This window comes from Neoarius graeffei, chromosome 20 (genome assembly GCF_027579695.1).
Source record: "Neoarius graeffei isolate fNeoGra1 chromosome 20, fNeoGra1.pri, whole genome shotgun sequence".
Lineage (NCBI taxonomy): Eukaryota > Metazoa > Chordata > Actinopteri > Siluriformes > Ariidae > Neoarius > Neoarius graeffei.
The window spans coordinates 51,248,376-51,320,464 of record NC_083588.1 but is presented as its reverse complement, the minus strand read 5'-3'; the positions used below and the strand labels follow the sequence as shown (position 1 = coordinate 51,320,464).

The window sequence follows — 72,089 nt, the reverse complement described above, 5'->3', positions numbered from 1 at the left end:
TTTGAACAAATGGTTTATTGGGGTCAGGCAGTCCCAGAGTGGGTGTGGTCTGCAGAGCGCTCTTTAGGGACGTCAGGCGTGTGCGGGACAGCCGCAGCATTGACTGCTTGCAGATCTTGGACAAACCTCCACTCATCAGGCTGGGACGGTTTTCTTCCTTCTTAACTGGAAAAATAGGAGTGCGCACTGGAGAGTCCTGGCAAGGGACAATTACATCTGCCTTCAGCAACGAATCAAAGACCGGTTTTATACCTGCAATTGCTTCTGGTTTGAGTGGGTACTGGGTCTGTTTAGGACTGAAATCTGATTTGGGGGTGATCACCACTGGTTCAGCATTCTTTATTAGGCCCACATCACGTTTACCCTTTGCCCAAACGGAATTTGGAACTCCCACCAATTTGGGGTGCACCTCTGCTGGAGTTATGCCTGTGGAAACAGAGACAAACAGGCCACTATGGCTGGGGTCCCCAGGACCCTGGTCATCAGTGGCTAGTATTACGCTGCGCTTAACATGCACACACATAGCATGACTTTGTTTGTAGACCCCAAGCCTTTGACAAAACAACACACTAGGGTCCTCTGTTTGGGACCATTCATTGCCATCGACTGCGCACTTCTTGACCCATTTCCCCACGTCTTTCCAATAGGTGGCTCGTGGCCTTGCTAATGAGACATGGGGAATAGAATTAATGATGTCTAAGAAATCATGTTGGCAGCAGTCAACCTCAAAGTCCTCTGTTCTGAGGCTGCTTATAACATGTTTGAGAACACTGCGATGAGCATTGATGCAGCTGTTTGGACAATGAGTAAAATGGACCTGCACAGCGCAATAATGTTTAGACCAATACATAGTTTGAGGGTCAATCTTTCACGTGCATGGGGGTCTGCAAACCAAGTCTTTTCAAACTCTACATCTTGACCTTGGTGAACATGTGCTGTACAATGCAAATCTTCCTCTTTCATATAATCTGTGTCAACTGATGAGGTGTTCAAGTGTGCGAGCTGTACAAGGTGTTTTGGAGTTTGTGTGAACTGATCTGAGCAGAGCTGCCAGACATACACATACAGGGGGCTTCCAAATCCATACTGCACACCGCACATTTCACTTACTTCAATAGTTAGTCCATCTGGAGTGGATGTGAGATTTACTTCTAATTTGCACATTAAATCACGTGCTAACAAATTTACTGGACATGTATGTGAGATGAGGAATGAGTGGGACGTAACTATTCCTCCCTCGCTTTTACACGGGAGGTTGACTGAGAAAGTTTCGGTTACAGGTCGTCCTGAGATGCCCATCGTCTGAATAGAATTTGAGCTGAGCGGTGGGTCTACTGGAAGTACCCCATGTTGTATCACTGAGTGTCCTGCTCCAGAATCTACTAGAAAGGCTAACACATGCCCACACACAGTGAGGGGCATACAAGGGAGTTTAGAAAAGGGAGTAGTTGTGTATTTTAACAAACTTAATGCAACTTCAGGTGCATCTATCTGGACTGGTGTATCGGGCATTTCTGTGTAGTCTTGCTGTTGCATGCAGGTGCTGCTACTAATGTGTTTAACGTTATGTGAATGCTCCTGTCTATGTGTATGTGTATCATCAGGTGTGTGTGTGTGTTACCTCCCCTGTTCTCTGTGTGGGGCCCGTTCCCGGAGGCCGCCCATCAGTCTGCTTTGCTGTACTCCTCACAGGGCTTCTGCCTGTTACTGTGGAGACAATTTCGAGCAATGTGTCCCTTTTGATTGCAGTTGTAGCAGGTTGCACCTTTTATCCAGGACGAGTCACTCCAGGTTGTCCTGTCTTGGCCCTTACTTCGACCTCTTCCTCCTCTTGTTCCTTTTTCTCCAGGCTGAACAGTCTGGAAAGAGTGAGAGTGGCGGCGTGTAGATCTTGGTCTCTTTGTGTCGACTTTGTCTTCTTCTCTTTCAGCAGCTTTTCTGCATGCACAGCATACTGCTCGATCTTGGTGAGGCTCAGGAGTGCCCTCCACTGCAGCCAGGTTCACGGGTCTGGTCAGGCCACTGTTTTCTCGTGCGTGGCGGTGAGACGGGTGAGAAATGCTGACACCACTTCTCCATCTTCTTGCTTACACATACTGATCTTAGTCATGTCTGTGTTCAAAGGAAAAGCACTATCCAGACGAGCACAGAGAGCAGTGATGGTATCTCTATACTCACTATTGCCAGCCGCGCTCCAGTCTGGTGTAGTCATTCGCTGGTCAGCTTCCGGCCACTCTTTGGAAACTTTGTTCCAATCTACACCCATCTTGGTCATGATTAGGCAGCGAAGTTCATGGGTGGTCGGTCGGAATTTTCTGCAAAATATCAACAGTTCGTTACCAAATCTCTTTCCTCCTACCTCTCTCACATTGGGAAGAGAAGCCATGCTTTCCTTGATATCAGCTGTCATCCAGGGTCTGTGGACTAAAAGCACGCTGTCAGCTCCAGCCACTTCCACCATTGGAAGATGAAGAACTTCAGACTTTAGGTTACAGCCTTGTGGACCCACTGGTGAGCACGTGGTCAGGTCCAGGAGAGTGTCTTTTCCATCGCCATATGTAAGACCGGATCTCATGTGTGATGGAGAAGCGAGGGGAGGTGCTGATGCTGGAGGCAGCTGGTAGGCTGGGGGAGATTCCAGAGGCTCAGTTTTTTCCTTCGTCTCAACTTCTCCCCTTCTCTGTGGGTGAGGCGCTTGTGGGAATGATGCTCTGCCTTGCTGAGGAGGCAGTGTGTGTCGGGGTGGTGGGGCAGACTCCAGGTCAGGGTCCATCTGAAATTTCAAACCCTGAGAAGAGGGTGAGAGCCCTGCCTGTTGTCTCTCTCTTTTGTACTCTCTCTTAAGTGTTTCTTCTTTCCATGCAGAAAACGCCCTCCAGTCCCCTAAGAACTTAACATTATCTGCAGACTCTTCTTTTTCCTTCTGTTTCAACTTTCTTCTAACTGTCCTATCTGCCTGGGACTAAAACTGCCCTTCTCAGGGAATCCTAAGTCCTTTACCCATATATCAAACTGTGCCAAATAATCCTCGCCATACGAGGTTTTCATAAACTGGATGTTTGGGCTGTCATAGGAACATCCAATTCTTATTATAGCACATGTAGCTTCACACTTACTTGCTTTTTCTTTTCTTTCCCTAACTTACTGTTTCTGTTCCTCATTGTACACTGTTATATCAATAAGTTATGACAACAATGGCTGAGTTTTTTTGTTTTTTTTTTTCAGAATCACAAGAAGAGCAAGTTGGACTATGTCCAAAAATGCAACACAATAATCTTTTAGGTGTGTTCTTATTAGTAAACAATTTATCTGACATTTGCCTTAAACCAAAGTAGGTATCATTTAACACAACCTCAAAGACAACTCGCGCATGTGTACACAATCTGTTTCTCTGTTTCAGAATTTGGAGGAGGACAGTACTCTGTTGATTCATCAATATTTTGCGTGCACACCGGTGTGTCTTTGCGTTTTCGCGATCGAACCTCTCTATCCCGTTCCCCAGACGGGCCAGTTGCTCACACAGAACAAAGGGAGCAAGATTCAATTCCCACGAATCGCTGAACGTGAATCCGTCGAAACACGCACCCGTACTTCCCCTCCTCAAGTAGGCGAGCGATTACCCAGTCGTCACTTAGGCGGATAATTCTCTAACACAACCCAATAAACTACTCGCGGTTTATTGTCTCAAAATTGTGTTTTATCCGTTGTCTGCAAACATATTGATGGTACCACAGTTTAGCAGTCCTCCTGGGCTCGGACAAACTTCTGTCCGTCTCTTATATCAGTCTTCCTTGACTGGGACAATCTCTGTCCATCTCTTATATCATTCTTTAAATACTAGGACAAATCTCTGTCCATTTCTTGTATCATTCTTTAAATACTGTTTCCACTAATTTCTTTACACAAGAATGCAAAGTTATCACTTACTGGTTCGGTGCAGGGGCGTCACTAGACCCAAGACCATACTGGGGCACAGGAAATGTATGCGAGCGCGCGAAGCGCGCGAGCTAAAAATTTTGCACTATATTTATATTTATATTTATATTTTTTATATAATATATATTACATTTTATGTAATATATATTATATTTTATGTAATATATATTTATATATTGATATTTATATTTAGAAACGGCCTGCTTAAAACTAGTCACTAGAGCTGTAAAACTCAAAATGATTACGAGGACACTGAATCCAGGTCAATCATTTAATAATAACAGTATGAATATTTGCAACATTTGTGATAATAGCAATGTAATACTTATACTGTTGGTAATATTGTAAAAGAACATATTAACATACAATACAACACCGCCGAGTTTTTAAACTCAACCAAGAGTACTTAATGGCCAACAGTATTCACACTTGATACCTTTTAAATCACCAAACATATCTTTGTAAGCACACGCATTTTCAGCATTGAACATCTCTAAACACAATCCAAAAGCCTCTAAAAGCACCACTGTGTGTGTGTGTGTGTGTGTGTGTGTGTGTGTGTGTGTGTGTGTGTTACAAAAATGACAGTGGAATTACTGTCTACTAACCTGTAAACAGCTGAAAAACACGGAGAGATGGTTTCCCCTGCTCTGAATTTCATTGCATCTGAGGGCTGCTGGAGTCTGCGGTCCCCATAGCAACCAAGATGTTACTCATGTCACGCGCACACTTTTTTCACATTGCTTAGTGTGCGCGAGGCCAGCCAAAACTACCAATGTAAAAGCATTGTAGATGGTCTTCTTCGCGCATCGGTTAGCCTACCCCACGTTATGAATTAATTAAATTGCAGCTATTCCCAAGTTTAAAATTCAGAGCGTTTCGTCACTGGATTTTTTTTACTGGGGCACTACAGATCTATACTGGGGCACGTGCCCCAGTAAAATACCCCTGGCGACGCCGATGGTTCGGTGAGCCCTGACGGTCTGGTCTCTCGTCCGAGTTCTCAGCTCCGCACCGTAGCCTTGAGAGTGTTCCGTCGTCCGAGGATCAGACGCATAGGGCCCACCCAGAGGACGCCAAATTGTAATGGAAATTTCTAATAAACACTTCAGAACGCTTAACAGTTGTCTTTTCAGTCATTTATTATAGTAGATCATATAAAGATATAAAATAGGAAAGGAAAGAGAAGAATAGAAGAAGACATCACTTCTGATGATGCCGAGAGTACGCGCACTCTGAGTTGTATTTTAGGAATGTTATCTATTATACTCTGAAAGCATTCGCTCACTGCTTGTGTCTTCACGTGATTGGCTCAAGATTTTCTATGAAGCTTTGTTAGAGCGTGCACCTGGCGTGCGGGTGGATGCGTAGTTATGAGAACTCAGGCACCCTGCTTATCACCACCAAGGTCAGGAAAGGTGGTTACATCATGAAAAGATGCAAGCTAGGATGAACTCAAGCACCCTGCTCATTACCACCAAGGCCACAGAAAAGCGATTACAACATAGGAAAAACCATCTTTCTCAGTATAGGCCACTTGAGCTCAACACACAGAAACACAGAGAATAATAATGTTCATCCATTAAAAATTCCCTCACAAGCTCAACGGTCATATGACCACACACCTTCAGAGAAGTAAGTACTGGAATACTTATATATTACACACACACGTGTTGTGTGCCTACTTAGGATTTGCGCATTCTTAAGAATTGTCATTGGGAATGCCACGCTAGCACTAGGATTTCAAATTGATTAGCCACATTACAGTAAATCAAAAGAAGAAATATATTTTTGGCGAATTTGTATTATATTTTTCAAGATTTTCTTTAAGTGGCTGATGGCTAGCGATAGCCTCATGAGCATATGTATGGTACTTGTACAGGTATAAGTTGATGGTGTTACACCTGCTGGCTCAAACAAGTGCAACATAAAGGGAGACCACACGTAGTAATGTAATTTAATATAGAAATTTATTCAAGTAAAAATCAATAGTATGAAAAATAAAAATATAATGTACGAAGGACTATGTCCAAACGACAAACCAAAACCCCAAAAATGCCTGGAAGGAGGAAGCCTCTCTCCTCCTGGCCAACTGATCTCCTTAAAAGGCCAGGCCCCTTGTTAAACCGACTCTCCACGCCTGCACCCCAATCACCTGCTGATTAAACACATAACAAGGAGACAGGGAACAGGGCGGAGCTAAGGGCTCCTAACTAATGCCGCTTTTCCACTACAAACGCGGCTGAGCCGTGCCGTGCCGAGTCGAGCTGAGCGGGGCTGTTGAAGTTGCATTTCGACTACAACCGCGCTGAACCGTGCTGGCTGGAAGTGGGTGGACACATTGGGTGGAGTTAGCGAAAGTGGGTGGACGTCACGTGATGTCGTTAAGCAGCGCAAACAGTGACATCAGTGACAGTGGCGGAACAAGTCAGAGCCGGGCCGGGGGCGGGGCAAATGACCGGGCCCTTTATTAAAGCTTATCATAACATCATTTTAGGTTACAAAATGTCCGCAACTGCGGTGTTTACCAATTTCAACACTACCGGGTGCAACTATGTTATTTAGTACATCAAGTCCTTCAAACGAACATGTAACTCAGAAACAAAAAACATTAGGATACTGTACATGGCTCATAATAAAACATCAATAGTCTATACTGCGCACATTATCTGAAGGGCATACGAATGAGCGCTCAGAGGTTGCAGCGCTGACAGGAAGAGTCAGAAATAAAAGGAGGGCGGTGCAAACCTCACTGAATGCACTGTGTTTACCAATTTCAACACTACGGGGTGCAACTATGTTATTTTGTACATTAAGTCCTTCAAACGAACATGTAACTCAAACAAAAAAAACATTAGGCGACATACTGTACATGGCTCATAATAAAACATCAATAGTCTACTGCGCGCATTATTTGAAGGGCATACGGCGAGCCTTGCGCTCCGCGAACTCGTCCACGATGCTCTGTATGTCACTGATTCAGTGAGCTTTTAAGTGGTAGTCTCACGACCCGAATAGTAAACAATAAACATGGAGGACATGGAGTCGTTAGTGTTGCTGGTCTTGGTGCTGTGGCTTGTTGTCACCTACAACGCGGACAGATACTGGCAAGAGCGTATAGATGAGGCGAGGCGCATAAGGCTTCAGAAATTCTCGTAATTCGTAATTATTCTTCTTCCGGGTTTGCGGTGTTTACAGATCCCAGCGTGCTCGCGGGGCGTGTGTGGGCATGTGAGGACACTCCTCCTCACCAATCAGTGCACAGGGGAGTGTCTGCTCATGCCCCCAACCTCAGTCGGCTCGCTTTGGCTCGCTTCAGCCCCACTCCAAAACGGTGCGAGTTTTAGGGGCTAAGCAGGGCTGAAACGAGCTGAGTCGTGCTGGTTTTTGGTAGTCGAAACGCGAGCCGTGTCGGGCTGAAGTGAGCTGAAGCGAGCTGAAGTGAGCTGAAAAAGGGTAGTGGAAAAGGGCCATAAGACAGGGTCGTGACAATGGTGTATAGAAAAATAGCTCTGATATATGTGGATCAATGTTTTTGAGATCAGACAAGTACATGTATCTGTGGTACAAAATATCTCTTGCTGTACGGTTAAGAAATGTTGAAACTGATTTTTTTGAAGGTGTTCGTTTAAAAAATATATAAATATACTATTCATGATAAATATTGATACCGGTATGTAGGAAAACAGAAATTGGACAATATGGTCAGGTAGGTTTATTTTTTCTTGTATTGGTGATGGTAGCATTTCTATTTTGTGCTGGTAGCATGCAAGCTTGCCTGCAGATAGAATGAACTGATGATTTAGATTTTTTTTATGTCTATATAGAATGATGTGAACACGTATTTTATTCAAACAAATACATCTGATATAATGATAGGGCCATTGAGATTTTGCCATGCAAAAAAAAAGAAAAAATAGACAAGGACACTTTTTTTTTTTTTTTTATTTCGACCGACATTATCAGAAATATGTTGAAAAAAATCCGTGAACCTAAAAATAGAAAATGGGTGGCGTAAAGGACCTCGGTATCAAGTCGCTGCCAAATGAATCCTGTATTGTTTTTGCCCGTGTAAGTCTGTTTTTTCGTTCGCGTCTTTACAACGAAGCGCTGCGAGTTGAAGTGTAAACAAACAACAGTTCACTTAATTCTCACTTGTGTTGGCTCTTACCTCTCGGGTAAATCATTCACAAAGATCATCAGAAACCCCTTTAAAGACCTGGATCTTAGTTAAACAAGACGGAGAAGTTATCACGGAGCATTGTAACTGTATGGCTGGGTAAGAATTTTGTCGTGACCGTCATGCATATGGACTTTGTGAGGAGTAAACAAAGAAACAGCTGAGGACTTTAGAGCTTCGTGACTAAAAAAAAAGGACCGTAAAATAACGACACGTAGCAAGAAAAGTACTTGGAAAACACTAAGGACCACGGGCGCAGATAGAGGGGGGGATTCGTCCCACCCAGATTTAAATTCACCTCGTTCGGTCCCCCCCACTTATAGGGAGGAAAAAATGTCTATGCTGTCTTTCTTTGCATAAGGCAAACCTCACGGAAAAATCAAAAGACAAATTACCATTCGGTTTATTGAGGTGCACGGCAGTGTATACATAGTTGCAAGTGCGCAGACTGCACGGGTTGCGAGCTCGAGCTTGGTTGCTATGGTTACCCACAACAAGTTTGACAGGCATATCGGGGATAGCGCCTCCTAGTTCACGACCCCAACACGGCATGATGAAGGGTGCCAAAAGGCAGAAAATGATTGCATCATTTTTTCAAAAAAAAAGACTGTAAGTAAACTGTGCCTTACTTTATCATATCACCTTGCAATTTTTTGATAGTCTGTTCAAAGTAATGTCGTAGTGAAAGTAAAATCGTACGGAGTAGAGATGCCTTTCTGGTAGCCTCCTTCTTTCGGTGGTAGCCTGTAGATACAGTGCTCAGAAGGCAGTTTTAATGTTTAATCTGGCGTTCCCTGCCATAATTTCAGCGAGCATATTGTTTCATAAGGAAACTTTGCGAAGAGTTGTTGACTGACTGCCGCTCACGCAACACACAGGCATAGTTAGAAAGTCAGGATGCGCTGGTTTACACTTTACACACACACACGTAGCCCAGCCTCTCGCTATGTTTAACAGTTGGAACTTAGCGGTTTTAAAACTAGTTTTGCAATTTCTCTGCGTGATGATAATGTGTAAACTTTGGATTTCCATAGGCTATGTTAAAATGTTATCATTGTCCTGGCCTGCAGGTAGTTCCTGGTGATGGCAGTGAGGGAGGTGAAATAACATGTATACACACTACCGTTCAAAAGTTTGGGGTCACCCAGACAATTTTGTGTTTTCCATGAAAAGTCACACTTTTATTTCCCACCATAAGTTGTAAAATGAATAGAAAATATAGTCAAGACATTTTTCTGGCCATTTTGAGCATTTAATCGACCCCACAAATGTGATGCTCCAGAAACTCAATCTGCTCAAAGGAAGGTCAGTTTTATAGCTTCTCTAAAGAGCTAAACTGTTTTCAGCTGTGCTAACATGATTGTACAAGGGTTTTCTAATCATCCATTAGCCTTCTGAGGCAATGAGCAAACACATTGTACCATTAGAACACTGGAGTGATAGTTGCTGGAAATGGGCCTCTATACACCTATGGAGATATTGCACCAAAAACCAGACATTTGCAGCTAGAATAGTCATTTACCACATTAGCAATGTATAGAGTGGATTTCTGATTAGTTTAAAGTGATCTTCATTGAAAAGAACAGTGCTTTTCTTTCAAAAATAAGGACATTTCAAAGTGACCCCAAACTTTTGAACGGTAGTACACACACACACACACACACATATATATATATATATATATATATATATATATATATATATATATATATACATATATATATATATATATATATATATATATATATATATATATATATATACACAAAATGGAATCATTTGCTGACAGCTCAGTCCCCCCCAGTTCAAAAATCCTATCTGCGCCCCTGCTAAGGACAGAGCTGAGAGGGAGAAGTGATGACTGCAAACTCGAGCATGCTTCGACTCAACTCCCTTCGATTTCACTGAGAGGTTCAAAAGCCACCTTTTTCGATGTCTTTTTGTGAAATCCTGTGTTCATTCACCCTTTTTTATTCGTTCACAGGGAACCCTGAAGAAACTTTTATCAGTTTCACGGTTTGATCGATTCGAACAACCTAAGGCATTTTTCATGACAGCAATGCACCTTCTCCGTACAAACGCTTTGTCAACTGAGTTTTGGTAGACCACCAGCTAAAGCTTTGAATAACTAATGAGGCGGACGTGACGTCACGTGAAACCCAAGAATACAGACGAGACCGTCTTAAAATTGCAACAGCAACCATAATATGTTTACATTGTCAATAAAATTCCTAATAATCCACTGGAATGCACTTGTGTGTGTTTTTCTGAACTATAAGGCCAATTGCATCTAAGGTAGTTAAATATATCTGCATCTGACCCACATGGTCACCTGGTGATCTGCTTTCGCTTCCCAACAGTACAGGTGCTATAAAATGTCACCTGTACTTGCAGTTAATGACCACTAGATGGAGCACTGTGCTCTGAAGTTACGTAGCACGAAAGGCTACAACAAATGACAAAATCTGACGTGTATTTAATATGGAATTTTATTTATATTTTATGTCAAATACTGTCTACACCTTCCCATTTTGTTTTGGATCATCAATATGGAGGTACCACACTTACCGGCCACTTTATTCGGAACACCTGTACACTCTGCACGCTCAGATTCCACATCTATCAACCAAGAACAAGAATCTGACGCTATCATGAGCACAGAGTCACTTTGCTTTAATAGGAATGACTAAAGAACCTAACCTTTACCTCAGTAACAAAAAGGAAACATTTAGGCTGTTTTGGTTGGTTGGTTGGTTGGTTGGTTGTCTGTCTGTCTGTTTGTTTATTCAATTTTTGTTAAAAAAACACAACAGGAATTTCCTTGTGGGGACCATGCAAATGTCCCCACAAGGTCAAAATTGTCAGATTTTACTGTCCTTGTGGGGACATTTGGTCCTCGGTAGTATATAAAAACATGCGCGTGCTCACACACACACACACACACACACACACACACACACACACACACACAGTCACTTTGTATGAATTCATGCTCAGTATAATTGTGTCTGCACAATAAGAAGTTGTCCATAAACATAAAGAGGGGCAACCTTTCTGTTTGTCGTGTGTGTGTGTGTGTGTGTGTGAGAGAGACACAGACTGAGTTCTGATGCAGCTGGAACCATGGAGTAACATTTTGAGGAACCTTTATTGATTTTTGTTCAGGAAGAGATTTATTTTCCTTGTTTGTATTGAGGCAGTTCCTTTTCTCACACACTCAGGATGAAACAGTGATGTGAACCAAACACCCGAGGCCTCGTCTGTCGTCAGTCACTTGGTTTTCTGCTAAGCAATACACGCTTCGAAGTGGGGCTTCATCTGACACGCCCCCTTTTACTCGATACGCACTTCAGACCCTCGGCTTCAGAGAGACCATCACTACCTCCCATTCGAGAGTGTCTTCCATGAGCTAATTCAGATACAGTGGTGCTTGAAAGTTTGTGAACCCTTTAGAATTTTCTATATTTCTGCATAAATATGACCTAAAACATCATGAGATTTTCACACAAGTCCTAAAAGTAGATCAAGAGAACCCAGTTAAACAAATGAGACATAAATATTATACTCTGTCCTTTATTTATTGAGGAAAATGATCCAATATTACATATCTGTGAGTGGCAAAAGTATGTGAACCTCTAGGATTAGCAGTTAATTTGAAGGTGAAATTAGAGTCAGGTGTTTTCAATCAATGGGATGACAATCAGGTGTGAGTGGGCACCCTGTTTTATTTAAAGAACAGGGATCTATCTAAGTCTGATCTTCACAACACATGTTTGTGGAAGTGTATCATGGCACGAACAAAGGACATTTCCAAGGACCTCATAAAAAGCATTGTTGATGCTTATCAGGCTGGAAAAGGTTACAAAACCATCTCTAAAGAGTTTGGACTCCACCAATCCACACTCAGACAGATTGTGTACAAATGGAGGAAATTCAAGCCCATTGTTACCCTCCCCAGGAGTGGTTGACCAACAAAGATCACTCAAAGAGCAAGGCGTGTAATAGTCAGTGAGGTCTCAAAAGACCCCAGGATAACTTCTAAGCAACTGAAGGCCTCGCTCACATTGGATAATGTTAATGTTCATGAGTCCACCATCAGTAGAACACTGAACAACAATGGTGTGCATGGCAGGGTTGCAAGGAGAAAGCCACTGCTCTCCAAAAAGAACATTGCTGCTTATCCGCAGTTTGCTAAAAATCATGTGGACAAGCCAGAAGGCTACTGGAAAAATGTTTTGTGGACAGATGAGACCAAAATAGAACTTTTTGGTTTAAATGAGAAGCGTTATGTTTGGAGAAAGGAAAACACTGCATTCCAGCATAAGAACCTTATCCCATCTGTGAAACATGTTGGTGGTAGTGTCATGGTTTGGGCCTGTTTTGCTGCATCTGGGCCAGGATGGTTTGCCGTCATTGATGGAACAATGATTTCTGAATTATACCAGCGAATTCTAAAGGAAAATGTCAGGACATCTGTCCATGAACTGAATCTCAAGAGAAGGTGGGTCATGCAGCAAGACAACGACCCTAAGCACACAAGTCGTTCTACCAAAGAATGGTTAAAGAAGAATAAAGTTCATGTTTTGGAATGGCCAAGTCAAAGTCCTGACCTTAATCCAATCGAAATGTTGTGGAAGGACCTGAAGCGAGCAGTTTATGTGAGGAAACCCACCAACATCCCAGAGTTGAAGCTGTTCTGTACGGAGGAATGGGCTAAAATTCCTCCAAGCCGGTGTGCAGGACTGATCAATGGTTACCGGAAACGTTTCGTTGCAGTTATTGCTGCACAAGGGGGTCACACCAGATACTGAAAGCAAAGGTTCACATACTGTACTTTTGCCACTCACAGATATGTAATATTGGATCATTTTCCTCAATAAATAAATGACCAAGTATAATGTTTTTGTCTCATTTGTTTAACTGGGTTCTCTTTATCTACTTTTAGGACTTGTGTGAAAATCTGATGATGTTTTAGGTCATATTTATGCAGAAATATAGAAAATTCTAAAGGGTTCACAAACTTTCAAGCACCACTGTAATTGACGACGGACAACACATGGTGGCATAAGCGCATCACCTGTTGGCTGGATAAGCTAAAAATAATGCAATGTGGCAGAACACTGACATGATGTAGAAATTAAAACATGCTGTACATTTCTCTTAGCAGTAGGTGTTGCTAGTGAACTGTGTTGAGTGTGACTCTGACCCTCAAGCCTGAAAGACCGTAAGATTAGATTAGATTAGATTAGATTAGATTAGATTAGATTAGATTAGATTAGATTAGATTAGATTAGATCGAACTTTATTGATCCCTTTGGCAGGTTCCCTCAGGGAAATTAAAATTCCAGTAGCATCATTATAGGATAAACAGAGAATAGAAATAGAGAAAAACTTCTAGATAAATTAAATTAAATTAGGCATTTGCATATACAAATATAAAAAAGAATAAGATATGGGGAAGAGGAAGGAGGGAAAAAAGGCCAACAGAAGAAGTATTGCATATTATATTGCATATTGTCCAGTATTGCTTTTTGTCGGGCTAGGCTACTGCTCCTTCCTATCTTCTGTCCTCCTGTTACCCCTCCTCCCCCCCAGAGAGGAGTTGTACAGTCTGATGGCGTGAGGGTCAAAGGAGTTTTTGAGTCTGTTCATCCTGCACTTGGGAAGGAGCATTCTGTCACTGAACAGGCTCCTCTGGTTGCTGATGACGGTGTGCAGAGGGTGACTGGCATCTTCCATGATGTTCAGTAGTTTGTCCATAGTCTTCTCTGCCACCGTCACCAGAGAGTCCAGCTTCACGCCGACCACAGAGCCAGCCCGCCTGATCAGTTTGACCTTATTTATCTCTTAAAGAGATAAATAAGGAACAGTTCTGGTATGAAAAAGCTGGATATGTTGTGTACTATCCCATTTCCTGGTTGTCAAACTGTATTGACACTAAGAACATGCTAAGTGGCAGTCTTATGCAATTCTGACAAGCCTTCATAACTGGTTTTTAAACATTGCTATTATTTCACACTTCTGACATCTTGATACCATCTTCTACATGCATGAATAGCAAGAACGCACATCTCAGCTCATTTCATCTCATTATCTCTAGCCACTTTATCCTGTTCTACATGGTCACAGGTAAGCTGGAGCCTATCCCAGCTGACTACGGGCGAACGGCGGGGTACACCCTGGACAAGTCGCCAGGTCATCACAGGGCTGACACAAAGACACAGACAACCATTCACACTCACATTCACACCTACGGTCAATTTAGAGTCACCAGTTAACCTAACCTGCATGTCTTTGGACTGTGGGGGAAACCGGAGCCCCCGGAGGAAACCCACGTGGACACGGGGAGAACATGCAAATTCCACACAGAAAGGCCCTCGCCAGCCATGGGGCTCAAACCCAGACCTTCTTGCTGTGAGGCGACAGCACTAACCACTGCACCACCGTGCCGCCCGAACGCACAACAAAGTCACAAAAACAGTTCTCATGTAGTACTTGCAATAAATACCATCATGATTTCCCTTATGGTCAGCACGGTGGTGTAGTGGTTCACGCTATCACCTTACAGCAAGAAGGTCTGGGTTCGAGCCCCGTGGCCGGTGAGGGCCTTTCTGTGTGGAGTTTGAATGTGTACCCTGCCTTTCGCCCATAGTCAGCTGGGAGAGGCTCCTGCGACCCTATAGAACAGGATAAAGCAGCTAGAGATGATGAGATGAGAATTTCCCTTACTTCTTAAATTTGCATTTAGAAGATGCCCTTATGCAGAGCAATTTTTACCTCCGCCAGATTTGTTGGAGGAGGTTATGTTTTCACCTCTGTTTGTTTGTTTGTTTGTTTGTTCATCTGTTCCCAATGTAACTCAAAAAGTAGTCAACGGATTTTGATGGAATTTTGAATAAAAGTGGGTAATGGGCCAAGGAACAAATGTTTAGATTTTGATGCAAATCTGAATATGTGGCTTGGTGGAGGTATGCACTCTACCGAGTGTCTCATCTCATTATCTCAAGCCGCTTTATCCTTCTACAGGGTCGCAGGCAAGCTGGAGCCTATCCCAGCTGACTACGGGCGAAAGGCGGGGTACACCCTGGACAAGTCGCCAGATCATCACAGGGCTGACACATAGACACAGACAACCATTCACACTCACATTCACACCTATGGTCAATTTAGAGTCACCAGTTAACCTAACCTGCATGTCTTTGGACTGTGGGGGAAACCGGAGCACCCGAAGGAAACCCACGCGGGGAGAACATGCAAACTCCACACAGAAAGGCCCTCGCCGGCCCCGGGGCTCGAACCCAGGACCTTCTTCCTGTGAGGCGACAGCGCTAACCACTACACCACCGTGCCGCCCCTACCGAGTGTCCTTCTAGTTATTTATGTTAACGCTGGAGACACTTACGTAATTTGCTTTAATAGGAATGACTGAAGAACCTAACCCTAACCTTTACATCAGTAACAAAAAGGAAACATTTAGGCTCTTTTGTTTGTTTGTTTAGTTGGTTGTCTGTCTGTTTGTTCAATTTTTGTTAAAAAAAACACAACAGCAATTTCCTTGTGGGGACCATGCGAGTGTCAAAATTGTCAGATTTTACTGTCCTTGTGGGGACATTTTGTCCTAGGTAGTATATAAAATCATGCGCGCGCACACACGCACAGTCACTTTGTATGAATTCATGCTCAGTATAATTGTGTCTGCACAACAAAAAGGTGTCTATAAACATAAAGGGGGCAACCTTTCTGTTTGTCTTCAGTGTGTGTGTGTCATATTGTGAGTTCTGCTGCAGCCGGAACCACGGAGTAACATTTTGAGGAACCTTTATTGATTTTTGTTCAGGAAGAGATTTATTTTCCTTGTTTTTGTATTGAGGCAGTTCCTTTTCTCACACACTCAGGACGAAACAATGATGTGAACCAAACGCCCGAGGCCTCGTCTGTCGTCAGTCACTTGGTTTTCTGCTAAACGATACATGCTTCGAAATGGGGCTTCATCTGACACACCCCCTTTTACTCGATATGTGCTTCAGAGCCTTGGCTTCAGAGAGACCATCACTACCTCCCAGTCGAGAGTGTCTTCCATGAGCTAATTCAGTCCCAAGCACTCATGTTACTGAAGTGAGAGATGGAGCAGTGGGCTAAAATGGGGTCAGGGGGTGCAACAGCTTGCTATTTCAACAGGAATAGACCAACACAGTACGGCAGGCCAAGCCATAAAAGAGGAAGAATAGAGACACTGTCAGAGAATAAAGGAAGAATGAGAGAGAGAAAGAGAGAGAGAGAGAGAGAGACAGAGAGAGAGAAACAGAGAATAGATTAGGCTGGCAAGCTGAAAAGGAGTTTGCCTGAACATGAGGGTACACAGTGGACAGATGGACAGAACTGTACAAAGAAGTAAACAGAGAGAAAGAGAGAGAGAGAGCGCTTCAGATATGAAAGACAGGTTGAAACTAATGAAAGCGAGAAAAGGGGGTGGTGTTAAAGAAAGAATAAATGGAATGAGGAAAAGCAAGACTGTCAATATAAGGGTGTGCAATTATATGCTGAGAACAAGTGATTTCAAGACCGTGCCGGCACAGATATGAATTTGCTTTTCATCAGGCTCGTATACCTGCTATCTATCATCTTATTCGTGTCCTTCAGCAGTGTGCTGCTTTGGGACAACTTTTCCAAGAGGTGAGTGTCTGATCCTGATCTTTTTTAAAAGATTAAAACACACACACACACACACACAATGGCTGCTAACATTGAGTAGTTTATTTTTTGCAGTCATGCCTTAACTCAGAAATTAAAATGAATAAATCAAAACATGGAGTGGCACGGTGGTGTAGTGGTTAGCACTGTCGCCTCACAGCAAGAAGGTTCTGGGTTCGAGCCCAGTGGCCAACAGGGGCCTTTCTGTGTGGAGTTTGCATGTTCTCCCCATGTCCGTGTGGGTTTCCTCCGGGTGCTCTGGTTTCCCCCACAGTCCAAAGACATGCAGGTTAGGTTAACTGGTGACTCTAAATTGACCGTAGGTGTGAATGGTTGTATGTGTCAGCCCTGTGATGACCTGGCGGCTTGTCCAGGGTGTACCCCGCCTTTCGCCCGTAGTCAGCAGGGATAGGCTCCAGCTTGCCTGCGACCCTGTAGAACAGGATAAGTGGTTACAGATAATGGATGGATGGATGAGTGTTTTGCTGGGAAATACATCACTCGTATTTTTCATATGAGCTCCACGTGGGACATGGAGAACCAAAATGGTGAAATAAATCTCTATTTTTTTTGCGGTCAAAATCCTGCTCTCTGATTGGCTGGTGAGCGGGTCCATATCCTACGATACGGACCCTGGTTACAGACCCCGGTTACGGACCTCTGGCGACTCGCTCATTCACCATAACAATAAACATAGTAGCATTTTTTGTCAACATTTATCTTTTTTTATAAGATTTATTTATAAGATTATCAAAAATCTTATAAATATTTGCCAGCATTTCTCAGGAGAATAGCATTAATTTTATAGCATGGATAGTGATAATGACAGTCTTCACAGCGAAAGCGAGTTTTACTACCCTGAGGAAGAAGAAATAAAAGAAAACATTTCAGGAGGAAGCTAAAAACCTGTAACTGTTGCTAACACAGTGCAAAAACATGGCTGAATCCTGAATGACTCTTATTTGTATAAATAGGGGACTACATAGGTGGCAAAATGTAGTTTTTTTTCTGCCATGGAAGTGCACTTGTATACCGAGGAGGAAGCAATGTGCATTACAGCCGTGAATGAGAATTCAAAATGGCAGTTTGGCTCTGTTTTCCCTTTCGGGCGCTCTTGTTTTCTGTTAGAATTTGGCAAAGAAAAAAATAAATATATTATTTACCAGCTTCAGGTTGGCCCATATGGTGAAATACCGTGACCTCGGCCCAGAGGGCCTCGCTCAGTACTTTCAAGACCTCGGTCACGGTATTTCACAATACCTCCCAGCTGGTAAATAACATTATATATATATATATATATATATATATATATATATATATATATATATATATATATATATATATATATATATGTTACTCATGAAGAAATCAATGAATTATTTTGATAAATTTGGGGAGTTTTTGTTTGTAAATGTGTCTATATAATCAAAAGAAAATCACACACTGGCCTGAAGATATGAAGTTTATCTTCTAATGTTGAAAAAGTTGAGTTTTTCATATGAAATAAATCCTGGACCTGAGTAACATATTTCCTGATATTTCACTCTGATGATGTCACCGTTGGTGTTTTCCCACTGACTTGATCCACATTGTCAAAATGGCAAACAGGCTCAAAATTAAAATTCTTTTGATTAGCTTGCGTTTTTTGTGGGGGGTTTTGTGGATATGTCTATATAATAAAAGGAATATTACACAGTGATGCAAAGATATGAAGTTTATCTTCTGATGTTGAAAAATATTTCACTACACTCACTCGTGATATATCCATTCACCACTCGAAGATAAACTTCATATCTTTGTGCCACCATGTAATATATATCCCATTTCCAGTATCATGAACCTTGATTGGAAAAGTCCACCTTGAATTGAAAATCAGTTGTAAATGAATATGATGAATGTTGATGGAAGGGACCGGAGTGACCTGCTTAAGGGACATAATCATCTGCCAATTTATGATGTGTTTGCCTTGTCCCCTTCTCAAGGCTGCATCCCAGTCGTGCGTCCTAACCACTTTTCCTTGACCTTGATGGAAAACATCATGAGGTCAAGGAAAGATGTGAAGGAGAATTCATAAGGTCGTAGGTGGTATTAAGAGAATCTGACTGCACAGGACGGTCCAGTGTATCCGATGGTAAAGGAGATAGGAAAGGAAGCACTGAAGCACCTTTCCTTAACATAGCGCACTGGTTCTTAATCATGCTCATGGGGTCTCCTGCTCTGCATGTTTTCCAACTTTCCCTGCTCTACCTACACAGTTAGAAATAGGGGTACAGCAGGAGTCCATTTCTGTTCCCCAAGGTACAATCTACACTAACGTACCCCTACGGCTCATTATTGGACTTCAAGGTTACTATGTGTACCTTTTTAGGGCCAAAAAGGTACATATACTGTATGTTCTCAATCAGTATATAAAGAGTATAAATAAGTACCCGAGAGAGTACTGTGCTGGTGACAAGCCATTGTACCCATATGATGTGGTTTGTTTTTTGAGTGTACCTGACTGAACTCCTCAGTGGCATTTTCAATTTGGCATTTCAAAGAAAAATAAATCTTAAAGCGCTCATGGGTGGATTAATAACGTCTAGAGACATGAAAGAATGTGCTCACATGCATGACTTTGGTTCTTTTGTACGGTCTATTATTGAGCTAGTATCATATCATATCACCTTGGCACGGAACATGTTCATATGTACGTCCAAGGTACACTCACATGACTCATGGTTTAGTTCCTTCTCTTCCATTTACACAAGTATTTCCATTACAGGCATTCTGGTATGTTATTAAGACTAAACCTGCATGTCTTATTGTGCTTGTACTTTAAACCAGCTGACATTTAGCTTTGTAGTGTCATTATTTTATCAGTTTGTCTTGAAGTATTGAGTTGCAATAAGAGCATGCTATTGCAATATTCATTATTATGTGGCTCCTTAACGTTATTTATTCTATCAAGATTGCATCTTCAGGTGAATCTAGAAGTTGATCTAAATTTTATCGATGAAAATACATGCAAAGTCAAAATTGACCTGAATAAGTTAAGTAAATAAAAAATAATCATATATTTCTTATGATATAGCAGTTAGATGTATAATAACAGATAAGCTTCTTATCTTTTCTATTCTTATCATTGAAATCAAATAGATAAAACCAGCCCAGCTTGGCAGGTTACCAAGAAAGTGGAAAGTGCAATGTCGTTCGTCCTGTAGATCTTCTTGTTTTGGAAAATCTACTGTTGTCGTTGTTGTTTTACAAAGCTGACACTCATAAATGTTAAATGTCTCCTGACAGAAAGCTTCACCATTTCGAGAATGCTTCTTTGTTTAATAATAGTGCATTATTTAATCCCTTTATTATTAATCTTCGATTAAATGGCGCATCAACCACACCATGTAAATTAATTGTTGTTTCTAAAGAAATGATAATATACTGGAATGAGCACATTAGTATAAACTTGTCATTTGAATCATATCAGGAACGACAGTCAAAATCTGCTGTTATAGAAAATTAATCAACACCACCTGAATCAGAGTCGAGATTACAACAGTGCTGTGGCATAAAACACTTTTTATACTGCAGCAACTGTAGGTAATTTAGGTCAGTAAATAATTTATTCAGAAATATAACGGTAATTATTTTTAATTATTTCTAATTACGTTAACACACCACTGCGGAAAAAAAATAATGGAATAACATGGAACTGGAAAAAGAAACTTTTTTCCCCCTCAGGTGAGGCTGTATTGTAAGGTTTGCCTGTCGACATGGGGGAAAAATGTTTCATCATGTACGTAAAGAATAAAAATTTTATAGACTCCTTTTCAGATATGCCTTTGTTGTTTTAGATCAAAAACATATAACTCTTACCACTGCTTTTTTTTTTTTGTCTTTCCTTGTTACACCTACAGTGTATGGATTCATAACTTTGCAAAGCACATCTTTGGTGACAAATAAGACAAAGCTCTGACACGTTTTCATTAGCAGCACTAAAGATTTTTATTTTTCACATTTCTTCTGCGTTTGAATGATTTGTCGTCTAAAAAAAAAAAATCATGTCAATAAAGCAAATAAATAATAAATTCACCAGGGGATATTTCCGCCTGTAAATATATATACACTATAGAGGTAAATGAATATGAACACATTATTCAGAATGAACAGATCATGTGTTTGAATCAGATGGATGCGACTAGGGTGTGCACATGATTTATTATTATTATTATTATTATTATTATTATTAAAGAAAGCTTGCCATGGCATTTGGTTATTTGGTTGTGACTTTAGGTGTGGTTAGGGACTGGGATCCCACAGCATGCAACAAAAAAGTGAGGTAAGCAATAGGTTTTTGCTTTCTTGTAGTCAAAGTCTATATTTATGGTTATGTTTATTGGCATGCGTTTAGAGTATTCATTTATTCATCCCAGGTTACCGTTTGGTCAGGATGGTTTAAATTCAGCTATTGGTTTGTTCATAGATAGATAGACTGGGAAATTGTTTTGTTGCAGTAGATATGCAAAAAGAAAAAGACACACTGTACAACATAAAATAGAATTTAAAAAAAGATCCCAAGAACAAGCTGACGATTCAATATACAGATAAAAATGTAATGATAAAAAATATATATCTATATAGGTACTTTGAACGTGTGAATGTGCATTAATAGAGCTAAAAACAAGAATTGTGATAAATGAAATAAAAACTGCAAAAGTGGCAATATTAAACGGAAGATAGATAGATAGATAGATAGATAGATAGATAGATAGATAGATAGATAGATAGATAGATAGATAGATAGATAGATAAAAATTAACTCTAACAGTGCAAATGACAGTAAATAAATAAGCTCTGGTGGTGCAAAAGTTACGGAGGACCAGGGTCATAAACAGGACTATACAGCAGAGAGGTCAGAGTTATTGTACAGGATGATGGCTTGGGGCAGGAAAGATTTCATGTTCGTATTTTGGAAAGTAGGCGGCATGGTGGTGTAGTGGTTAGCACTGTTGTCTCACAGCAAGAAGGTTCTGGGTTCCTCCGGGTGCTCCGGTTTCCCCCACAATCCAAAGACATGCAGGTTAGGCTAATTGGTGGCTCTAAACTGACCATAGGTGTGAATGTGAGTGTGAGTGGTTGTTTGTCTCTATGTGTCAGCCCTGCGATGACCTGGCAGCTTGTCCAGGGTGTACCCCGCCCCTCACCCATAGTCAGCTGGGATAGGCTCCAGCTTACCTGACACCCTGCACAGGATAAGTGGCTACAGATAATGGATGGATTTTGGAAAATAGAACCAACTAAATATCGCAAGTACGTACAAGCAAGGATCTCCTTGTGGTTCACATTAGATTTACAGATCAATATTCTCCATACCACCATCTCATTTAATCTGTCTCTAATTGATGCTTCCCCTACCTATTATACTTTTTCTCATTTCTCTCTGTCCTCACTGAATTGCTTTGGGTCCAACACAGAACACAGTGTTATTTGTCTTCAGAAACCTACTTATAGATCAGATATCCCCTCCATAAACCATCCATCCATCCATTATCTGTAGCCGCTTATCCTGTGCAGGGTCACAGGCAAGCTGGAGCCTATCCCAGCTGACTATGGGTGAGAGGCGGGGCACACCCTGGACAAGTCGCCAGGTCATCACAGGGCTGCACATAGACACACACAACCATTCACACTCACATTCACACCTACGGTCAATTTAGAGTCACCAATTAGCCTAACCTGCAATGTCTTCGGACCGTGGTTATGTTTGGACTATGTGTTAATGTTAGCCGTGGACAAGGCTACGGCAACTTGGCAAGCAAATCCATAGAAAGTTATTTGACTAACCAGATTGTGTCGCTATCGCAACATTATCACTAGCTCTAAAAGCACAGATAACTTTGTTGCAAGCTTTCTCTTGGAATAAAATGTTTGCAGACCTCAATATGCTTCCGCCGGTTGGATGGCGAGTTTTTGTAGGCCGTGATGTGGTTCGTTTTCGGCAAACAAAGTAAACATTTAAAACAAAATGAATCTTTATTCCTTTCAGAAAACTGAAACATGGGTTCTAGGTCAAGCCATGAGTGTGTGCATTCTCCAGAAGAACCGCCTCCTTACATTCTGCCATCAACTGATCGTGTTAAATAACGCTGTTGAGAAATCATTGAACATGATTTTATCCAGTCTATGGACGTGAAATGACCCTAGTGATTACTGATAGGCTGTCTCAGTGTCACCTGCGAAAAAAAACCAATCACATTTTAGAAAAGAAAAAAACATCCACTTTCAAAGCTGCTTCATAGTAACGAGTAACGAGGACCTTGATAGAAATGTAGTGGAGTGAAAAGTACGATATTTGCCTTTCAAATGTAGTGAAGTTAAAGTCATAAGTTTCCCCCAAAAAAATACTTAAGTAAAAGTACAGATACTCAAAAAGTGTACTTAAGTACAGTACTCAATTAATGTATTGTTACTGTCCACCTCTGGCTATAAGCTATGTACGACGAGATTGAGTGGAATAACTGTTTTATTCTATCCACATTCACTGGATTTTTTTTTTTCAAATTCAATAAATAAATAAAAACTTTATACAAAACGTTAGACGAAATAATTTCCGCTTAGAATGTAAACAAACCGGCGAAATGACAGTAGAAATCTGTGAAAAATGTGATAATAATAATTCTTGAAAAATAAATAAAAAGATACGTTTTTACCATCAAATACTTTTATTCCATATTTTGTTGCTTTTTTAATTTTTATTTTTTGGGGTTTTGTTTTCGAGTCAAGTTTTTATTTCGTCCTCAGTTGGTTCAGCAACACGCTCCGCCATTTTTTTTCTCTACTCACGGTATATAAGCTGATATCGTAGTAGTAGAGTAGCCAATCAGAGCGCATGATTGCTCATATCCAGTGAACGTGGATAGAATAATAGTGATTATACTTTAACTTAAAAAAAAAGAAACTGAGATTTTTAACAACGTAGACCCTATTACTGTTGCTTGATATTTCATTATTATTGCCGAATCTTCAAGTGATTTGGAAATAATAATGAAAGTTAAATGAAAGTGTCTCATATCCTCTTCTTCCATCGATCTTGTTACACCTCCAGCTCATTTGATTACCATGGGGTTTAGAGCCTTCAGTCATGTTACTACTCGCCTCTGGAACTCCCTCCCACTTTGTAATACTGATTCTCATCCAACCTTCAAATCTCACCTTAAACACACCTTTTCAGACTTTCCTATTCTGTCTGACTTCAGCGCAAATGACTTTTGCCATTTTATTTTATTATTTTGCATTGTATGCCTTGTTGCATTGTTGCTACTGTATGTTTGATTTTTATCATGTGTTGTAATGTGTCCTTGAGTGCCTTGAAAGGTGCCTATAAATAAAATGCATTATTATTATTTTTCTGTCTCCTCACAGTGCTTTGACTCTCAGCGATCCACGCATCATACGGTAAGCAGGTCACCCAACTCAAATCCTACAAAGGACAAGTGAGAATGCAATACAGTTCATATATACAGTGGTGCTTGAAAGTTTGTGAACCCTTTAGAATTCTCTATATTTCTGCACAAATATGACCTAAAACATCATCAGATTTTCACACAAGTCCTAAAAGTAGATAAAGAGAACCCAGTTAAACAAATGAGACAAAAATATTATACTTGGTCATTTATTTATTGAGGAAAATGATCCAATATTACATATCTGTGAGTGGCAAAAGTATGTGAACCTCTAGGATTAGCAGTTAATTTGAAGGTGAAATTAGAGTCAGGTGTTTTCAATCAATGGGATGACAATCAGGTGTGAGTGGGCACCCTGTTTTATTTAAAGAACAGGGATCTATCAAAGTCTGATCTTCACAACACATGTTTGTGGAAGTGTATCATGGCACAAACAAAGGAGATTTCTGAGGACCTCAGAAAAAGCGTTGTTGATGCTCATCAGGCTGGAAAAGGTTACAAAACCATCTCTAAAAAGAGTTTGGACTCCGCCAATCCACAGTCAGACAGATTGTGTACAAATGGAGGAAATTCAAGATCATTGTTACCCTCCCCAGGAGTGGTTGACCAACAAAGACCACTCCAAGAGCAAGGCGTGTAATAGTCAGTGAGGTCACAAAGGACCCCAGGGTAACTTCTAAGCAACTGAAGGCCTCTCTCACATTGGCTAATGTTAATGTGCATGAGTCCACCATCAGGAGAACACTGAACAACAATAGTGTGCATGGCAGGGTTGCAAGGAGAAAGCCACTGCTCTCCAAAAAGAACATTGCTGCTCGTCTGCAGTTTGCTAAAGATCATGCGGAGAAGCCAGAAGGCTATTGGAAAAATGTTTTGTGGACGGATGAGACCAAAATAGAACTTTCTGGTTTAAATGAGAAGCGTTATGTTTGGAGAAAGGAAAACACTGCATTCCAGCATAAGAACCTTATCCCATCTGTGAAACATGGTGGTGGTAGTATCATGGTTTGGGCCTGTTTTGCTGCATCTGGGCCAGGACAGCTTACCATCATTGATGGAACAATGAATTCTGAATTATACCAGCAAATTCTAAAGGAAAATATCAGGACATCTGTCCATGAACTGAATCTCAAGAGAAGGTGGGTCATGCAGCAAGACAACGACCCTAAGCACACAAGTCGTTCCACCAAAGAATGGTTAAAGAAGAATAAAGTTCATGTTTTGGAATGGCCAAGTCAAAGTACTGACCTTAATCCAATCAAAATGTTGTGGAAGGACCTGAAGCAAGCAGTTCATGTGAGGAAACCCACCAACATCCCAGAGTTGAAGCTGTTCTGTATGGAGGAATGGGCTAAAATTCCTCCAAGCCGGTGTGCAGGACTGATCAACAGTTACCGCAAACGTTTAGTTGCAGTTATTGCTGCACAAGGGGGTCACACCAGATACTGAAAGCAAAGGTTCACTTACTTTTCCCACCCACAGATATGTAATATTGGATCATTTTCCTCAATAAATAAATGACCAAGTATAATATTTTTGTCTCTTTTGTTTAACTGGGTTCTCTTTATCTACTTTTAGGACTTGTGTGAAAATCTGATGATGTTTTAGGTCATATTTATGTAGAAATAAAGAAAATTCTAAAGGGTTCACAAACTTTCAAGCACCACTGTACATATGAAAACACTAATCTTTGATATCAAATGGACTTTTAATAATTTGAGTATGTTTTTAGGAATAGATTCCGCTCTTAGTCGGCAAAACATGTTGGCAAGCAGGGCAAGAGACGTAATTTCTCGGTTAATTAATTAGGCAAGCGTGTAATTATTGACAGTCAGTTGAATTTGTAATATGATCAGAAGTGACTGAAGTTATCTCTGAAGGTGCCCACAATTCAAGGTTTGCTATGGCTTAACTACAAATATCCAAAAACACCAAAGAATCAGATTTTCAGTCCACGTTTCAGGGATCAACAACTGATCCTTAATATGCACAGCAGCAGAAATTCCGGCTTCCAGTCCCTAAGCAATTAATAATAAACCCCTTCATATATCAAAATGAGTAGGTTTTTTTATTATTGTGACCATAATCCAGAGTTGTGCAAAAGAACATAGAGTTATGCTAAGAAACTTCAGAACTTGTGCTAAAAGACTTTAGATTTGTGCTAAAACACTTGTGCTAAAAGGATATGAACCTATATTGAACTGACAAAAGTAGGAAGAAAAGATTTTCAGTAATTTTACTGGCCAACTTAATTGTATTTTGTAAATATAAACAAACTTAGAAATTGATGCCTGCAACAAGCTCAAAAAAGTTCAGAGTCATTATTACCATTGTATTGCATCACCTTTCCTTTAATAAGACTTTTTAATTCTCTGGGAACTGAGGACACTAATAGTTACAGTTTTGCAATTGGAATTTTTGTCCATTCTTGCTTGGTACCAGACTTCAGCTGCTCAACAGTCCGTGGTCGCCGTTGTCCGATTCTCTTCTTCATGCTGCCACATATATTCTTAATAGGAGACAGAGCTGGACTGGCAGCAGGCCAGTCAAGCATGTGCACTCTGCATCTACAAAGTCACTCTGTTGTAGCCCATGCAGAATAAGGCCTGGCATTGTCCTGCTCAAATAAGCATGGACTTCCCAGGAAGAGACATCGCCTTGACAAAAATGTCTCTCTAAAATCTGAATATATGCCCCAATATATCAATGGTATCTTCACATACACATGAAACTCACCCATTCTGCGGGCACTGATGCCCCATATCATCACAGATGCTGGCTTTTACACCTTTCTCTGATAACAAACTGGATAGTTGTGTTCACCTTTGGCATGGAGAACTCAACGTCCGGTTTTCCCAAAAACAAGCTGAAATGTGGAGTCATTTGACTGCAGCATGTTTCTAAGGGGGCAGCACGGCAGTGTAGTGGTTAGCACTGTTGCCTCACAGCAAGAAGGTCCAGGTTCAAGCCCCATGGCCGGCAAGGGCCTTTCTGTGCGGAGTTTGCATGTTCTCCCCATGTCCGCGTGGGTTTCCTCCGGGTGCTCCGGTTTCCCCCACAGTCCAAAGACATGCAGGTTAGGTTAACTGGTGACTCTAAATTGACCGTAGGTGTGAATGTGAGTGTGAATGGTTGTCTGTGTCTATGTGTCAGCCCTGTGATGACCTGGCGACTTGTCCAGGGTGTACCCCGCCTTTCGCCCGTAGTCAGCTGGGATAGGCTCCAGCTTGCCTGCGACCCTGTAGAACAGGATAAAGTGGCTAGAGATAATGAGATGAGATGTTTCTACTGTCTTCCAGTCCGAGATGAGTTCGGGCCCAGAGGAATCATCAGAGTTTCTGCATCGATTTGGTGAATTGCTTCCTGCTTGCGTAATACCATTTCATGTTGCATTTCTGGATGCAGCAGTGGGCTGTGTTGAGTGACGACAGTTTTCCAAAGTACTCCTGAGCCCCTGTGGCTATATTTGTCACATTAGAATGACGGTTTCTCAGGCAGTGCCACCTGAGGGCTCAAAGGTCACGCACATTTAACAGTGGTTTCCAACCTTGCCCTTTATGCACTCAGATGTCTCCAAATTCCCTGAATCTTTTCACAATATTATGTACTGTAGATTTTGAAAGACCAAATTCTCTTCAACCTTGCATTGAGAAATGTTCTTTTTGAATTGACTAAAAATTCTCACGAATTTTGGCACAAAGGGGTGAGCCACATTCCATCCTTGCTTGCAAAGACTGAGCCTTTGGTGCATGCTCGTTTTATACCCAATCATGTTACTAATTAACCTTCTTATTGTGGAATCTTCCAAAATGGTGTTACTTGAATATCCTATAAATGTTTCAATCTTATTTTGCCTCTGTCCCAACTTTTTTTTTGAGTGTGTTGCAGGCATCAAATTCTAACTTCATTTATATTTACAAAATATAATTAAATTGGTCAGCAAAACTATTGAAAAATCTTTTCTTTGTACTTTTGTCAGTTAAAAAAGGTTCACATGAATTAACAAAATCAAAGATTTTTGTTTTTATTGCATTTTGGAGAATATCCCAACTTTTCTGGAAATGGGGTTAGTAGAGAGGATCAAAAATTAGCAGATAGCACCGATTCACAACTATTCACAAATGTTTCTTTATGGAAAAAACCTGACTGTAAATCTGAATTTTGAGAAAATAAGTCAAAATTTTTAGAAAATAAATAAAAAAATCTGACACACTGCTGCTGCCATAAATAAACTGAAAAACTGGTTTGCATTTTTCCTTTTTCTACCTAGTATAAATGATCTTCCATTCAATCTGGATCTAATTTAATCTTTTTTTAATAATCATTTTTAAATCATTTATAGTAATTTTTTACTTACATTGAATTTAATACTGAGATTGTAGATTTGAAGATATGAGTTTTGCCTAGAATGTATATTAAACATTTTAGTACAGAATTAACATTTTATCATGTATATATTTAATATTATAGATTTGAGTATATAGTTATTTGATATTTCCTTCATATCTATTTATTTATATTCCATTCTAATCAAGGATCTTTTTTTTTTTTTTGGTCGAGAATAACAATTAAGATTTTCTTTCTAAGTTTTATAATATACATTTAAGATTTAAAATTCATCATTTATATTTAAGATTATAGATACGTATAAGTATATATTTCAGATTTCATTAATGTTTATTTATCTATAGCTAGTGTCCCCAGTTAGTAGGCTACTTGTGTCCAGCTATAAGTTTGACACTTGAATAAAGTTGTTGATTGATTGATTGATTGATTGATTGATTGATTGATTTTAATCCTAAAATGTCAAAATTGTTATCATCGTAATTAAGTTATTAATTTACAGTTAATACCAGCACTGTCTAAGTGCTTTATTTTTGGTCTTGGCATGCCTTCAAGTGATTCTTTGGATGTTCCTTCACAGTGATGAAGCTGCCACCAGCAAACCACTCAAAGTTGAGCAAAATCCTGCAAACAAAAAGTAAGAATGCAACATGGTTCAAAGAAACATCGCGACATTTGCTATTATATACACTGATGCTTGAAAGTTTGTGAACCCTTTAGAATTTTCTATATTTCTGCATAAATATGACCTAAAACATCATGAGATTTTCACACTTGTCCTAAAAGTAGATCAAGAGAACCCAGTTAAACAAATGAGACAAAAATATTATACTTGGTCATTTATTTATTGAGGAAAATGATCCAATATTACATACCTGTGAGTGGCAAAAGTATGTGAACCTCTAGGATTAGCAGTTAATTTGAAGGTGAAATTAGAGTCAGCTGTTTTCAATCAATGGGATGACAATCAGGTGTGAGTAGGCACCCTTTTAAAGAACAGGGATCAATCAAAGTCTGATCTTCACAGCACATGTTTGTGGAAGTGCACGAACAAAGGAGATTTCCGAGGACCTCAGAAAAAGCGTTGTTGATGCTCATCAGGCTGGAAAAGGTTACAAAACCATCTCTAAAGAGTTTGGACTCCACCAATCCACAGTCAGACAGATTGTGTACAAATGGAGGAAATTCAAGACCATTGTTACCCTCCCCAGGAGTGGTCGACCAACAAAGATCACTCCAAGAGCAAAGTGTGTAATAGTCGGTGAGGTCACAAAAGACCCCAGGGTAACTTCTAAGCAACTGAAGGCCTCTCTCACATTGGCTAATGTTAATGTTCATGAGTCCACCATCAGGAGAACACTGAACAACAATGGTGTGCATGGCAGGGTTGCAAGGAGAAAGCCACTGCTCTCCAAAATGAACATTGCTGCTCATCTGCAGTTTGCTAAAGATCATGTGGAGAAGCCAGAAGGCTATTGGAAAAATGTTTTGTGGACAGATGAGATCAAAATACAATTTTTTGGTTTAAATGAGAAGCGTTATGTTTGGAGAAAGGAAAACACTGCATTCCAGCATAAGAACCTTATCCCATCTGTGAAACATGGTGGTGGTAGTATCATGGTTTGGGCCTGTTTTGCTGCATCTGGGCCAGGACGGCTTGCCGTCATTGATGGAACAATGAATTCTGAATTATACCAGCGAATTCTAAAGGAAAATGTCAGGACATCTGTCCATGAACTGAATCTCAAGAGAAGGTGGGTCAAGCAGCAAGACAACGACCCTAAGCACACAAGTCATTCTACCAAAGAATGGTTAGAGAAGAATAAAGTTAATGTTTTGGAATGGCCAAGTCAAAGTCCTGACCTTAATCCAATCGAAATGTTGTGGAAGGACCTGAAGCGAGCAGTTCATGTGAGGAAACCCACCAACATCCCAGAGTTGAAGCTGTTCTGTACGGAGGAATGGGCTAAAATTCCTCCAAGCCGGTGTGCAGGACTGATCAACAGTTACCAGAAACGTTTAGTTGCAGTTATTGCTGAACAAGGGGGTCACACCAGATACTGAAAGCAAAGGTTCACATACTTTTGCCACTCACAGATATGTAATAAATAAATGACCAAGTATAATATTTTTGTCTCATTTGTTTAACTGGGTTCTCTTTATCTACTTTTAGGACTTGTGTGAAAATCTGATGTTTTAGGTCATATTTATGCAGAAATATAGAAAATTCTAAAGGGTTTACAAACTTTCAAGCACCACTGTAGAAACCTTAGAACTACCCAAGAATCAGACTTCAGAGGCAGTAATATAAGGATTTTATACTACTGTAACATATCACTGCTTTCTTATTGTGCATTTGTGGATTTATGTTCCAGGAAAAATGCCATTATTGAGAAACTGCTGGCAAGTTACTCAACCAGCTGGGAAAAGCAGAAGGATGCCTTTAAAAAATATAGGTAACAAAATCACAGGTCATAACACATGCATACTTGACAACCTCCAGAGAATGAAAAGCAGCTGATCAGACTGCATGACACATCCGTGCCCTACTGTGGGGGTCTGGGGGAAATTTAAAAAAAAAAAAGTATAAAATGGTGGACTCTCCTGTATTTTGAGTGCCATTTTTGAAAAAAATTGATTGAGAAATCGGACCGACGTACTTCACAAAATGCTGCCCTCGATGCTTTGATGATCCGATTACCAAGTCACCTTAAACTTGCTGTCATCACAAATCTTTTTTCCTTTGGAGTTTTCATTGGTCGCGATCACCAGAGTGTGTTTGGTTTTTACAAATACTGGTGTGATTTGTTGTAGTATGCGAGTTCTTTGCAAACTGGCTGCAAGCCCAATTCCAAAAAAGTTACGATTATGTGACAATTTACAAACTATGGAAACCCTATATTCCATTTTACAATAGTATATTTAAAAAAAAAACAATAAAAATTCTCAGTTTCAACATTTGATATATTGTTTTTGTCCTATTTTCAATGAAAAATAGGGTTTCCATGATTTGCAAATTATTGTATTTTGTTTTTATTTACCGTTTACACAGCATCCCAACTTTTTTGGAATTGGGGTTGTAGAACTATAATGAGAACCATTGGAATGATACGATAGAGCAATACAATTTAGATTCAACATCATTATCGCACCATTCCATTGGAACTAAAATCAACAGGTGGTTTTCATCTGTGGAAATGGGTAGACTACCGCGTGAATCTGTAGAGTTGGCAAGTATGCACACGACAGCGATATCTGATAAATCGGGGTGGAAAAGTACTGAGAAATTACACTTAAGTGAACGTATGGTATAAATAATGTCAAGCTTTCTCAATTAAAAGTGAAAATAAAGAAGTCGCTCATTAAATGTACTCAAGTAGTATTGGAGTAAAAAGTCAATGTTTTTAAGTGATGAATTTTAGTTCATGTCATATTTTCATGTAAAAAGTTTTATTACTTATGCAAAACTGTTATAAGCAAGCTGTTTTGCCTTAAAACATAATTCAGTCTTTGTAGATTTGCTGGTCATATGCATAACTTGACACTTATACTGTATTAGCTTTCTAATGAATTGATTGGAAGTAAAATATCCTGTAAGTAATCAATATTTACCATTCAGTGAAATTTGGCATGCTGCCTAACCAACTTTGTTAGTTAATAGAGTTGATGCTAGTCTAACCAATTAGCAAAGAAAACAGGCTAACTTACTTCAACAGAGCCAGTTAACCAGTGTTGTAGTCGAGTCACTAAACCTCGAGTCCAAGTCCAGTCTTGAGTCTCCAGTGTTCAAGTCCAAGTCATTAAAGAAAATTTCAAGTCCAGTCCACTATTGAGCCAAGGCAAGTCTGAGAACAAGACCCCAACCGCACCATTTGATGGTGGCTGTTACTGCCTTTATGTGAAACAGTCTCTGCTACTGTGTTAGACTAACGTTCCTGCTCGACTGCCCCATTTTAGTTGATAGGCTACAGATAAAAAGCTTGTTCATCGCTCAGCAAGCCCCGCCCACTATCAACAGGGCAAATAACATGAGAGAGGGTTAACACTAGCTAGTTCATCGCTCAGCAAGCAAGCCCCGCTATCAACAGAGCAATGAACATAGCATGTCTCTTCCTTCTCTGGGTGGAGTCTTACCAAATGACGATTGAAGTTTGAGGTTGTCCCCGTCGTCTCCTCGATAGTTCTTCTACATATGGAACACATAGCAGTGCATTTTTTCCCCACTGCACGAAAAGTCTGTATAAGCAAACAGACAATCCTAGGGGCTTCTCTCCAGGCATTTTAGCGCCATTAACGTTAGTTTGTTCCTGAACATGACGTATGAACAGGTGAAAATGCATTCTCTTGCACAAAATTAGTATACAAATTAATGTAGATATAAATATCTTATGCCAAATTATTATGGCATGTTACAAAAAAATAAAGAAAAAAAATCCAAGTCCTCGTGTCTAGTTTACAAGTCCGAATGCAGTTCATGCACAAGTCCGAGTCATCAGTGCTCAAGTCCAAGTCAAGTCACAAGTCCTTAAAATTAGGACACGAGTCAGACTCGAGTCCGAGTCCTGGACTTACCATTAGCAAAACTAGTTAACATTAGCAAAACTTGCCTCAGCTTGCTTTTTCAAATTAGATGGAGTTCCTGCCTCCAAAGGAAGCAAAGGAGACGCTGCATTTTCTATGAGTCTTTGCTTACTTGACCAAAATGAAACATTACTGAGGGCCAGGGGCACTCACACTGCAGTCCAGTGGCTTATCCATATTCAGATGCACACAAATGGCTATAGCATTAATGAATACACTGCAGCCCATGCAATTGATGTATAGTACACAGACCAATGGCCTAGTGGTTAGCGTGTCTGCCTCTGTACTAGGAGATTGCGAGTTCTACTCCCAGTCGGATCATACCAAAGACCGTCGTAAAAATGGTACCTTCTGGCAAGGTATGCTGCAATACAGATCAAACCCTCATGGTTACCAAAGGACTAGCCTCCCACTGTAATTTTAGCTGTATAGGCAAGAGGCCGAGGGCTACAGAAATCGGCGCCGCACCCATACACCTCAAAGAGCTGGTTAGTACTGGGACAGGAGACTGCCTAGGAAGATCAGATCCTGGCGTGGGAGGGACTTTGACTTGACTTGACTTGACACAGTCCTATACATAGCAGGATGAGAGAAAAGACCTTTGAGGTTATTTAATGAGTACTGATGTTACTGTATAGGCAAGAGGCCGAGGGCTACAGAAATCGGCGCCGCACCCATACACCTCAAAGAGCTGGTTAGTACTGGGACAGGAGACTGCCTAGGAAGATCAGATCCTGGCGTGGGAGGGACTTTGACTTGACTTGACACAGTCCTATACATAGCAGGATGAGAGAAAAGACCTTTGAGGTTATTTAATGAGTACTGATGTTCAAAATAAAAACATAGAAGTGAACACACCCCGCTAAAATGATAGGTTTTTCTGATGAAAAAAATGAGATCACACTAAATAACTTCAAAACATTTCCCACCTTTAATGTGATCTATAACCTGTACAATTCAATTGAAAAACAAACAAATCTGTTAGGGGGAAAAAAAATAAAAACCTACAATAAGCTGGTTGCATAAGTATGCACACCTAGCCTGGCTAACGCGACTTCAAAGCTCTCAGAGCATTTGGTCTGGCCAAGCTACTAAGCCAAACCGTTTCCCAGAGCCTGTGGTTGACCCGCCTCCCTGAAATGCCTCAGTTTGCTACTGGTCGAAGCCAGAAAAGGCTGTGACGAAACTTAAACCAATCACATCACTCTTTCCTCTGACGTATGCGATGCGACGGGGCTAACTGGTAGATTAAACTCTTACCGAAGCCGGTCAGGAGCAAGGCGAAAATGTCCTTCCTTTCAATAAATACCTCCAGGGTTGCTCTTTGCTCCGTTTTCAATGAGAACTTCCCGTTGAATGCTCTCAATACAGCATCTACCTCTGTGTTAAAGGCTTGCCGCTGCTCCATGTTCGTGATGTGAATGAAGCGCTTCCGGCATAGATTCTGTAAACAATCTATGGCTTCCGGTCGCAGTTCTACTACGTCACTGCCTTGAACATGCCTCTACCCAGGGCCGTTGGAGATGCTCAAAGTTGATTGGTTCCCGATTTTTTGGGAGCTTGGAAATGCTGTAGATAGCCTGCCTGGCCAGACTAAGCTCGGAACAGGCCCTCATGTTGCGTCATGCTTAGGATGGGCGGGCCCAGGCTAGTGCACACCCTTAAACTAATACTTTGTTGAAGCACCTTTTGATTTAATTACAGCATTCAGTCTTTTTGGGTTGGCGTCTATCAGCCTGCCACATCTAGACGTGGCAATATTTGCCCCCTCTTCCTTGCAAAAGCGCTCCAAATCTGTCAGATTGCAAGGGCATCATTTGTGCACAGCCCTCTTCAGGGTCACCCCACAGATTTTAAATTGGATTTAGGTCTGGGCTCTGGCTGGGCCATTTCAAAACTTTTTTGGGGTCATTGTCATCCTGAATGATGAAATTCCTCTTCATCTTCAGCTTTCTAGCAAACACCTGAAGCTTTTGGGCCAAAATTGACTGGTATTTAGAACTGTTCATAATTCCCTCCACCTTGACTAAAGCCCCTGTTCCAGCTGAAGCAAAACAACCCCAAAACATGATGCTGCCACCACCATGCTTCACCCTGGGTGTGGTGTTCTTTTGGTGATGTGCAGTGTTGTTTTTAAGCCAAACATACCTTTTGGAATTGTGGCCAAAAAGTTCAACCTTGGTTTCATCAGACCATAACACATTTTCCCACATGCTTTTGGGAGAGTTGATGTATTTTTTTGCAAAATTTAGCCAGGCCTGGATGTTATTCTTTGACCCTACCTCATAGTCCAGACATATGAAGAAGATTGTCACATGTAGTATACAACCAGTACTTGCCAGAAATTCCTGCAGCTCCTTCAGTGTTGCTGTAGGCCTCTTGGCAGCCTCCCTGACCAGTTTTCATCTTGTCTTTTCATCAATTTTTGGAGGGAAGTCCAGTTCTCGGTAATGTCACTGTTGTCCCATATTTTCTCCACTTGATGACTGTCTTCACTGTGCTCCATGGTGTATCTAATGCCGTGGAAATGTTTTTGTACCCTTCTCCTGACTGATACCTTTCAACAGTGAGATCCCTTTGATGCTTTTTAAGCTCTCTGTGAACCCTGGCTTTTGCTGGAGGATGCAACTGAGTAAATGTCTGAACTTTATTTGGGGTTCATCAGAGTCATGCTGTAATTAAATCAAAAGGTGCTTCAACAAAGTATTAGTTTAAGGGTGTGCACACTTACGCAACCAGCTTATTGTACGTTTTTTTATTTTTGATGTTTTTCTCCTGAACAGATTTGTTTGTTTTTCAATTGAATTGTGCAGGTTATAGGTCACGTTAAAGGTGGGAAAAGTTTTGAAATTATTTATCATGGTCTCATTTTTTTACATCAGAAAAACAGATCATTTCAGCGGGGTGTGTACACTTTTTATATCCACTGTATGTTTTAAGTCTTGGAAAAGTAAATGAAATTACGAAAGACTATAAGTATTCTGTTTCAATAACACTCGTTATTTTCCACCATTGATGATCAATGTGTATAAATACAAGATTCAGAATTCATATTTCAACCAAAAAAAAATACAACCACAAAAGTGATTTTGTTGTTGTTTTTGTTGTTCTCAGGTCATTGCTCGGGAGCACTTGCAATGCCATTTCCAATGCAGTGGTTACACAGAGTAACTCACCTGTCGGGACAAATATTACTTATGATGGACTAAAAAAAAATATAAAAGTGGTGACACCAGACCTGTTCAGTATATTTCCCAAGGTATGATGTGCACAATATGCACAATATGCAGAAATAAGTTAATATTAGTGCTAATACTCTCTGTACTGTGTGTACGTGTGTGTAGGAGAGCCCTTTTCAAAAAGCACCATATGACACGTGTGCTGTCGTGGGCAATGGAGGCATCTTAGCCAACAGCAGCTGTGGAAAACAAATCGACTCTGCTACATTTGTCATCAGGTCTGATTCTGATTTCACACAACAGACAAAACCAGAAAAAAGAATTTGACTGAATAATCTAAAACACACACAATGACACACAATAAACATCGACTCGCTCCTAATGTTTCACTGGGTACTACTTCTCCATTTTGTTTTGCAGGTGTAATCTTCCACCACTGACCGATGTACATAAGCTAGACACAGGACAAAAAACAAACCTTGTCACAGCCAATCCAAGCATCCTCTTTCAAAGGTGAGTTTGTTGTGTGTCTGCACGCTTATGGAAATTATGTGAGACAAGTAGATGCAGGCGGCGGCACGGTGGTGTAGTGGTTAGCGCTGTCGCCTCACAGCAAGAAGGTCCTGGGTTCGAGCCCCGGGGCCGGCGAGGGCCTTTCTGTGCGGAGTTTGCATGTTCTCCCCGTGTCCGCGTGGGTTTCCTCCGGGTGCTCCGGTTTCCCCCACAGTCCAAAGACATGCAGGTTAGGTTAACTGGTGACTCTAAATTGACCGTAGGTGTGAATGTGAGTGTGAATGGTTGTCTGTGTCTATGTGTCAGCCCTGTGATGACCTGGCGACTTGTCCAGGGTGTACCCCGCCTTTCGCCCGTAGTCAGCTGGGATAGGCTCCAGCTTGCCTGCGACCCTGTAGAAGGATAAAGCGGCTAGAGATAATGAATGAATGAATGAATGAATGAATGAAGTAGATGCAGGCAGGAATATCATCATTTCATATGTATTTCAATACTGCTGGTATAAATGGTTATTAGTATAAATACGGAGGTGATTACAGAAAATCATGCTCGCTGATTGGTCAAGAAATTCAGACTATTTCTCGATAATTACCTCGAGTAACTCGGCAAAATGGCGCCCAAGTGCTTCATCAACGTAAGTGAGGAAGAATTACAAATGATGAAAGAAAATGCTGTTCCTAAAAGCACTAAAGATGCTACGAAGTTTGGTCTAAAACTACTCAAAGGTAAGGTGGAATTGTGATTTATTTTATCCATTTCAAAACAAAGTATTTTATGTGACTCGGCACAGATAAGTGACACAAGTCTGCGCATGCTGTTATTACATTTACATGCCGCTTCTGAAGTTTGAAATAAATTATTTTTTTAACCCGAATTTTTACATTTTTTTTAAATAATCACCTGTGTATTTATACTCAAACAATTATCCACCTCAGGCTCAGTGAATACTGGTGAATAATAACCTCAATTTCGTCTCGCTTATCATTCACCGATATTCACTTCGCCTTCAGTGAATAATTATTATTCTATCCACATACACTGGATATGAGCAATCTCATGCTCTGATTGGCTACTCTACTACTAGGATATCAGCTCATATACTATGAGTAGAGAAAAACAAAATGACGGAGCGCATCAAATCAGATATATCACTTTGTTATCAAGTATTTAAAAGAAACAGAAATAGCTAAAAGAATATAGTGTCGTCATTCCCCCCACCCACAAATATCTCCTGTTCCACACTCCAGCCCAGTCAGTGGCAGTAATGCACCATTAAGTTGGTTTGCCAACCACCAAAAAAAGACAAAAGAAGAAGAAAATGGCGAAAATGAAGAAAATTACTGAACCACCTGAGGATGAACTAAAAACTCTACTTGAAAACAAACCCCAAAAAATTCAAAAAACAAAAAAACAAAATATGGAATGAAAGTATTTGATGGAAATAACTTTTTTTCAAGAATTATCACATTTTTCACAAATTGATCCTGTCATTTCTATGGTTTGTTTACATTCTCAGCAGAAATTATTTTGTCTGATGTTTTGGATAAAGTTTTTATTTACTGAATTTGCAGAAAATAAAAATACTCCGTTTCTCAAAATCCAGTGAATGTTGATAGAGTAAAACAATTATTCCACTCCATCTCGTCATACATGGCTTATAGCCAACTTGGTGCAACACGCCTCATTGGCTATCAGCTCATGTATGACTCGATTTTTATGGAATAACTTAAATATTCAGATGATGCCATGGGTGGCATGGTGGTGTAGTGGTTAGCACTGTCGCCTCACAGCAAGAAAGTCCTGGGTTCGAGCCCAGCGGCCGGCGAGGGCCTTTCTGTGTGGAGTTTGCATGTTCTCCCCGTGTCCGCGTGGGTCCCCTCTGGGTGCTCCGGTTTCCCCCACAGTCCAAAGACATGCAGGTTAGGCTAATTGGTGGCTCTAAATTGACCGCGAGTGTGAATGGTTGTCTGTGTCTATATGTCAGCCCTGCGATGACCTGGCGACTTGTCCAGGGTGTACCCCGCCTCTCGCCCATAGTCAGCTGGGATAGGCTCCTGTTATGAATGACGAGATGTTGTGAGTTAGGATCCAAAAGCAGAAACACAAACCAGAAAATCCAATGAAATAAAAACAGATTTAATTGAAGTCCAAAAAAGTAAATGAACAAAATTAGCAAAATAGTCCAGACAAAAACAAGGTAGGCAAAGACAAAACGCTGGTATGAAAAAAACATGAAAAACAGTCCTGACAAAAACTGGAGACAAAAAACATGAAGAAAAGATAAAACGTGAGTGCAAAAAAACTGTGGCAAAGACTAGGCAAAACAGAGAGCAAAAATCCAGGAAGCAATAATGGCACAGAGACACCTTGAAAAACAGGCAAGACGTTCTGACAAATTCCCCTTCTGAGAAGGGCCTAGTTGTATACAGCAGACCAGACCAGGACCTGAATGCTGGAAAGATGGAAGTCCCGTCCTGGATCCAGATTGCGCTGAACTGGGAGATAATAAATCTCTGGAATGGAAGTCTGGGGCGGATCATGACAGGCTCCAGCTTGTCTGCAACCCTGTAGGACAGGATAAGTGGCTACAGATAATGGATGGATATTCAGATGATCTGATAATAAAAGTATGGATGACATTAAGTGCATGAATTAACATGAACATTGTCTCTCAGTCTCTGATAAACTGATAGTCCATTCAGGAGTGAGCTAATTGTGGAAGGTAGCACAATAGTTTGAATTTGGGGGGGGAACACTTAGCTTACAAGCTCAATTTTCCAGTATGACTGCAATCAAACTCCTTAAAATCTTCCAAAATCCTTTAAGAAACAGACAGAATTAAAGAATATATAAATGATGCCGGGTGGCACGGTGGTGTAGTGGTTAGCGCTGTCGCCTCACAGCAAGAAGGTCCGGGTTCGAGCCCTGTGGCCGGCGAGGGCCTTTCTGTGCGGAGTTTGCATGTTCTCCCCGTGTCCGCGTGGGTTTCCTCCGGGTGCTCCGGTTTCCCCCACAGTCCAAAGACATGCAGGTTAGGTTAACTGGTGATTCTAAATTGACCGTAGGTGTGAATGTGAGTGTGAATGGTTGTCTGTGTCTATGTGTCAGCCCTGTGATGACCTGACGACTTGTCCAGGGTGTACCCCGCCTTTCGCCCGTAGTCAGCTGGGATAGGCTCCAGCTTGCCTGCGACCCTGTAGAACAGGATAAAGCGGCTAGAGATAATGAGATGAGATGAGATAAATGATGCCATCTTGTAGTGATGGTGGATGGATGATATTCATATAACTATTGAACAACATTTAGAATCATCAGTCCATGGCAACAAAGTGTTTCCTTCACACAGCGTAAATGTATGGCTGGGCAAAGCAAGATCGATGATAATGGTAAACCAAATAGGCATGACACTGAAAAGACTGGTTTGTCGAGTTAGGCATGGCAAAGTTAATATTTGGATGTAGACATGGTAGATGCTATACTATGCACAATGTACTTTCTTCTTTTACCTGCTCAAAACCAACAAACCCAAAATAATCTCTGCTCATCAACAAGTATTTCAGGAGAACACCAAAGGCATGCAGCTCCTTATTTCTCTTTCTGATGCTCTGCAGGTACCAAGCACTAAATGAGCGCCGGAGGTCATTTGTGGAGGATGTGCAGGTGTATAGGGATGCTCTACTCCTGTTGCCTGCCTTCTCATTTCGGCAGAACACAGCTGTGTCTCTGCGTGTTCTCTACTCACTGGAAGACTTCAACAAGTCTTGCCCAAGACCCGTCTTCCATAACCAGACGTATCTAAACAACCTGGCAACCTTTTGGCATAACCAAGGAATTCCGGCAAAACGCCTCAGCACTGGTATGATGATGGTCAGCTTGGCACTGGAGCTCTGTAACAACGTCCACCTGTATGGTTTCTGGCCCTTTGAAACACACCCATACACCCACCAGGAACTCCCCAACCACTATTATGATGGCCATCGATCAAACAAGAGAGTACACGCCATGCCAGCTGAGTTTGAGTCCTTGCTAAATCTTCATAAAAAGGGTGTGATCCATTTGCACCTAGGGGAGTGTGCAAATTAAACTAGGTGGCATGTTCACCAACACTGTCCCTCAATTTAATGAATGAATGAATGAACGAACCCTTTATTGTCACTAGTCACAAGTACCAGCGAAATTGGCCATCACCCCATCCGTACATATACACATACATACAATTGACACAGGGGGAGTAGACAGGACAGGAAGACAGGGATGAAAAATACAGAGTAACATGAGGGGAGGGGAGGAGAAAAAAGCAACCCCCACACTATGCTCCTGTGGGGAGTACAGTGTGGGAACATTGAAAAAAACACCTCAGCACATAAGCACAAAATAATACAGTACACTTTACAACATGAAAACTCGGGACTCGAGGGGGGGGGGGGCGATCATGGGAGGGGGGTAAGGGGGAGGGGGAGGGGCAGAGGTATAGGTAACCCAGCGCAAACAAGCAGCCCGGTCTGCAGCCATGACGGCGCTCCCCCAGCTTGTCACACTGGGGGTAAAAAGCAGCGACCATGGGAAGTGGGGGAAGGAATGCAAGAGCGTCTCACTGCAGTGATCTTCAGGGGGAGTTGTTGTTCCAGCAACGGCCTTGGCCAAGGCCGGTGCTGTCTGAGGGAGCTGAAAGCAGATAAGATTGGGATTGTTTGGTCTTGGGGCGAGTAGACACATTCTTTTACACGACTACTCTATTTGTCCATTCTGGTCTCCAAATCGATCCAGACTGTATAACACCCACAACTTGTAACGTAGCACCAATAACCTGTTTGTCATTATATTTGCACTACTTCACCACTACTACCTCTGCCATCTCTCATCGATGCAATTACTATGTGCAATAATATAGGCCTTAAACTATTTTTATGCATACTTATATTTATATATATATAAAATGTATGTTATTTATGTACTGTATATATATGTGTGTGTGTGTGTGTATACAGAGTCTACCTGTAATGTGCAATTTTTCCGAGCCTCTCAATAAGGCAATTTTTTTCTTTTCTATACTTTTTCACAGTAGATTATACAAATAGCCCTCTGTATTTAATCCTTCATTTGTCTAATTTTTATTTTAGTTTTATTTGTTATCTGTTTGACTTTTTCTTGCTACTGTAACACATGAATTTCCCCGATGTGGGATGAATAAAGTGAATCTAATCTAATTTAATCTAATCTAAATACATTCCTTTGCTTTCTGTTGCCAAGAAAAACAATCAGCTTCCTTGTTGTCATACTTAATATTGCAGTCTCAAATTACCCAGCAACACGAAGTACGCGAAAAGATTTTACATACAACAACAAGCAGTACACTTTGCAAACATGATCCAGAATAAATCCAGAAGAGATTATTCAACTTATTGAAATACAGTGCTGTGCAAAAATCTTAGACAAATGCCATAGACCAAAAATGGATAAAAAAAATATTGAAATTAAATCTCGTCTCGTCTCGTCTTCTTCCGCTTATCCGGGACCGGGTCGCGGAGGCAGCAGTCTAAGCATGGAAGCCCAAACTTCCCTTTCCCCAGACACCTCAGCCAGCTCCTCAGGAAGAACACCGAGGCATTCCCAGGCCAGCCGAGAGACATAGTCCCTCCAGCGTGTCCTGGGTCTTCCCCGGGGCCTCCTCCCAGGGGGACATGCCTGGAACACCTCCCCAGGGAGGCGTCCAGGAGGCATCCAAAAAAGATGCCCGAGCCACCTCAGCTGGTTCCTCTCGATGTGGAGGAGCAGCGGCTCTACTCCGAGCTCCTCCCGAGTGACTGTGCTTCTCACCCTATCTCTAAGGGAGCGCCCAGCCACCCTGCGAAGGAAACTCATTTCAGCCGCTTGTATCCGCGATCTTGTTCTTTCTGTCATTACCCAAAGCTCATGACCATAGGTGAGAGTCGGAACATAGATCGACCAGTAAATTGAGAGCTTCGCCTTTTGGCTCAGCTCCTTCTTCACCACGACGGACCGGTAAAGCAACCGCATCACTGCGGAGGCTGCACCAATCCGCCTGTCGATCTCACGCTCCATCCTTCCCTCACTCGTGAACAAGATCCCGAGATACTTAAACTCCTCCACTTGAGGCAGGACTTCTCCACCAACCTGGAGAGGGTAAGCCACCCTTTTCCGGTCGAGAACCATGGCCTCGGACTTGGAGGTGCTGATTCTCATCCCAGCCGCTTCACACTCGACTGCAAACCGCCCCAGTGCATGCTGAAGGTCCTGGTTTGAAGAAGTCAACAGGACAACATCATCCGCAAAAAGCAGAGATGAAATCCTGTGGTTCCCAAACAGGATTCCTTCCGGCCCCTGGCTGCGCCTAGAAATTCTGTCCATAAAAATTATGAACAGAACCGGTGACAAAGGGCAGCCCTGCTGGAGTCCAACATGCACTGGGAACAGGTCTGACTTACTGCCGGCAATGCGAACTAGACTCCTGCTCCATTCATACAGGGACCGGACAAAGCCCTTAGCAAAGAGCCCCGAACCCCATACTCCCGAAGCACCCCCCACAGAATACCACGGGGGACACGGTCGAATGCCTTCTCCAGATCCACAAAGCACATGTGGACTGGTTGGGCAAACTCCCATGAACCCTCGAGCACCCTATGAAGGGTATAGAGCTGGTCCAGTGTTCCGCGACCAGGACGAAAACCGCATTGTTCCTCCTGGATCCGAGGTTCGACTATTGGTTGAATTCTCCTCTCCAGTACCCTGGAGTAAACTTTCCCTGGGAGGCTGAGAAGTGTGATTCCCCTATAATTGGAGCACACTCTCCGGTCCCCTTTCTTAAAAAGAGGGACCACCACCCCAGTCTGCCACTCCAGAGGCACTGTCCCCGACCGCCACATGATGTTGCAGAGGCGTGTCAACCAAGACAGCCCCACAACATCCAGAGACTTGAGATACTCAGGGCAGATCTCATCCACCCCCGGTGCCTTGCCACCAAGGAGCTTGCAAACCACCTCAGTGACTTCGGCTTGGGTAATGGACGAGTCCACCTCTGAGTCATCAGCCTCAGTCTCCTCAGTGGAAGACATGACGGTGGGATTGAGGAGATCCTCAAAGTATTCCTTCCACCGCCCGACAATGTCCCCAGTCGAGGTCAACAGCTCCCCACCCGCACTATAAACAGTGTTGGCAGAGTACTGCTTCCCCCTCCTGAGGCACCGGACGGTTTGCCAGAATTTCTTCGAGACCGACCGATAGTCCTTCTCCATGGCCTCCCCGAACTCCTCCCAGTTCCGAGTTTTTGCATCCGCAACTGCCCGAGCTGCAGCATGCCTGGTCTGCCGATACCCGTCAGCTGCCTCAGGAGTCCCGGAGGTCAACATGGCCCGATAGGACTCCTTCTTCAGCTGGACAGCATCCCTTACTTCCGGTGTCCACCACCGGGTTTGGGGATTGCCGCCACGACAGGCACCGGAGACCTTGCGGCCACAGCTCCGAACAGCTGCGTCCACAATGGAGGTAGAGAACATGGTCCACTCAGACTCAATGTCCCCCACCTCCCTCGGAAGCTGGGAAAAGCTCTCCCGGAGGTGGGAGTTAAAGACCTCCCCAACAGAGTGCTCGGCCAGACGTTCCCAGCAAACCCTCACCATACGTTTGGGCCTGCCAGGTCTGTCCAGCTTCCTCCTCCGCCAGCGGATCCAACTCACCACCAGGTGGTGATCAGTTGACAGCTCAGCCCCTCTCTTCACCCGTGTGTCCAAGACATAGAGCCGGAGATCAGATGAAACGACTACAAAGTCGATCATCGACCTCCGACCTAAGGTGTCCTGGTGCCACGTGCATTTATGGACACCCCTATGCTCGAACATGGTGTTCATTATGGACAAACCGTGACTAGCACAGAAGTCCAATAACAAAACACCACTCGGGTTCAGATCGGGGAGGCCGTTCCTCCCAACCACGCCCCTCCAGGTGTCACTGTCGTCGCCCACGTGAGCATTGAAGTCCCCCAGTAGCACAATGGAGTCCCCAGTCTGAGCAGCCCTCAGTACCTCTCCCAGGGACTCCAAGAAGGCCGGATACTCTATACTGCTATTTGGCCCATAGGCACAAACAACAGCAAGAGCCCTCTCCCCAATCTGAAGGCGCAGAGAGGCGACCCTCTCGTTCACTGGGGTAAACTCCAACACATGGCGGCTGAGCTGGGGAGCTTTAAGCAAGCCCACACCAGCCCGCCGCCACTCACCACGGGCGACTCCAGAGAAGTGGAAAGTCCAGCCCCTCTCGAGGAGCTGGGTTCCAGAGCCCAAGCTGTGCGTGGAGGTGAGCCCGACTATCTCTAGCCGGTACCTCTCAACCTCCCGCACAAGCTCAGGCTCTTTCCCCCCCAGCAAAGTGACATTCCATCTCCCAACAGCCAGCCGCTGTGTCCGGGGATCAGGTCGTCGAGGGCCCTGCCTTCGACTGCCACCCAATCCACACTGCACCAAACCCCTACTGCTACCTCTGTGGGTGGTGAACCCACAGGAGGTCGGGCCCACGTCACCTCTTCAGGCTGAGCCCGGCCGGGCCCCATGGGCAAAGGCCCGGCCACCAAGCGCTCGCATACGAGCCCCAACCCCGGGCCTGGCTCCAGGGTGGGGCCCCGGCTGCGTCATACCGGGCGATGTCACGGTCCTGGATTTTTTCTCCATAGGGGTTTTTGGTGAACTGCTCTTGGTCTGGCCTGTCACCTAGGACCTGTCTGCCTTGGGAAACCTTAACAGGGGCATAATGCCCCCGACAACATAGCTCCTAGGATCATTCAAGCACACAAACCCCTCCACCACAATAAGGTGGCAGTTCTAGGAGGGGTTGAAATTAAATGTTTTAACATAAAAAAATAATAATGTAAACAGTAAGGGCCTTTCTGTGCGGAGTTTGCATGTTCTCCCCGTGTCCGTGTGGGTTTCCTCCGGGTGCTCTGGTTTTCCCCCACAGTCCAAAGACATGCAGGTTAGGTTAACTGGTGACTCTAAATTGACCGTAGGTGTGAATGTGAGTGTGAATGGTTGTCTGTGTCTATGTGTCAGCCCTGTGATGACCTGGCGACTTGTCCAGGGTGTACCCCGCCTCTCGCCCATAGTCAGCTGGGATAGGCTCCAGCTTGCCTGCAACCCTGTAGAACAGGATAAAGAGGCTAGAGATAATGAGAATGAGTAAGCCATAATCAATGAAACAAAGTCAATGTTTGGTGTAACAGAACCAGAATCGACATCTGTGTAAAAGGGACAGTCAGAATGGTGCGGTGATGTTTCTGACATTTGCCATTCTTCTTTCTGAGACCAGCACGAATTCAGACATCTCCATTTACGTTGTCAAAGGTCTGCACACCTTTCTGCCTCAAACAGCTTTTTACTTCTCTTCACTTTCTCCTCCAACATGATTCTGATCGCACAAACATGTTGCTCTCCTCTCACGAGTCTCTCCTCTTCCTTCTTACCTTTCATTCTGATTCTCTCTCTCTCTCTCAAAAGTCTTGGGCACATGTAAAGAAATGCTGTAGACCAAAAATGGCTAAAAACTAATGAAATTAAATGTTTTAACATAAAAAAATACTATAAACAGTCAGCTATAATAAATGAAACAGTCAATATTTGGTGTGAGACGAAATTCCCTTTGCTTTAAAAAAAAATAGTAGTCTGAGGTACAGTGAGTGCAGTTTTATAAGGAAATGAGCTGTAGGTTTTACTGAGCATCTTACAGAACCAGCCACAGTTCTTCTGGAAACTTTGTCACACTCGCTGCTTCATTTTGCTGCAAAACCCAGTAGCCTTCATTATGTTTTCTGTTATAATCTGAAAAGTGCTCTCTTATGTGGGCATTGTACCGGTCGGTTGTGGTAAAGAAAGAGCTGAGCCAAAAGGCAAAGCTTTCGATTTCCCAGTCAATCTACGTTCCAATCCTCACCTATGGTCATAAGATTTGAGTAGCAACCGAAAAGATGATGAGATTGCAGATAAAAGCAGCTGAAATGAGCTCTCTCCATAGGGTGGCTGGGCTCACCCTTAGAGATACGGTGTGGAGCTCAGACATCCGGAGGGATCTCGGAGTAGAGCGGCTGCTCCTTCGTGTCAAAAGGAGTCAGCTGAGGTTTTCCGGGCACATCTAACTGGGAGGAGAGCTCAGGGTAGACCTAGAACACGCTGGAGAGATTATATATACATATCTTATCTGGCCTGGGAGTGCCTTGGGATCCTCCAGAAGGAACTGGAAAACGTTGCTGGGCAGAGGGACGCCTGGAATACCCTGCTGCCACGGGGACCTGACTTCGAATAAGTGGAAGAAGATGGATGGATGTGGTCTCTTATGTAATATACTGCTCAGATACAAACTTTTTTTTCTGTAACTTTTAATTTTGTGCTGGAAAACGAACGTTTGGACTCTAAAATGTTTTTGTACTGACTCGGTAATGTAGAAGTCATAAAACAGAAATCTAACAAAGTTTGTATGAAAAAAAATACTGTGTGTAGGACTTTTCCACAGTACTGTATATCAATAAGGTTCTGGGATTTCATTGTGAGAGCAATTATCTCCTAAACAAACTAAAATCTAAGGTACTGCAGACCTCGTTCACTTCAGATAAGATCAGCGTTCATGGTTCCACCATTAGAAAGAGCAAAAATGGTATATGTGGTTGAGTTTCAAGGAGAAAAAAAACCTCTGCTGACCCAGAGGAACATAATAAGGGCTCGTCTCACACCGACCAAAAAACGCATCTTGAAGCCTTTTGAGATCATATTCTGTGGACTGAGGAGTTGAAAGTGGAACATTTTGGAAGACCTGTGTCCCATTACAACACAGCATTCGACAATAAGAGCATCATCCTAACAGTCATATACGCTAATCAGTCCGTGAGTTGCGTGACCTTCCTTCAATAAATAAATATAAAATGATCTTATAAAACCTGTGCTTGGTGCTTACTCATGTTCTGCCTATCCTGTCATTGTTTCTTATAAGAACCTGAAAACGTTTCCTGTCACAAATGTGCCAAAATGGAGGAAGTCAGGCAGGATGGGGAAAACCCTTTTTCATGGCACTGTACAATTTACAGGACAAAGGGGGAAAAAAAGTCAAGCAAAGAAGCAACAAAACTTGTTTCAACTATCTATTTGTACAACCCCAATTCCAAAAAAGTTGGAACAAAGTACAAATTGTAAATAAAAACGGAATGCAATAATTTACAAATCTCAAAAACTGATATTGCATTCATAATAGAACATAGACAACATATCAAATGTTGAAAGTGAGACATTTTGAAATTTCATGCCAAATATTGGCTCATTTGAAATTTCATGACAGCAACACATCTCAAAAAAGTTGGGACAGGGCCAGTAAGAGGCTGGAAAAGTTAAAGGTAAAAAAAGGAACAGCTGGAGAACCAAATTGCAACTCATTAGGTCAATTGACAATAGGTCATTAACATGACTGGGTATAAAAAGAGCATCTTGGAGTGGCAGCGGCTCTCAGAAGTAAAGATGGGAAGAGGATCACCAATCCCCCTAATTCTATCAGAAAGGAGTTTAACAGTGTAAAATTGCAGAGTTTGAACATATCATCATCTACAGTGCATAATATCATCAAAAGATTCAGAGAATCTGGAACAATCTCTGTGCGTAAGGGTCAAGGCTGGAAAACCATACTGGGTGCCCGTGATCTTCGGGCCCTTAGACGGCACTGCATCACATACAGGCATGCTTCTGTATTGGAAATCACAAAATGGGCTCAGGAATATTTCCAGAGAACATTATCTGTGAACACAATTCACCGTGCCATCCGCCGTTGCCAGCTAAAACTCTATACTTCAAAGAAGAAGCCGTATCTAAACACGATCCAGAAGCGCAGACATCTTCTCTGGGCCAAGGCTCATTTAAAATGTATTGTGGCAAAGTGGAAAACTGTTCTGTGGTCAGATGAATCAAAATTTGAAGTTCTTTATGGAAATCAGAGACGCCGTGTCATTCGGACTAAAGAGGAGAAGGACGACCCAAGTTGTTATCAGCGCTCAGTTCAGAAGCCTGCATCTCTGATGGTATGGGGTTGCATTAGTGCGTGTGGCATGGGCAGCTTACACATCTGGAAAGACACCATCAATGCTGAAAGGTATATCCAGGTTCTAGAGCAACATATGCTCCCATCCAGACGACGCCTCTTTCAGGGAAGACCTTGCATTTTCCAACATGACAATGCCAAACCAAATACTGCATCAATTACTGCATCATGGCTGCGTAGAAGAAGGGTCCGGGTACTGAACTGGCCAGCCTGCAGTCCAGATCTTTCACCCATAGAAAACATTTGGCACATCATAAAACGGAAGATACGGCAAAAAAGACCTAAGACAGTTGAGCAACTAGAATCCTACATTAGACAAGAATGGGTTAACATTCCTATCCCTAAACTTGAGCAACTTGTCTCCTCAGTCCCCAGACGTTTACAGACTGTTGTAAAGAGAAAATGGGATGTCTCACAGTGGTAAACATGGCCTTGTCCCAACTTTTTTGAGATGTGTTATTGTCATGAAATTTAAAATCACCTAATTTTTCTCTTTAACCTCCTAAGACCCAAGCTGTTTTTTTACATGCATTTTTTATTTCTTTTTGCTATTTGGGCTTATTAGAACCTGATTAGAATAAAAACTAAGCATCATCTTTGATAAGATGTACGTTTTGAGAAAAAGTATGTCCACATATGTGGATTCTTGTTCTGAATTTCTAAAAAGTGCTGTCCACGTATGTGATCGCTAGGCCCTAGGAGTTTAAATGATACATTTTCTCAGTTTAAACATTTGATATGTCATCTATGTTCTATTCTGAATAAAATATGGAATTTTGAAATTTCCACATCATTGCGTTCCATTTTTATTTACAACTTGTACTTTGTCCCAACTTTTTTGGAATCGGGGTTGTAAAATCTGACCGTTTTTCCACCACAAACATTTGCTAAAAAGAAAACAGCAGTGTTTTTATTATAGAAGAGTGAGACATTTTAGCACAAAACAAGCACAAAATAATACAGTACACTTTACAACATGAAAACTCGGGACTCGAGGGGGAGGGAGGGAGGGTGGGGGCGATCATGGGAGGGGGATAAGGGGGGAGGGGCAGAGGTATAGGTAACCCAGCGCAAACAAGCAGTCCGGTCTGCAGCCATGACGGCGCTCCCCCAGCTTGTCAGACTGGGGGTAAAAAGCGGCGACCGTGGGAAGTGGGGGAAGGAATGCAAGAGCGTCTCACTGCAGTGATCTTCAGGGGGAGTTGTTGTTCCAGCAACGGCCTTGGCCAAGGCCAGTGCTGTCTGAGGGAGCCGAAAGCAGATGAGATTGGGATTGTTTGTTCCTGGGGCGAGTAGACGCATTCTTTTACACGACTACTCTGTTTGTCCATTCTGGTCTCCAAATCGATCCATTTTCCTTTGCAAAGCCAAAAGCTTCTCCATGATGTTATCCATGTTGCGGTTCAAGTTCTGAATAGCCACAGTCTGAGTGCCGACAGCTCTGCCCACTGCTTCAATCATGTCGGGCAGCTTTATGGGGCTATGGACAGCTGTCACCATTTTCTGATTTCCTCAATACACCAGGGCAATGCCTAATCCAATCAGCAAAAGTCCTGTAATCATGGTTCCGAATAGGTAGATGTCTTCAATGTCCTCCACAGAAAGGACCGCCAGGCACACGACCCGCCACCTCTCCCCCCCATCCATCGTGTAGCCAGCTGCGAACGTTCCGGCAGGGCAGGCTGGTTCCCCAGAACCCAGGCTTCTCGTCAAGAAAATTGTGTCAATTACGTGAAGAGACCAGTTTATCAATTCCATGATTTTTAGTTTGGAAAGCAGTGCGGATAGAGTCTCTCAAAAGTATAGACAATAGACAGACGAGACAGAGAAGCAGAAGCAGGGAAGATAAGGGAAGGAGAGCCAGAGAAATGCGACCGCCTTCCGTGAGAGCACGGAGCAAAAAAAAAACAATTTTGTATTGTATCAGAAGCTCACATATGGTAAATTTTTTTTCAGGTTAACTATCCCAAGTTTTTCATCTACCCTCAATAATAACAACAATAATAATAATAGTAATAATAACAATGAGACTGTCAATGATGGCGTAGCTCACTCTGGCCCTGTCTAGTCCAGAAGGAACGATCTAAAGTGGGCCACCTTGCGCAATAAATGTCGCAACCTATATACACTATATATAGAAGCTATATACACCCTAGGAATACCGACGTACTTGCCAGAAGGAATCCAAAACGGCGAGGAATTGACCAAGAAGAAGCGATTTTTGTTGAACTGCTCATTAAGGCTTAATTAGTCCATTACTTCATTAATAATTGTAATGAAGCAAATCTGGGTAGAAGTTATAGGCACCCTAGGTACCCCTACCTTCAAGCCAGAAAGAATCAAAATCGGTGAAGAATTGAGGGAGAAGAAGCAATTTGTGTGGAAACTGCTCATTAGGGGGTAATTACTCCATATCTTCATTATTAATTGCAATTATGCAAATTTGGGTAGAAGCTATATACACTCCAGGCAGACCTACCTTCCTGCCAAAAAGAATGAAAATCAGTGAAGAATTGAGAGAGAAGATGCGATTTTCATGAAATGTGAACGATGCTGGACAGACGATGGATGACACATGATGGCATAAGATAATAATAATAATAATAATAATAATAATAATAATAATAATAATTCTTTACAGTTTGCAAGACTAACACCTTATTAATTAATTAACTAACTAATTAATTATTAATTAATTAATTAGTTAACAAATGCTGGAGAAGGTACTTCTTAGTATAAAGAATCTGAGCTCAAAGCCATATGGCTTTGTTTCTCAAAAGCACTGTGACTATTATAGAGGAAATACTACTTTTATGTCATGTTTAATGGTGATCATGTTGTGGTAAAACATGAAATCCCTTGGAGTTGTAAATAACTGAATGTTTCCAGTTAGTAGAAAGTAGCCGAGGTGGTAACACTCTGATAATCTAGCTGCTGGATAACTCTTGCATTCTGAAAAAAGGAGATCTTTAATGGATTATTTATCTAGTTAAGGGTTCTTCGCTTCCTGAGAAGGTTCAAACTTGGAAAGCTTTCTGATGGTGAAACTCACTGGACATAATGAAGTAGCATTTAATGATTAATGAAATGTTTTGGCCAATTAATTTTCTCAAGGTGCTTGAATCCAAATCCCAGAAGACCACGATACAGCACTGAGTAATGTTTTTCATATTGGAACAGTCATTACTGTATAAAATATCTGTCAGTGAGTGGATTTGTCAGACTGTATGTATTACTGACCGAGTATGTTAATCTTTGTATGAATGAATATGGCTATTTTAGTAAAATGTGACTAAAACATTAAACCATACACCCTCTATTAATAATGTATCAGCGTGAAGCGTTTTTGCTTTTTGTTTTTTTGAGAATGCTAGTCACCCTGTCACCTCAACATAGGGTAGACATTATTGCTAGATAAAATAAAAGGATGGCTAGTTGTGATAAGTCAAATAATAAGTATTCTATCCACATTCACTGGATATAAGTAATCGCTCACTCTAATTGGCTACTCTACAACTAGGATATCAGCTTAAATATCGTGAGTAGAGAAAAACAAAATGGTGGCGCGTGTTGCTGAGCTGACGGAGGATGAAATAAAAACTCTACTCAAAAACAAAACCCCAAAAATTATCAAGTATTTAAAAGAAACAGAAATAGCTTTTTTTTTTCTCCCCCCAATATTGCTTGCTCCACACTCCAGCCCAGTTGATGGCAGTAATGCACCTTTTAGTTGGTTTGTCAACCGCCAAAAAAACCCTGAAGAAGAAAAAGAAAACCCCCAAAATACCAACAAAAGCAACAAAATATGGAATAAAAGTATTTGATGATAGGAACGTATCTTTTTTGTTTTGAAATAATTATTCTTATAGCATTTTTCACAAATTGCTCCTGTCATTTTGCCAGTTTGTTTACATTCTAAGCAGAAATTATTTTGTCGGATGCTTTGTTCAAAGTTTTTATTTATTGAATTTGTAAAAATATAAAAATGCTCTGTTTCTCAAAATCTAGTGAATGTGGATTGAATAAAACAGTTATTTCACTCAATCTCATTATACACTACCGTTCAAAAGTTTTGGGTCACTTTGAAATGTCCTTATTTTTGAAAGAAAAGCACTGTTCTTTTCAATGAAGATCACTTTAAACTAATCAGAAATACACTCTATACATTGCTAATGTGGTAAATGACTATTCTAGCTGCAAATGTCTGGTTTTTGGTGCAATATCTCCATAGGTGTATAGAGGCCCATTTCCAGCAACTCTCACTCCAGTGTTCTAATGGTACAATGTGTTTGCTCATTGCCTCAGAAGGCTAATGGATGATTAGAAAACCCTTGTACAATCATGTTAGCACAGCTGAAAACAGTTTGGCTCTTTAGAGACGCTATAAAACTGACCTTCCTTTGAGCAGATTGAGTTTCTGGAGCATCACATTTGTGGGGTCGATTAAATGCTCAAAATGGCCAGAAAAATGTCTTGACTATATTTTCTATTCATTTTACAACTTATGGTGGTAAATAAAAAGTATGACTTTTCATGGAAAACACAAAATTGTCTGGGTGACCCCAAACTTTTGAACGGTAGTGTACATGGCTTATAGTCGTATGACTCGACTTTGTGGAATAATTGTTAAATAGCTTGCCATAATATGAAACTCTTCCATTATGCAGAAGGAACTGACTTGTTGCTAAAGATTGTATCCTGTCACAGTTAATTGTAGTGTGCCAACCAGAGGCTCAGTTGTACAAGAAGCACTGTACTCTCTGAAAGGCTTTCATTTTAAGCATACATTGTATGTACCAAGGGGCCCAGGTGTTACGCTTGATGTACGCACCAAGGGGCCTGGGGCCCCTAGTGGTCAGCGTTAAGCGCCAGGGGGCCTCACGTTAGGCATTTTCAGTCCAGAGGAATGTTTTCAAAGTTCTTAGAACTGCAGGAACTCTGAACAATTGTAGTTTTTAGAACACTTTTGAAGCACTTTTTTAGCTCCTACTTCAGAGTAGGTGCTCTCCCAAGCACAAGAGGAACCATGAGTGGCATAAGTGTACACTGATTGGTCCAGATGATGGTTCGAACACCTGAGGCAAAGGAGGCTGCAGTATGCAGCACTGGCAACCAGCAGTTTTAAAAAATTGTGTAAAATGTTAGCCAACAGCTCTTAATATCAGCATTAAAAAATAGAGGGGGAAATGGACAAACAGTTTACTGACAAAAAGCTTTACTGACCTGATATGCAATTGAGGAAAAACAGTATCTCAGTGAAATATAAACATCTTAATTAAACTAAATGGTCTTGTCCCTGGGTTTTTTTAGGGGTCACGTAAGAAAACCCTTAGCCTATGAAATAATAATTCACACTAACATGTTAGGTAAACATATATTAAGCAATCACCAACTATGGATTTGCTCTTTATAATGTAAAATAAAGAATTTACTGTGGCATGAAACACTTCCTTATCTCCTCCATTCTACAGCGCAGTGGAATGATCTGTTTCTATAGAAACATATCTGAAATACAACACATGGAACTGGACCACGGGCGATTGCTCTAAGACAACGAGGGAGGCTCAGCCTCCTCTAAAAATGACGAACATTGTGTAGGATGAATTGCGCTAGGCTTATGTTATAGCCGACCTTATAACATTGCTATTTCAGATCCAGAATCATAGAAATATATGTGCTCAACCCAACTACAGTGCGAAATCATTCCGTTATAACTTTCCCCAGTTCGCCTAATGTGTGCGTGAGTTTTTCCCCCTCGTGACAGCGCGATGCAGCCCACCCTCAGTGGACTTCAATGGCATTTGGGAGCTATGCGCTTTTCAGTATCAAAATGCAAGACGGTTATTGGACAAATACTGCGAAAACGCCCGCCCACGGACTCCCACGGACTCCCAGCCTCACAGTGGGAGGGGCATGGCAAAGCTTTCCGCGAGGAGACTGGTGATTGGTGAAAGCGGCCGGATATTTTCTTTGATTGACAGCTCGTTTCAAATATAGACAGGCAGCAGTGAATTTCAGTTCAGTCCCATGCGGATTCGCAAGTACTGTGGTGTATTGTAAGAGATCAGCTTACATTTCGATTTCATTCATTACATACGATTTCTACCAGCTTTTTTAGTTTGTATATATTTTCATTGTAAATAAAGTGTAAATATTAGTGTTGTCAAGTTTGCTATCTTAGTTCCAGAAATTTCGTTTATTTGAGTGACTGAACTTGAACTTGAGGGGGCTAGTCAGCTAGCAAGAAAGCTGCGCACGGATGCCAAACATTGCTGATTTAATTCTGGCGAAGCCATTTGCCAGTCTTCCATTCAAGGAAAAAATTAAAATTAAAGAGCAGGGTAGACCAACGCCTCAAATTGACTTGGTGAATGTAGTAGTTCAATGCTGGTGGGTGGAGCACAGAGGACGGCAGGACAGAGATCAGGTCCAACTTAGCGTTTATTGTCACACTTTTCAGTCTAACAATTCAAACAGACACACACATGACGAGTGTCTCGTTCAGGGTTGAGCTCCTCTGCTGTCTGCTCTCCCTCCTTATATAGGGCGCAGTCACTGGGAAGACACACAAACACAGGTTAATTGCTCTCAGGTGTAGGGATTCTGCCACTCACCTTCCCTGACTCCGCCCTCCTGTCACAGACCGGCGCTTGACCACGCCCCCGCTGCCACATACCCCCACCGCCCGACTCAGGCCGGGCAGCCGTCCGGCCTGCAGCCGACTCCCCCCCCCCCCTTGACGGGAGAGGAAGTCCGCCACAACCATCTGCGCCCCCGGCCTGTGGACCACCTTGAAATCGAAGGGCTGGAGTGCCAGATACCAACGGGTGATCCGCGCGTTGGCATCCTTCATGCGGTGGAGCCACTGGAGGGGCGCGTGGTCCGAACAGAGGGTGAAAGGGTGCCCCAGCAGGTAGTAACGGAAGGCGAGGACCACCCACTTGATCGCTAGACACTCTTTTTCGATTGTGCTGTAGCGCCCCTCACGCACTGACAGCTTCCTGCTAATGTACAGGACGGGGCGGTCCTCCCCCTCCCCCTCCTGGGACAAAACCACCCCCAGCCCTCTGTCCGACGCATCGGTCTGCAACACAAAAGGGAGAGAAAAGTCAGGGGAGTGTAATAGTGGCCCCCCACACAGTGCAGCCTTTACCTCAGAGAAAGCCCGCTGGCATTGCTCCGTCCACTGGACCGGATCTGGTGCCCCCTTTTTAGTGAGATCAGTCAGCGGGCTGGTGACGTCCGAATAATTAGGTATAAACCTACGATAATAGCCAGCCAGCCCCAGGAACTGTCTCACCCCCTTTTTGGTCTTGGGCCTCGGGCAAGCCGCAATCGCTGCTGTCTTATTAATTTGGGGATGCACCTGCCCGTTGCCCAAGTGGAAGCCCAGATACCGTACTTCCACCCGCCCAATCGCACACTTCTTTGGGTTGGCTGTGAGACCCGCTCGCCTCAGCGACCTAAGGACGGCCCTGAGGTGTTCCAGGTGCCTCGGCCAGTCATTACTATATATGATGATGTCATCAAGATAAGCGGCCGCATAGGTGGCGTGGGGGCGGAGGACCCGGTCCATCAGCCGCTGAAATGTAGCGGGCGCCCCAAACAGCCCAAACGGAAGTGTAACGAATTGGTGTAACCCAAACGGTGTGGAAAAGGCCGTTTTTTCTCAGGATAGTGGAGTCAAGGGGATCTGCCAATATCCCTTCGTCAAATCCAGTGTCGAATAAAAGCGAGCCGTGCCTAGTCGATCGAGCAACTCATCAATACGAGGCATTGGGTACGCATCGAATTTAGACAACGCGTTGACTTTTCTATAGTCCACACAGAACCGGACCGACCCGTCAGCCTTGGGTACCAAGACCACCGGGCTGCTCCAGTCACTGTGGGACTCCTCGACGATGCCCATTTCAAGCATGGTCTCAAGTTCTTCCCGAACCACCTTTTTTTTGTGTTCGGGTAGCCTGTAAGGGCGGCTACGCACTACCACCCCCGGGGGCGTCTCTATGTGGTGCTCTATGAGGTTAGTGCGACCAGGCAGGGGCGAGAACACGTCCGAAAACTCGGTCTGCAACTGGGCAACCTCCGCGAGTTGGGTTGGGGAGAGGTGGTCCCCACAGGGGACCAGAGAGGGATGTGATGCTAATGTTCCTTTTTGAACCTCCGGCCCCAGCTCCGCCTTCTCCGGAACCACCGACACCAACGCCATGGGGACCTCCTCGTTCCAGAGTTTGAGTAGGTTGAGGTGGTAAATCTGTAGCGCCCCACCCCCGTCCGTTTGCTTCACCTCATAGTCGACGTCCCCGACTCGCCGTGTGACCTCAAAGGGTCCTTGCCACTTGGCGACTAATTTAGAGCTCGATGTGGGCAACAGTACGAGTACTTTCTCTCCCGGTGCGAACTCTCTAAGGCGCATACCCTTGTCGTACAGGCGGGTTTGCCGTTCTTGGGCCTGCCGCAAATTCTCCTGGGTTAGGTGTATGAGTGTGTGGAGTTTTGCATGCAGGTCAATAACGTATTGAATTTCATTTTTGCTTGGTGAAGGTCCCTCCTCCCAATTTTCTCGCAGCACATCTAAAATGCCGCGCGGCTTACGCCCATATAATAATTCAAATGGGGAGAACCCCGTGGAGGCTTGGGAGACCTCTCGCTCTGCAAAGAGCAAGGGTTCGAGCCATTTATCCCAGTTACGCGCGTCCTCACTTACAAATTTTTTAATTATGTTTTTAAGGGTGCGATTAAACCGTTCCACTAAACCGTCTGTTTGTGGGTGATACACGCTGGTGCAGATCGGCTTAATACCTAATAACCCATACAGTTCGTTCAGTGTTCGTGACATAAACGAGGTGCCTTGATCAGTCAGAATCTCTTTCGGGATTCCAACTCGGGAGATGACGTGGAAGAGTGCCTCCGCAATACTGCGTGCTGAGATATTGCGAAGAGGCACTGCTTCCGGGTATCGCGTTGCATAGTCCACTAGAACTAATATAAAGCGGTACCCTCGTGTTGACCGATCTAATGGCCCGACGAGATCCATCCCAATTCTTTCGAACGGGGTCTCGATTAACAGTAGAGGGCGCAAAGGCGCTTTTGGAATGGCCACTGGATTTACTAACTGGCATTCGCGGCATGCCGTACACCACCTACGGACATCGCCGCGAATCCCCGGCCAATAGAATCGGGCCATTATTCGGGCTAGTGTTTTATCCTGCCCTAAGTGTCCAGCCATGGGATTAAAGTGAGCCGCCTGGAATACCAATTCCCGGCGGCTCTTCGGAATTAAAAGCTGTGTGACTCGCTCTTTAGTTTGAGTGTCCTGCGTCACTCGGTATAACCTATCCTTCATAATCGCGAAGTAGGGGAAGGACGGGGTGGCGTTCGGCTGGAGCGTTTGACCATTGATTACTCTCACTTGGTCAAACGCATGCTGCAGAGTCTCGTCTCGTGACTGCTCTAATGGGAAATCCGCGAGGGATTCCCCAGTAGAGAGAGGAGGAGCCGGCGGCTCCTCACTCTGACGCGGAGATGATGTAGACATCTCTGCGACAGCTGCTCCCGCCAAAGCGACACCGGGACCTCCCCCTGTCAAATGGCAGGACCCACTCTTTACTAGGTGTGTCATTAAACCCCGAAATCCCGGCCAATCAGTCCCCAAAATTAAAGAGTGGGTAAGGCGAGGATTAACCGCAGCCTTCACTATGAATTTTTCCCCTCTGAAAATAATGTGGACCGACACCAAAGGGTAGCGGTGAACATCCCCGTGCACACACAACACCTTCACCCCTTGTGCTCCCCCCAATGCCTCGTTTTGAACCAGGCTTTGGCGAATTGAGGTCTGATTACAACCAGAATCCACCAACGCCTGATATGTAGCCCCTTGGATACTCACCGGTATGCGATACGCTCCGGCCCGATCGAGGGCGGCCTCTGGCGCATCAGGGATCCGAACCACCGCGCCCACTTCCATTGCCGTGCACTGCTGTTGAATGTGGCCCGGCTCCCCGCAGCGCCAGCAAACCGGCCCGGGCTTTCCCTCTGCACTGGTGATCTGGGGCTCACTCACCTGAGGTGGGGGAGAGACAGACACAGAAGGGAGAAACGGGAGGGCACCGCGGGTGCGGCGGGCCAGCTGGGGTGGTGCCGACCCCCGCCTCCGCGGTGGGGGAATGGGGCGAGGACGGGACACAGGAGGAGGGGGAGAGAGAGAGAGAAGAGGAGAGAAGAGAAGATGCCATCTGCTGTCCTGCTGCCGGGACAGCCGCCAAATGGTCCTCCGCTAGCTCGACTGCCTGATCCAGCGACGCCGGGCGGTGGCACCGGACCCACTCCGCAGTTCCTGCTGGCAAGCGAGCGACGAACTGTTCCAGCGCCACCTGGTCGATGATTCCTTCGGCGTTGCGGTTGTCAGCCCTCAACCACCGCCAGCAGGCGTCCCGGAGCTGCTGGCCAAACGCGAACGGCCGGCCGACTTCCTCCAAGCGCAGCGCGCGGAAGCGCTGGTGCTGCTGTTCTGGTGTGCGCCCCATGCACTGGAGGACAGCCCGGCGGAGGTCCGCGTAGGCCAGCCGGCGGTCGGCGGGGAGCTGTAGCGCGGCCAGCTGTGCTTCTCCCGTGAGCAGAGGGAGGAGGCGCGCCGCGCGCTGCTCCATCGGCCACCCTGAGGCTTCGGCGACTTGCTCAAAGAACGTGATGAACGCCTCAGGGTCGTCCTGCGGGCCCATCTTGGTTACGGTGAGGGGAGACGGGCCCGCGGTAGGAGCGCTGGTGGACCCCGCCGACGCGAGGAGGTGCCGGAACGCCTGTCTATCTTCTTGCTGGGCCAACACCAGGGCCTCGAACCGCTGTTCCTGCTCCTTTCGGAGGGTGAGTAGCGCCTGGTGCTGGCTTTGCTGGGCCGTGGCGTGGACCAGTTCAGCGAACGAGGAGGACTCCATGGGGCTGTGAGGCTGCTGTGCTCCAGATCCCGGGTTTCGGCACCACTGTAGTAGTTCAATGCAGGTGGGTGGAGCACAGAGGACGGCAGGACAGAGATCAGGTCCAACTTAGCGTTTATTGTCACACTTTTCAGTCTAACAATTCAAACAGACACACACACATGACGAGTGTCTCGTTCAGGGTTGAGCTCCTCTGCTGTCTGCTCTCCCTCCTTATATAGGGCGCGGTCACTGGGAAGACACACAAACACAGGTTAATTGCTCTCAGGTGTAGTGATTCTGCCACTCACCTTCCCTGACTCCGCCCTCCTGTCACAGACCGGTGCTTGACCACGCCCCCGCTGCCACAGTGAAAAAGGTAGGGAATAATACTCGTTCTTTTCAGCTCTCCTGGTACAAGAAAGTGAATTGGCTAACAGCAAGTGACCCACATCAACAACAGTAAATAGGCTACTTTAGTAATATGTCATGGATGGACCAAAAATATAGAATCTATTTAAAATGTTTATGCTGAGTATATTATATTGGAATATATATTTCTCTGGATATGAATTAAACACAGCTACAATTTGGAAAACATTTTTAAACAAAAACACAGCCGAGAACATTTCACACTACAGACCTGGATTAAAAGTGAAGGGTTATCAAAATTGTCAATAAAACATTTCTCAGTCAAAATAAGTAAAATATAGGGAAAGTGTCATTGAATGAAATGTGTGGCACCCAGCTCTATGTTTGGCTCCCCAAGGTCAGTGCTTGTGCCTATTCCAGAACACTCTGCTGTTACTGCTGAGGTTCCTGACAAAGAGCTGCTTTCAATAATGATCAATTTTTAAATAACATGCCACATGCCACAATTTTAAAATATAAAATGTTAAAATATACCCCCCCACACACACCACCATCATGTATATTGGACAGTAGGCTAATGGGCCAAAAGAACCTGTTATTTCACAGTTTGTGACCCTGCCAACAATCAGCCAGATCAGAGGCAAGAGTATGGGCAAAATTGATGTGTTTTTTCTTTTAAAATCTGGAAATATCGTAACCGACCAGCCTCCCCTGTTTGAAAGACTACCAGCCGCCACTGAACTGGACAAGTTGAAATCTTAATGTTGTTCGTTTGCTGTTTTCACAGCAAAACAAGAACACATGGACAGGACACACACAAGTTCGTATGAAAGCTAGTGACGTCACTATAGCGAACATCAGCCAGCTTGCATCACTTCAGCCTTCTTTCTGGGTGTAAATACAAACAGAAAAAGCCCTTTAAGATATATATTTTTCAGGGGAGTTCCCCAGGAGGTGGTTTCTCTCAGTGAATCCTGAGAACTGTTTTGTCTGAAAGCACCTATTGTAACACTGTGAGGGCTCCTTCAACACAACGATAGCATGACAATATGTGCTAACACAAGTACACAAGGGTTTTCTAATGATGAATTAGCCTTTCATCATGATAAGATTAACTAATACAACGTGCCACTGGAACAAAGGAGTGATGGTTGATGAGAATGGACATTTGGTATGCCTATGTACAACCCGATTTTCCAAAAAAGTTGGGACAAAGTACAAATTGTAAATAAAAACGGAATGCAATGATGTGGAAGTTTCAAAATTCCATATTTTATTCAGAATAGAACATAGATGACATATCAAATGTTTAAACTGAGAAAATGTATCATTTAAAGAGAAAAATTAGGTGATTTTAAATTTCATGACAACAACACATCTCAAAAAAGTTGGGACAAGGCCATGTTTACCACTGTGAGACATCCCCTTTTCTCTTTACAACAGTCTGTAAATGTCTGGGGACTGAGGAGACAAGTTGCTCAAGTTTAGGGATAGGAATGTTAACCCATTCTTGTCTAATGTAGGATTCTAGTTGCTCAACTGTCTTAGGTCTTTTTTGTCATATCTTCCGTTTTATGATGCGCCAAATGTTTTCTATGGGTGAAAGATCTGGACTGCAGGCTGGCCAGTTCAGTACCCAGACCCTTCTTCTACGCAGCCATGATGCTGTAATTGATGCAGTATGTGGTTTGGCACTGTCATGTTGGAAAATGCAAGGTCTTCCCTGAAAGAGACGTCGTCTGGATGGGAGCATATGTTGCTCTAGAACCTGGATATACCTTTCAGCATTGATGGTGTCTTGCCAGATGTGTAAGCTGCCCATGCCACAGCCACTAATGCAACCCCATACCATCAGAGATGCAGGCTTCTGAACTGAGCGCTGATAACAACTTGGGTCGTCCTTCTCCTCTTTAGTCCGAATGACACGGCGTCACTGATTTCCATAAAGAACTTCAAATTTTGATTCGTCTGACCACAGAACAGTTTTCCACTTTGCCACAGTACATTTTAAACGAGCCTTGGCCCAGAGAAGACGTCTGTGCTTCTGGATCATGTTTAGATACGGCTTCTTCTTTGAAGTATAGAGTTTTAGCTGGCAACGGCAGATGGCACGGTGAATTGTGTTCACAGATAATGTTCTCTGGAAATATTCCTGAGCCCATTTTGTGATTTCCAATACAGAAGCATGCCTGTATGTGATGCAGTGCCATCTAAGGCCCCGAAGATCACGGGCACCCAGTATGGTTTTCCGGCCTTGACCCTTACGCACAGAGATTCTTCCAGATTCTCTGAATCTTTTGATGATATTATGCACTGTAGATGATGATATGTTCAAACTCTTTGCAATTTTACACTGTCGAACTCCTTTCTGATATTGCTCCACTATTTGTCGGCGCAGAATTGGGGGATTGGTGATCCTCTTCCCATCTTTACTTCTGAGAGCCACTGCCACTCCAAGATGCTCTTTTTATACCCAGTCATGTTAATGACCTATTGCCAATTGACCTAATGAGTTGCAATTTGGTCCTCCAGCTGTTCCTTTTTTGTACCTTTAACTTTTCCAGCCTCTTATTGCCCCTGTCCCAACTTTTTTGAGATGTGTTGCTGTCATGAAATTTCAAATGAGCCAATATTTGGCATGAAATTTCAAAATGTCTCACTTTCGACATTTGATATGTTGTCTATGTTCTATTGTGAATACAATATCAGTTTTTTAGATTTGTAAATTATTGCATTCCGTTTTTATTTACAATTTGTACTTTGTCCCAACTTTTTTGGAATCGGGGTTGTACTTGTATTATGGCAATATAGTATGGGGATCTACTTATAAAACAAATCTTAATAGACTGATTGTTTTGCAAAAGCATGTCATACGAATTATCACTAAATCCTCATATGAAGCACATACTGGTCCTTTATTTTATAGATATAATTTGCTAAATTTGAATAACATTCACTCTTTACAAGTAGGACTAGTCATGTATTCTGTTCATTTTAATACTATACCAGAAACATTTAAAAGTATTTTTTGTAAAAATTTTCAAATTAATCAATATGCTACTAGATACTCAAGCGATTATAGAGTTAAGCTTTGCAGAAACTCCTGTGGATGTTCTATCAGTCTTGACTTGAAGTCACCAGTGTCCTGTTTTACACTGTGGTGTGTGTGTGGGGGGGGCAGCACATCCAAGGAGGACACATCCAGGCTGGACAAACTGATCAGGCGGGCCGGCTCTGTGGTCGGCGTGAAGCTGGACTCTCTGGTGACGGTGGCAGAGAAGAGGACTAGGGACAAAACTCCTTTGTCCATCATGCCATCAGACTGTGCAACTCCTCTCGGGGGGGGGGGGGGGGGGGGGGGGGACAGGAGGACAGAGGACGGGAAGGAGCAGTAGCTGAGCCTAACAATAAGCAAGACTGGACAATGTGCAATATAATGTGCAATATCTCTACTGCTGCCCTGACTGTTCCTCTCTTCCCCATATCTTGTTCTTTTTTATTTGTATATGTAAATACTTAATTTATCTAGAAGTTTTTTCTCTATTTTCTATTCTCGGTTTATCCTGTCATGATACTGCTGGAATTTTAATTTCCCTGAGGGAACCCGCCCAAAGGGATCAATAAAGTTCTAATCTAATCTAATCTAATCTAATCTAATCTAATCTAATCTAATCTAATCTAATCTAATCTCTACAAATTTGCTCTTGCCGCTAATGGGCCTAAATTATGGAATTCCCTCCTGAAGGAACTTAAATCTGAGTCAACCATCATTTAATTAAAAAAAAAAAAAAAAACTTGAAGCAATATTTACTAGGTTTAGCAAAACCATAGGAAGTTTGTATTTAAAGTGTCAAATGTTATTGAAATTGTTGTTTTACTGTTTACAGTTTCATTAACAATTGTTACTCAGTTAATTGAGGATTACTTATTTTTGGCATCTTTCCTTATATTTTTTCTATTGTTGCAACTAATCTTATGTCTTGAATATAATTTGAGACAGTACAAAAGTATAAGCCTGTGGCTTCTTTTTGAATACTGTCTCACCATTAGAGATGCATTACATTTGAATTACATTTAATTTTAATTAAAATTACCGATTCATTGATTCATAAAAATATTATACCTTGTCGAGAATTTGGGAGGAATTTGGGTCGTTTAAAAAAAAAAAATCAAATCCATTTCACGGCACCCAAGAGGAAGTTTTAAATATTCCTACTGGAAGGTTCATTCCATTCAGGTCAGGTCAGGTTAGGATGATGGCAAGCAGAGGTGGAAAAACAGGATTGACCAAGTAAAAGTCCTGCTTAGGTTTTCCTTCTGCCTGTGCTCTCAACACAGGTGATTTCACCAATTAGCTCATCAACCTGGCTTAGGGGATGTGGTAATTAGGATCAGCTGGTTCATTGAATTGGCTGGAGCAAAAATGTGGCAGGGTTTTTACTTTCTGCACCCGGGTTTTTCCACTTCTGATGGCAAGATATAGTTGTTATCTTGCAAAGGAATTTTTGAAACGGTGTTGTCATTCCGATCTATTGAGCCACCACACAACCAAGAAACAAAGACCTAATCCCACTGCACATTGTATACATGCTTGGGTTTTTTTTTTTTTTTTTTCCGTAAGTAGAAAAGGTTATAAATTTCAAGGTGCATGGCTCAGGGAAATTGGAACAAAATCTTTAAATGTGATTTTCTTCTTTTTCATTTTTAAGCATAACCAGACTTGACAATGCTTGAAGTTTACTTCTGGTTGTGATCCACACACACCCCTACATACACAAGAATCACAGTTCAGTTCAGGCCTGAATTTTTTTTTAGAACTATACACAGTAGAAAATATTGATTATGGAAAGGTGTTTCTCGGCTGCCAAACACATTTTCCCGTACTGATGTGATAATTATGAACAATTATGCAACAGTGGCCTATTGTCTATTGTAAAATCTCAACAAAAAAAAAATTAAAACCGTATCTAACCGTATGTTTATTTCAATCAATTTATTTTGTATAACACAGGAATACATGTAGAAAGAAAGCAAAACTTATTTTTTGGATTGGTTTCATTTTCTTTGGATGGGTTCTCTTCCTTCTTGGCCTGAAGTCTTTCTTCTCGCCATTTACGAGCCTCTCTCGTTTTTAAGCGACGAGCTTCTCCTTGGTGACTAAAGAAAGAAAGAAAGAATGAAAAAAAGCAGCTGTAAAACTATACCATCAGAAATGCTGTGCCATTTTAGAAAAAGGGAATATGGCTGCTTTTTTCCAAAACCTTAGCTTTCTTGTTCAACAATAATTAACGGTTATTCCACGAAATCGAGTCGTACATGAGCTGATAGCCGACGAGGCACGTAGCACCGAGTCAGCTATGAGCAATGTACAATGAGAAACAGCATTTTTATTTTTATTTCTTGCAAATTCGATAAATAAAAACTTTATACAAAACATCCGACAAAATCATTCCCGCTTAGAATGTAAACAAACTGGTGAAATGACAGGAGCAATTTGTGAAAAATGCTATAATAATCTCATCATCTGTAGCCGCTTTATCCTGTTCTACAGGGTCGCAGGCAAGCTGGAGCCTATCCCAGCTGACTACGGGTGAAAGGCGGGGTACACCCTGGACAAAATAATAATAATAATTCTTGAAAAATAAAAAAAAACCGATATGTTCTTACCATCGAATACTTTCATTCCATATTTTGTTGCTTTTTTTTGTATTTTTGCGGGTTTTGTTTTTGAGTAGAATTTTTATTTCGTCCTCGGTTGGTTCAGCAACACACTCCACCATTTTGTTTTTCTCTACTCACGGTATATGAGCTGATATCCTAGTAGTACAGTAGCCAATCAGAGCGCACGATTGCTCATATCCGGTGAATGTAGATAGAATAATATCCGTTTATTGCTCGGGAATTTGCTTTAGACTGGCTTCTTATACAGTATTTGTTCAAAAGTGTACTGTATCAGCTAGTATTACAGCATTTAGCTACATGAGATCCAACATATAAAATAAATGTGACAATAAAAAAAAATTAAAAGTAAAATAAATGATACACAAAAACACAACACTACTGAATCAATCTAATCACTGAATGGTAGCATCATGAAGTGTTTGGGAGCTGTTGAGAGTACTTGTGCGCCTTACACGTTTACATTTACAGTAGCAGTCAAAAGTTTGGGCACCTCATGCAATGTTTTTTTTTCTATATTGTTTTTATTCATTAAAAGACACTTCATGTCTGAAAGTGATGATGGATGCTGTTTCTGTTTACTTCGTTGAGAGGTTCTTGACATAATATGAATTACTACAGGTATAGTATGAATAGGGCTATTGACTGTGTTTTCCTTATAATTATCATTTACTGTTTGATCTCAAACACGGTAACAATGCAAGAAATTGCACTAGGTGACTCCCTCATGAAGCTGGTTAAGATAATGACGATAAAGCTTCATCAAGGTAAACGCTAGGTGCTTTGAAAAATCTAAAGTATGAAAAATATTTTGGTTTAACACTTTTTTTGTTTACCGCATAATTCCTTATACAACCCCGATTCCAAAAAAGTTGGGACAAAGTACAAATTGTAAATAAAAACGGAATGCAATAATTTACAAATCTCAAAAACTGATATTGTATTCACAATAGAACATAGACAACACATCAAATGTCGAAAGTGAGACATTTTGAAATTTCATGCCAAATATTGGCTCATTTGAAATTTCATGACAGCAACACATCTCAAAAAAGTTGGGACAGGGGCAATAAGAGGCTGGAAAAGTTAAAGGTACAAAAAAGGAACAGCTGGAGGACCAAATTGCAACTCATTAGGTCAATTGGCAATAGCTCATTAACATGACTGGGTATAAAAAGAGCATCTTGGAGTGGCAGCGGCTCTCAGAAGTAAAGATGGGAAGAGGCTCACCAATCCCCTTAATTCTGCGCCGACAAATAGTGGAGCAATATCAGAAAGGAGTTCGACAGCGTAAAATTGCAAAGAGTTTGAACATATCATCATCTACAGTGCATAATATCATCAAAAGATTCAGAGAACCTGGAAGAATCTCGGTGTGTAAGGGTCAAGGCCGGAAAACCATACTGGGTGCCCGTGATCTTCGGGCCCTTAGACGGCACTGCATCACATACAGGCATGCTTCTGTATTGGAAATCACAAAATGGGCTCAGGAATATTTCCAGAGAACATTATCTGTGAACACAATTCACCGTGCCATCCGCCGTTGCCAGCTAAAACTCTATAGTTCAAAGAAGAAGCCGTATCTAAACATGATCCAGCAGCGCAGACGTCTTCTCTGGGCCAAGGCTCATTTAAAATGGACTGTGGCAAAGTGGAAAACTGTTCTGTGGTCAGACGAATCAAAATTTGAAATTCTTTATGGAAATCAGGGACGCCGTGTCATTCGGACTAAAGAGGAGAAGGACGACCCGAGTTGTTATCAGCGCTCGGTTCAGAAGCCTGCATCTCTGATGGTATGGGGTTGCATTAGTGCGTGTGGCATGGGCAGCTTACACATCTGGAAAGACACCATCAATGCTGAAAGGTATATCCAGGTTCTAGAGCAACATATGCTCCCATCCAGACGATGTCTCTTTCAGGGAAGACCTTGCATTTTCCAACATGACAATGCCAAACCCCATACTGCATCCATTACAGCATCATGGCTGCGTAGAAGAAGGGTCCGGGTACTGAACTGGCCAGCCTGCAGTCCAGATTTTTCACCCATAGAAAACATTTGGCGCATCATAAAACGGAAGATACGACAAAAAAGACCTAAGACAGTTGAGCAACTAGAATCCTACATTAGACAAGAATGGGTTAACATTCCTATCCCTAAACTTGAGCAACTTGTCTCCTCAGTCCCCAGACGTTTACAGACTGTTGTAAAGAGAAAAGGGGATGTCTCACAGTGGTAAACATGGCCTTGTCCCAACTTTTTTGAGATGTGTTGTTGTCATGAAATTTAAAAATCACCTAATTTTTCTCTTTAAATGATACATTTTCTCAGTTTAAACATTTGATATGTCATCTATGTTCTATTCTGAATAAAATATGGAATTTTGAAACTTCCACATCATTGCATTCCATTTTTATTTACAATTTGTACTTTGTCCCAACTTTTTTGGAATCGGGGTTGTATGTTCTGTATGTTATTTCATAGTTTGTTTGTTCTACAATGTAGAAAGAGTCAAAATACAACAAACCTTAGAAATTAGTTGGTGTGTCAACACTTTTGACTGCTACTGTACGTGTAATCTTATCGCTTTCTGTAAGTTGATAACAGCTGAACAGGAACCATGCACAGGAGCCAAATAATGGATTTGGAAGACAGGGATTACTGCTGCTTCCTCTATATCCAAATTCAGGAACTGTCTGTTAAGCAGGATGTTTGAGCAGCGTGACTGAACTTATACTATGACTAGAAAGAATATGGCAGTAACTGATAACAGGGAGAGTGCACGGACGGTCTCGCGCCTGCAAGTCATCTTTTCTGGTTGTTTAACTAAATACCTGTATATACGATGTTCTAAAGTATTCATCCCCCTTGGTGTTTGTCCTGTTTTGTCGCATTACAAGCTGCGACACTGTACACACACACACAAAATTCAATACTCTGTAGAGCCACCTTTTGCTACGATTACAGCTACAAGTCTCTTGGGGTATGTCTCTATTAGCTTAGCACATCTAGCCACTGGGATTTTTGTCCATTCCTCAAGGCAAAACTGCTCCAACTCCTTCAAGTTAGATGGGTTGTGTTGGTGTACAGCAATCTTCAAGTTATGCCACAGATTCTCAATTGGATTGAGGTCTGGACTTTGATTAGGCCATCCCAAGACATTTAAATGTTTCCCTTTAAACCACTCCAGTGTAGCTTTAGCTGTATGTTTAGGGTCATTGTCCTGCTGGGACATGAACCTTCATCCCAGTCTCAAAGCTCTGGCCGACTCAAACAGGTTTTCCTCCAGAATTGCCCTGTATTTAGTGTCATCCATCTTTCCTTCAGTCCTGACCAGCTTTCCTGTCCCTCCAAATGAAAAATATCCCCGCAGCATGATGCTGCCACCACCATGCTTCACTGTAGGAATGGTGTGTTCTCAGGGTGTTGGGTTTGCACCACACATGGTGTTTCCCATGATGGCCATAAAGTTCAGTTTTAGTTTTAAGTTTAGTTTTAGTTTAGTTTTAAGACCAAAGAATCTTCTTCCATGTGTTTGGGGAGTCTGCCACATGCTGTTGGGCAAACTCCAAACGGGTGTTCTTTAAGCAACGGCTTTTTTCTGGCCACTCTTCCATAAAGCCCTGCTCTATGGAGTGTATGGCTTAAAGTGGTCCTATGGACAGATGCTCCCATCTTCGTTGTGGATCTTTGCAGCTCCTTCAGTGTTATCTTTGGTGTCTTTGTTAAATCTCTGATTAATGCCCTCCTTGCCCGGTCTGTGAGTTTTGGTGGGTGGCCTTCTCTTGTCAGGTTTGTAGTGGTGCCATATTCTTTACATTTTGCTATAATGGATTTAATGGTGCTCCTTGGGATATTCAAAGTTTGGGATACTTTTTATAACCCAACCCTGATCTATACTTCTCCACAACTTTGTCTCTGACCTGTTTGTAGGCTCGTTGGTTTTCATGTTGCTTGTTTAGTAGTGTTGCAGAGTCAGGTTCCTTCCAGAGCAGGTTGATTTATACAGACATCATGTGATGGATCATGTGACACTTTGATTGAACACAGGTGGATCTTAATCAATTAATTATGTGACTTATGAAATGAACTGGTTGGACCAGCTCTTATTTAGGAGTTTCATACGAAAGGGGGTGAAAACCTATGCACTGTCCAGATTTCTGTTTTTTCATCTTAATTATTGTTTGTGTCACAATTTAAAAACAAATTCACCTTTAAAGTGGTTGGCATGTTGTGTAAACCAAATTGTGCTAACAGTCCAAATATCCATTTTAATTCCAGCTTGTAATGCGACAACTCAGGACAAACACAAAAGAGGAATGAATACTTTTGCAAGACGCTATTATCATGTTATACTTTCCCTGACAACATGTTAAACTTCAAACTTAATTTTCCACACTGGGCGCTTGTTCCTTGCGCCACAGGAAGTGGCTGTAATTCACACTTACGCCAGGAGTTTCTTGCGAGCCAGGTCGGCTTTGAGCTTGTGAACATGTTCCATCAGGAGCCGCTTGTTCTTGAACACGTTTCCCTTTACCTTTAAATACAGGATGTGGTACCTGAGAGGAGGATTACACAGACAGGAGTGTCCACATATTATAGTCTCACTGGGAGCAAAGCAGGTTAGAAAAATATTCAGAATCATTGCATTAGCTGAAAATAAATTCCATAAGGAACATTATTCTTAAGTCAACAAGCACAAGACAAGACAGACTGTTTCATCACATTCTAATCAACTGAAACAAAAAAGTGCATTCATGACATTGTGATAAATACATTCCTTTGCTTTCTGTTGCCAAGAAAAACGATCAGCTTCCTTGTTGTCATACTTACCGTAATATTGCAGTCTCAAATTACCCAGCAACACGAAGTATGCGAAAAGGTTTTATGTACAACAAGCAGTACACTTTGCAAACATGATCCAGAATAAATCCAGAAGAGATTATTCAATTTATTGAAATACAGTGCTGTGCAAAAATCTTAGACAAATGCCATAGACCAAAAATGGATAAAAAAATATTGAAATGAAATGTTTTAACATAAAAAAATAATAATGTAAACAGTAAGGGCCTTTCTGTGTGGAGTTTGCATGTTCTCCCCGTGTCCGCGTGGGTTTCCTCCGGGTGCTCCGGTTTCCCCCACAGTCCAAAGACATGCAGGTTAGGTTAACTGGTGACTCTAAATTGACCGTAGGTGTGAATGTGAGTGTGAATGGTTGTCTGTGTCTATGTGTCAGCCCTGTGATGACCTGGCAACTTGTCCAGGGTGTACCCCGCCTTTCGCCCGTAGTCAGCTGGGACAGGCTCCAGCTTGCCTGCGACCCTGTAGAAGGATAAAGCGGCTAGAGATAATGAGATGAGATGAGAACCAGAATCGACATCTGTGTAAAAGGGACAGTCAGAATGGCGCGGTGATGTTTCTGACATTTGCCATTCTTCTTTCTGAGACCAGCACGAATTCATACATCTCCATTTACGCTGTCAAAGGTCTGCACACCTTTCTGCCTCAAACCACTTTTTACTTCTCTTCACTTTCTCCTCCAACATAATTCTGATCGCACAAACATGTTACTCTCCTTTCACGAGTCTCTCCTCTTCCTTCTTACCTTTCATTCTGATTCTCTCTCTCTCTCTCTCTCTCTCAAAAGTCTTGGGCACATGTAAAGAAATGCTGTCGACCAAAAATGGCTAAAAACTAATGAAATTAAATGTTTTAACATCAAAAAATACTATAAACAGTCAGCCATAATAAATGAAACAGTCAATATTTGGTGTGAGACGAAATTCCCTTTGCTTTAAAAAAAATAGTAGTCTGAGGTACGGTGAGTGCAGTTTTATAAGGAAATGAGCTGTAGGTTTTACTGAGCATCTTCCAGAACCAGCCACAGTTCTTCTGGAAACTTTGTCACACTCGCTGCTTCATTTTGCCGCAAAACCCAGTAGCCTTCATTATGTTTTCTTTTATAATCTGAAAAGTGCTCTCTTATGTGGGCGTTGTACCGGTCGGTTGTGGTAAAGAAAGAGCTGAGCCAAAAGGCAAAGCTTTCGATTTCCCAGTCGATCTACGTTCCAATCCTCACCTATGGTCATAAGATTTGAATAGCAACCAAAAAGATGATGAGATCGCAGATAAAAGCAGCTGAAATGAGCTCTCTCCATAGGGTGGCTGGACTCACCCTTA

The 72,089-nt window shown here is 42.4% G+C and overlaps 2 protein-coding genes across 2 annotated transcripts in view; one reads left to right on the top strand and one right to left on the bottom strand.

Moving 5' to 3' along the window:
• The first annotated feature begins 16,623 nt into the window (after positions 1 to 16,623).
• Positions 16,624 to 41,285, top strand: LOC132868776 (alpha-2,8-sialyltransferase 8F-like). The gene is made up of 8 exons (XM_060901946.1): positions 16,624 to 16,789; positions 24,212 to 24,244; positions 29,177 to 29,233; positions 30,972 to 31,052; positions 36,292 to 36,436; positions 36,522 to 36,634; positions 36,777 to 36,869; positions 40,481 to 41,285. Exons 1-8 carry the CDS (start codon positions 16,695 to 16,697, stop codon positions 40,950 to 40,952), a joined length of 1,089 nt encoding a protein of 362 aa, XP_060757929.1. The 5' UTR covers positions 16,624 to 16,694; the 3' UTR covers positions 40,953 to 41,285.
• Positions 41,286 to 64,969: 23,684 nt separating this feature from the next.
• Positions 64,970 to 72,089, bottom strand: part of LOC132869067 (large ribosomal subunit protein eL19-like) — a 21,079-nt gene continuing 13,959 nt past the window's right edge. Inside the window, exons 3-5 of the mRNA XM_060902421.1 lie at positions 70,358 to 70,468; positions 65,250 to 65,389; positions 64,970 to 64,998 (exon numbers count right to left, since the gene is read on the bottom strand). Of these exons, the coding sequence (XP_060758404.1) occupies positions 64,970 to 64,998; positions 65,250 to 65,389; positions 70,358 to 70,468 (280 nt within the window). The remainder of the gene's footprint in view (positions 64,999 to 65,249; positions 65,390 to 70,357; positions 70,469 to 72,089) is intronic.

Excerpts from the sequence above, each read along its gene's own strand:
- LOC132868776 (XM_060901946.1), top strand. The coding sequence starts at position 16,695 with ATGAATTTGCTTTTCATCAGGCTCGTATACCTGCTATCTATCATCTTA. Across the intron at positions 16,790-24,211 it reads TGGGACAACTTTTCCAAGAG|TGCTTTGACTCTCAGCGATC; the intron begins GTGAGTGTCTGA and ends GTCTCCTCACAG. Across the intron at positions 36,635-36,776 it reads TCTGCTACATTTGTCATCAG|GTGTAATCTTCCACCACTGA; the intron begins GTCTGATTCTGA and ends TTTGTTTTGCAG.